General features: G+C 37.7%; 4 protein-coding genes and 1 non-coding gene across 5 annotated transcripts; 2 read left to right on the top strand and 3 right to left on the bottom strand.

Annotated features, from left to right (window-relative positions):
* Positions 1 to 24,191: 24,191 nt before the first annotated feature.
* Positions 24,192 to 32,964, bottom strand: LOC107797955 (putative serine/threonine-protein kinase WNK10). Its single transcript, XM_075217828.1, has 7 exons — positions 32,221 to 32,964; positions 26,816 to 26,853; positions 26,482 to 26,709; positions 26,180 to 26,400; positions 25,942 to 26,099; positions 25,466 to 25,859; positions 24,192 to 25,366 (listed from the first exon to the last, which is right to left on the bottom strand). The coding sequence occupies exons 1-7, from the start codon at positions 32,614 to 32,616 to the stop codon at positions 24,510 to 24,512; spliced, it is 2,292 nt and encodes a 763-aa protein (XP_075073929.1). The 5' UTR covers positions 32,617 to 32,964; the 3' UTR covers positions 24,192 to 24,509.
* An 8,343-nt stretch (positions 32,965 to 41,307) lies between these two features.
* On the top strand, positions 41,308 to 49,276 carry LOC107817245 (bifunctional fucokinase/GDP-fucose pyrophosphorylase). Its single transcript, XM_016643042.2, has 7 exons — positions 41,308 to 41,884; positions 43,376 to 43,616; positions 43,793 to 44,157; positions 45,215 to 45,341; positions 45,876 to 46,886; positions 47,134 to 47,864; positions 48,629 to 49,276. Exons 1-7 carry the CDS (start codon positions 41,555 to 41,557, stop codon positions 49,025 to 49,027), a joined length of 3,204 nt encoding a protein of 1,067 aa, XP_016498528.1. The 5' UTR covers positions 41,308 to 41,554; the 3' UTR covers positions 49,028 to 49,276.
* LOC142162510 (U6 spliceosomal RNA) lies at positions 48,014 to 48,121 on the bottom strand. Its single transcript, XR_012693766.1, has one exon. It is a non-coding gene; the product is annotated as a U6 spliceosomal RNA (small nuclear RNA).
* A 1,902-nt stretch (positions 49,277 to 51,178) lies between the features above and the next one.
* On the top strand, positions 51,179 to 53,818 carry LOC107817246 (protein LEAD-SENSITIVE 1). Its single transcript, XM_016643044.2, has 2 exons — positions 51,179 to 51,403; positions 52,954 to 53,818. The coding sequence occupies exons 1-2, from the start codon at positions 51,310 to 51,312 to the stop codon at positions 53,622 to 53,624; spliced, it is 765 nt and encodes a 254-aa protein (XP_016498530.1). The 5' UTR covers positions 51,179 to 51,309; the 3' UTR covers positions 53,625 to 53,818.
* A 1,524-nt stretch (positions 53,819 to 55,342) lies between these two features.
* Positions 55,343 to 57,724, bottom strand: LOC107817244 (aluminum-activated malate transporter 10-like). Its single transcript, XM_016643041.2, has 6 exons — positions 57,225 to 57,724; positions 56,952 to 57,092; positions 56,588 to 56,860; positions 56,372 to 56,490; positions 56,126 to 56,269; positions 55,343 to 56,007 (listed from the first exon to the last, which is right to left on the bottom strand). The coding sequence occupies exons 1-6, from the start codon at positions 57,553 to 57,555 to the stop codon at positions 55,519 to 55,521; spliced, it is 1,497 nt and encodes a 498-aa protein (XP_016498527.1). The 5' UTR covers positions 57,556 to 57,724; the 3' UTR covers positions 55,343 to 55,518.
* Positions 57,725 to 72,089: the final 14,365 nt, after the last annotated feature.

The following is a 72,089-nucleotide window of genomic DNA, read 5'->3' as shown; positions in this document are numbered from 1 at the left end:
GTGGATTTTGGTAAGAGGGTATGGGTGCTTGGTAATTCGGGATAGGCTGATATGTAAGTGGAGGTGACGGGTAAGTGTGGTATTTTAGTGGTTATTTGGCTCCCTGTACGACCATCACGGTATTGAAATCCTTCTTCTTGGTCGTGCCACCATACTGTAAAGCCTATATTTGAGTCGGCTAAAACATATATTTGAGTTGGAAAAGTATACTAACTTATAATATTTTTTGGATACGAAAGCAGAACTCCTTTGAATAATTTTTTTTGAAAATACTTTTTGACCATTTCTCGATTGGTGCATGTTATTCTTCCGCAAGGACTTTGTTAATTTTGTTTTTGTAGAGTTCCAATTTTATCGGATGTCTCTGAAGCAACAAACTTTGTTTAACAATAATCTCTAAATCAGTTGACAAGAGCTTGAAAAAATAATCATCTTGTTGTGCTTAATTATAAGTAATATGTCAAAAAAGTAGGAAAAGTTATTATTGCTTGTTTACTCGTAAGTCGTCTCACTTTACCACTGGGAACAATAATACGTCTCACTTCGGACTCGGCATCGTTTGCAGCTAAAGTCATAATAGCAAATGATTCTTTCATCAAACCATCTAAGCGAATGGCCGGCTATAGATGAAGTTGGTGATTTCTTCTTATTGTTGTACTCATCAAATCCATTCCCTTGTTTAGCATTCTTTGTCCATATTTTTAAAATATATTTATTAGGGATATAAGAAAGTTCTAAGTCAAAGAATAACACTTTTAATGCATGACAACACAACCAACCCAAGGATTCGAACATAAGACAACTACAACTTATGGAATTGTCAAATGAATTGAATTGGACGGTGTCAGTTTGTCCTCCTTCCCCTCTAAGAACTGTATATGGGTGATAAGTGCCATTACTTTCAAGTTTGATCACTTTCTTAGATGTTCCTTGCAAGAATTCATGTGCTTTTAATATCCCACAATCTTCTATAGCGAATTTAGGTGTTCCTTGATATTTAAAATCCTCTGTCGCCTCAATATCACGCATTTCAGCTGCCCGTTGCTTATAATGATTAAAAAAATGAATTAAAGTCGTCTCTTGCAAGCCATTTCAGTAAAGACCCTATTAGTTCTCTCACTCCTCTAAGTTGACTTAATATCTACAGAGAAAATATAACGACTAAATGCGGGACACCACTTTTCCCTCAAATCATATAATCTTTGAAGCCAATTATTGCTTCCATATTCCCATTCTTCAGTTATTTCATTCCATACTGACTCAAACTCCGACTCTGATTTGCACCTCCATAAGAGCTTATCAAAATATTTTTCTCTAAACCCTGGTTTCCAATAAAGTTGAGGTATATTTTTTTGAGCATTTCTGTCAATATGCCATTTACATATACGGTGACAAGTACTTGGAAAAACTTTCTTAATGGCAGACGCTATTGCAGGAGCTTGATCAGTAAAAATAGTTTTGGGAGCCTTTCCTCCCATTGCCTTAAAAAATGTGTGAAATAGCCAAATAAAAGAACTCGTTGTTTCATCACTTAAGAATGCACATCCAAAAAAAATATTTTTTCAGTGATTATTCACACCCACAAATGGAGCACAAATCATGCCATATCTATTTGTACGATACGTAGTGTCAAAAAATCATCACATCACCAAAACACTCATAGTGCAACTTAGATATACTATCTCTCCAAAAAAAATTGCACATTCTTCCATCTTCATCTACTTGAAAAGAGTAAAAAAAGGTTTGAATCCTCTGACTGCAAATGCATAAAATGATTCAAAAGAGTTTGAGCATCTCCACAATTAATCATACTTCTCTTACGTGCTTGTATAAAATTGTGAGCATCTTGTTCAATAAATCCAGCATTTTCAACACCATCTGCGTCATTTTGAAGGTATCTGACAGCTTTTCTAGTGCGAATACCAACATTTACCTTAGAACTAAGAATGACTTTAGTAGCATCTGTAAGCCGTCGGCCAGACGATATGAAATGCCTCAAATTTTCCTTTACCATCGGGTGGGTATGCTCATCAAAAAATTCAAATACTTCCCATACCCCATTTGAAATCTTAAACTTTATGCGAGCCATGCAACGACATCTATATTCTAACCTTTGACGTTTCTTTTCTTGACAATCGGAACACAGCGGGGATTGCCCTTCGCTAGAACAAAGAAATAAATATCTAGATAATTCTTTGTTTCTATTATAAGTTTTGGCACCTTTTCGAACACAAAAACCTTTTGCCACAGCATAGGAATTGTAAGCTTCATGCGATTCATTTTTCAGAACAAAATTTTCTCCCAATCTTATGTCACGACCCCAACCCCGATTGTGATGGCGCCCAACACAATGCTAGGCAAGCCCGACCAATAAACACTCACAATCCCTTTATATTAGAGTTCAATACCAGCTAACAGAATTTAAATACAAATCTGATATAAATAGGAGTCTGAAATAAAAGATCAAATGTACGAAAACCATAATAATAATAATCTCTACAATGTCCCACCGATCTGATGTCACAAGTCACGAGCCTCTATTACACGAGATCAATAGTCTAATACAGAGGTAGTCTAAAATGCGGAAAAGTAATGAAATATAGAGGGAGAGATCGGGTTTGCAGACACCATGCAGCTACCTCGATAACTCCGATGGAAACTGAACAGCAGGAAGGCTCGCTCTACGCCTCACGAACACCTAAATCTGCACACACGGTGCAGGGAGTAATAATCATAAATAATGGGTAATAGTAAGAAATCACGTAAAGGCACTAAGCAGTTCTATATCAAAGCCGTAAAACCATTTAAACAGCAAATAATGAAAACATCAAGTAGAATTCCTTAAACCGGGTAAAATAAAGTATAAATCCGCTCCTCGAGCATACTGTTCATTTATTTATTACATAACCTCAGTACCCAATTCATATAATTTTCACAATAACCAAAATCAAAATATACCGTTGCGACGTGCAGCCCGATCTGTACATCGCTGTGGTGCACAGCCCGATCCATATAAATAGTCGATTGCGCTCACTGGGGGTGTGCAGACTCCGGGAGGGGATCCTACAATCCAAGCGCTATATTGCTGCGTCGCGCAGCCCGATCCACATATACATTTGATACGGCGTCCATGTAAGTAATTGTTGTAGCGTGCAGCCCGATCCCTAACATATATATAACATCCTCACTATTGGGTTTTCAACCCCCCTCAGTCATTATAATCATAGTCTCTCGGGCACAACAATATAAGGTAGGGATCTCAGCCCACATAATTCTTTCATTTAGAATTGGCATTTCTAAAACCAGTTCATATTATTTTAAACTGTTAAAAACACGACTGAGGATATGATTTTTAGCAAGTAAAGTAAGGAAAATCAGTCAAAATTCCCCCTAAGGGTTCTACAGGTCGGCACAAGGCCCCAAACATGGAAACTAGCCCAAATCATAATGATAATACATAAGTCTCAGTCAAAAATGTAGTAAAAACATCATTCGGGGTGGACCAAGTCAAAATCCCCAGTAGCAATGGACCACACGCTCATCATACAGTGTGTGTCTCAACTCAGTATAGCACTACGTTGTGCAAATCCGGGGTTTCAAACCCTTAGGACATAATTTACAATCATTACTCACCGCAAGCTTTCAAAGCTCTAGCTCGCTATGCCCTTGCCTCTCAAATCGGCCTCCTCGCGCGTCGAATCTGACCAAAACCACAATGAATATGTCACAATATGCCAAGAAAACAATACCCAATCATAAACAATCGAAATATATCAAAAATCCCGAAATTGGAAAAACCCGAGCGCCGGGCCCACTTATCGAAACTCAGAAATTTTTACATCAACGGGTTCCTTATCTCGCCACGAGTCCATACATATCAAAAACTCTCAAATCTGACCTCAAATGGTCCCACAAATTCCAATTTAAAATCTCAAAATTCTAGTTCTTCCCTTTTTAGCTAAGTTTCCATGAATTTCAGGATTAATTTCACAATATAATCAAGTTTTTAGTTCATAAAACTTACCTCCAATAAATCCTCTTCGAATCCCTCTTCAATTCCTCCCAAATAGCTCTCAAAATGCTCAACAATGGTGGAAAATGTCTTAGGCTCGCGGATGAAATGTTTTAAAAACCCTTCTGCCCAGCTACGATTTCCTTCTATGCAAACGCGAGGGCGCGTGATGAACAAAACTTTCCTGGACCAAAATTACCTTTCGCGAACGCGTCTGATCATCTGCGAAAGCGATGCTTCCACAGCCTCAATTATGCGAGCGCGGCCCCAGGCTCGCGAACACAAAGGCCAAAATAGGCCTACACCTGCTGCTGCATCTATGCGAACGCGATGCCCTTGGTCGCAAACGTGATGAACAAAATAGGCTTGCACCTGCTGCTGCATTTTCTGCATATTTTCCAAGTTCAAAACTTCCCGATAGCCATCCAAAATCTCCCCGAGACCCTCGAGACCTAAACCAAAAGCACCAACACATCCTAAAACATCATTCAAACTTGTTCCAATCATCAAAACACCTCTAACAACATCAAAACCATCAATTTACATCGAATTCAAGCCTAAGTTCATTTAAAACTTCCGAAACACGCTTTTGATCAAAAACCTAACCAGATGTAACGACCCGATCGGTCGTTTTAAGATTTTGCACTTTGATCACCAGTTCTCGGGCATGACTTGCCCCTTGTAATGTGTTATGACTTATGTAGATCATTGGTTTTGGTTTTCACGGAAATCGGTATGAATTTGAAAGAACAATCTCAGTTGAAAGTTTGAATTTGAAAGAACAGTCTTAGTTGAAAGCTTTGAATTTGAAAGGTTTGACCAAGAGTTGACTTATTTGTATATGAGCTCGGATCAGAGTTTTTATGAGTTGGTTAGCTTCGTTAGGTGATTTATGACTTAGGAGTGTGATTGGAATTGGCTTTGGAAGTCCGGTGTAGAATTAGGGTTGAATTGGCGAAGTTAGTATTTTGGCGAATTCCGGTTGATAGGTGAGATTTTGATCCGAGAGCTTCTGTAGCTTCGTTATGTCATTTGGGATGTGTGTGCAAAATTTCAGGTCATTCGGACGTCGTTTGATCGGGTTTTTGATCGAATGCGTGTTTCGGAAGTTTTAGAAGAACTTAGGCTTGAATTCGATGTAATTTGATGGTTTTGGTATTGTTGGAGGTGTTTTGATAATTAGAACAAGTTTGGATGGTGTTTTAGCATGTTTTGGTGTTTTTGGTTGAGGTCCCGGGGGCCTCGGGGTGATTTTGGGTGGTTAGCGGGAAGTTTTGGTCTTGTGCAAAGTTGTAGGACATGTTGCTTCTGTGAGCACGTGATTTTTGTTTTACGCGACAATCGCTCCAAAAGAATTAAAAATGTATGTGTCATGCGTAATTTAAACCATGACCCGTTTGTTAGATGGAAAATTACAAAAATACGCATTTTTTTCTTTTGTCCTGATTTGTTGCCGTGTTTAATTTTGCCTACTTTTAATATTTTATCCGCGTGAAATAAATATGTTAAGTGTTAATTAGTGGTGCTTGGTTTTATTTAATTAGTTTGGGTATTTAGGAAATTAGAAATAAAGAAAAAGAAGACAAAATTTGTTGTAAAATGAATTTGGGCCGTGCCCATTTCAAAATCTGGAGCCCAATTGAACAGCCCAAACCCCCAGTCCGAACAGCCCACCCCCAGGACACAAAACGACGTAGTTTAACACCAAAACTACGTTGTTTCAAGGCCGATCCATCTCAACCATTCAAACCAAACTGATCCAACGGCCAAGATCTCACACCCCGTACCCACTAACAAACCCGACCCGTCTCACCCGGACCGAACCCAAACCCTCAAAACGACACCGTTCCATTTAAGCCTTCAGATCCAGACCGTAGATCTAGATTGATCTAACGGTCGAGGTTCACCCACCCACTAACTATATAAGCCCTTCACCATACCCTGCCCCCCTAGCTAACACCCCTGCCTTCGTCTTCACCGAACCCATCCCCTTCAAACCCTAGCCGCCCCTGCACACCTTCACCAGAAACCCGGCGGCCTGAACGCCGGTGACCTCCACTTGAACACCATAGAACCCCCTCACCACCCTGAACATAGACCCGTTAACCGTTTGGTTCGAATCACCCCCAGGTCCTCGAATCTTCATTTGAAGATTCGAGTCAAAACTCGATCTAACCCAACCAACCCCAGTTTCATACCAGACACTCCCCGGACCCTCCTCGTGACCAAACCATACTTGGTTTGGTCCGAATCTAACCAGGGAAACACGAATCCCAGATCTAAGTTTTTGAACTCTAGTTTTCCCTGTGCATGTTCCGTGTTTTGTTCAAAACGAAGAGATTAAGGTCTAATGTACCTTAATCTAGGTGTTTCTCATCCGAGAAACACTTCGTTTAAAAGTCCATTCAACCTTAAAGAAGGTCTGTTCAAACACAAGTGGATTTTTCTGATTTGTTCCTTAAAAAGATTTGAGGTGAGTCTTGTTTTCTTTTCTTTATTTTTGTTTTAGTCCGTGTGATTTGTTTTAAATATCTGGTCATGTTTTGTTTCAATTTGTGTCTTTAAATTTTACCACCTTCTGATTGACCACTTTGCCTGAACCACTGTGTTTTGTTTGAACCCCTCCTATTCTGATAAGACATGTGTATTGGTTGTATTCCAAATTTGTACTGACTAACTGATTCCTCAAAGTATAATCCTGCTTAATCAGTATAAGTCGAGTCATGTGTCCCATGCTTTTGAATGTCTGATTTGGCTACGTTCGTGTATGTTAATGCTAATATAGTCGAGTCGACATGTGTCGTCAATTAGTTTCAACTGTCTGAACAAAGTTAAATCGATTTGCTTCTATTGAACATTTGCCTGAATCAATTAAGAGCCAGTTTAGTTCACTTATAGCTGTTGGATTGTTTGTATTTAGATTCTGAATTGGGAGGCATGTGCACTCGTGCACAGCATGTGCACTGGTGCACCTCATGTGTTTTGTGCACAGCCTGTGGCCTGCATAAAGGTTTTTGTTAAGCTCTAAACAATTTGACAGCATATGCTGTCAGATATATTTTACTGCCCATACCTTGCTTTAAGTTTAAAAAATGTTAAACCTTTTAAAAGTAAGTCTGCCAGGGAATGTTGATGGGGTTTAATACTTGATTAGCTAAAGTTGGAATTGAAATGGAAGGCACATGGGAGGGGTACTGGGATATTCTGAAAACAGGCTGTTAAAAGAGATAGTTTTGAGGCCTATAAAAGGACTGAACCTGGAAGAAAAAAAGGAGATATACAGAGAGAGAATCAGAACTGGAAAAAAAATACACACACTGTGAGGAGTTTGGAAAGGAGAGCTGAAATACATACAAAACAGATACATATAGATAGAGAGAGATTAAGGGATAGAAGGGATACAACCAACAATCAGAAACTTTTTTCCTCCTATTATTATTGGGTTTCAATTGTTCAACTTGTTCAAATCAATTCTGATTCTTTGAAATTCCAGTTGTGTCTATTAGCCGAGTGTTTTCATTGGTTTACCACTGGTTTGGTCTGTCTGGAGTTCTGATTCTACTCCACTGGGTTTTGCTGTTATTTGGCTATTGCTTTCTGTTGGACATAGTCGCATTTCTGCACTCGAGCCTGTTTCTTGCTATATTGCTTTGCCTGCTGCTATCTTGCCCTGCTACTGCTGCTATTTTGTTTCTTGCTGCTGCTGATTTCCCCATCTTTTTCTTCTTCTCCTTTGCATTTTCAGTGTTTCCAGGTACACATTTCAAACCCAACTTTGGTGTTAACTGTAACAATTCAAAAGCATGAAATGAAAGGAGTTTCCTGAAGAAGATTTAGATATCTGTTTTGTAAATGTTTGTGATATACTGACTTCAGATTGTATAAATTGATTAGTGTGATTCAGTAATGAAAGATTAGTTAGATAATACTCAATCAAGTTTAGCCTCTAGCTTCTTAGTTTGTAGTTGTTTGCTGGTACAAAAAATGTAATGACACAATACAGAGAGGGCATGGAGAATTAGTATAGATTTTGACTAGGATTCTCGTTCAACTGAACGACATGCGTAGAATAGAATATTTCCACCTTACACAAATGTTTCTTTGTTCATTTTAGTTTTCTTTTATCATAACTCGTTAGGCAGTACATAATATTATGTTCAAATCCCATTAGTGACAATGCCTAGTAGTTAATTCCTTTAATTCGGCCCCAAATCAGTCTAGTAAATTTCAATTCAAGAAACGTTTGGACACAAGTATAATGTTGGGTCAATCTCGAGTGTAATTTCTTTGCCCAATTAAAGTATGTTTCATGAGTTATGACATCCCTCCACTTTGTAAATAATCAATCAGAAATTGATAAGAATCCGAATTAGGCAAAAGCCTATAGTTGAATTAGCACGTACCTTTTCTCCTAGTTTTAGAGACAAATGCATTAGAAATGTAGCCACTTTAGGATATCTTTTCTAAAAATAGAGATGAGCCTCGCCAAATAAAAGTGCAACAATTGTGGGGCCCTCCATAAATAACCATGATAATTATCTAGAACTCAAGATAGGCCATTTAATAAATTTCATGGCTTTCTACAAAATAATAACGCGTTAGACTCTTTAGGCACGGTTTAAATAAATTATATTCTTAAAATCGGGTGCACATTGATGTGACCCAAATTCAAGTCTCAACGGAGTCAAAAATGTGTTAACAACTACGGGTGCATTGATCGTGACGTGGTTCGATATGCATTTTCACGACGTTGCAATTCTGTAAAATAAAATGATAATAATAAAAGCGGTTAAAACTTAATAAAAGCACATAAGTCACAACATGTATTTAAATCAGATATTTAGCCATTATAACAATTTAAGCGACCGTGCTAGAACCACGGGATTCGAGGGTGCCTAACACCTTCCCTCGGGTCAACAGAATTCCTTACTTAGAATTTCTGGTTCGCAGACTTCAATTGGAAAAGTCGAAAATCTCCTCGATTTGGGATTCAAGATAAACCGGTGACTTGGGACACCAAAAGCCAAACCTTTCCCAAGTGGCGACTCTGAATTAAATAATCCCATTTCGAATATTGTCACTTAAATTGGAAAAACTCCCCTCGCGCATTAACCCTTCGGGGCAGGGCGCGCAAAAAGGAGGTGTGATAGCTTCTGGTATTTCCGCTTCTGTGGAATTGGCACCGCAGAAGCGGTATCGCAGGTGCGGAGGAGGAAGTCGCAGAAGCAGAAAGGCAAGGGAAGGCTTGGGATCGCAGGTGCGGATTGGGTACCGTATCTGCGGAGTCGCGGAGGCGATAAATGGACCGCAGAAGTGGTTTTGGACTTAGGTGAATCTCTGCAGAAGCGAAACATTGGCCGCAGATGCGGGGTTTTGACCACAGAAGCGGTTTCGACTGGGCAGATGTATATATGCTTCTTCTTCGCGAATTTTGAAGGGTTTGTCCGTTTTAACTCGGACTTGGTGAATTTTGAGCGATTTTGAAGAGGGATTTCAAGGAGCTTTGATAAGGTAAGGATTTTTGGACCTAAACCATAATCCTATGGTGTTAATTCACGAATTAAAACTGAAAAATTAAGAAATCATGGACAAAAAATGGTGGTTAGGGCTTGAACTTAAGAGAGCTAAGATTAGGGATTTGAGCGGTCAATTGAACTCTGATTCTTGTGATTTTGATGTGTATGGACTCGTGGAGAGATAAGGAATCCATTGATATGAAAAGTTCTGAGTTTCAAGAAGTGGCCTCGGGGCTCGGGTTTTGCTAAGTTCGGGATTTTTGTTATTTTTTGATTGTTTTTGCTTGGGCTTTGTTCCCTTAGCATATTGTGACGTATTCGTTCTGATTTTGGATAGATTCAACGTACGTGGAGGCCGATTTGAGGAGCAAAGGCGTCGCGAGCTAGAGATTTAACCGGTCCGAGGTGAGTAATGATTGTAAATGATATCTTGAGGGTTTGAAACCCCGGATTGCACATTGTAGTGCTATATTGAGGTGAGACACGCGCTGGATAATGAGCACGAGGTTTGTTACTACTGGGAATTGTGACTTGGTTCGTTCCTATTGACGATTTTACCGCATATTCGAGTGAAACTTATTTGTTATCATCATGATTTGGGTTGATTGCCATATTTGGGCTTCGTGCCAATTATTTAAACCCTTCGGGGATAGTTGTTGATATTTCCTCACAGTTTTGATTTTACACTTGAACTCAGTCATGTATTTCTCATTGTTTTCAAAACTCAGCCATGGTTATTTTTGCTTTAACACTAGAAATGATATTTTCAACACGATCTTGGGTTAAGCAACATGTTTTACTGTTGCTCGATGGGCTTATGTGGTTTTCGACTGAGTAAGGCCGTGGGCATGTGTTGTGAGGATACTTTTGGATCGGGCTACACGCCGCAGCAGTGTTATACTGATACTGATATGAGGTCGAGGGCCTAGACTTGATGCCACGAGATGGCTTGATATTGTTCTTGGGCCGTAAGGGGCCCCTCCCGGAGTCTGCACACCCCCAGTGAGCGTCGTCGATGTTAAATGGATCAGGCTGCACGCCGCAACGATAGGTGGATCGGGCTGCACGCTGCAGCGGTAGTGGTACTATTTTATGTGTTTACTTTATTTCATTTGTCTGCCATTATCTGTTGTTTGTGCTACTTTTTGCAATATTTACCTGATATTCTGGCATTATCTGATAACTGAGTGTTGTGCCCGAGGGGCGGAATTCTGTGCTTATCTGCACTATTTGTTTTGCATTCATTTGTGTAATCGCTAAAAAAGTCATTTTCAAAAGAGGTTTAAACTGAGCTAAGACATTTCCAAAGATTCCACAGCTTCAGTGCTTTACTAAAAAGGGTTTTCACTGCTTCTATACAACATGATGTTCTGTTATACGTGATTTCTTACTGCTCAGTTGTTATTTACCTTTATTACTCGCTAAATTGAAGTACTCACTTTACTCCATGCACCTCGTGTGCAGATGCAGGTATTTGTTCACCTGGTAGCGGGTTTTGAGCTGATTAGAGGCTAAGTTAAAGCAGTTTAGCAAGGTGACTGCCAGCATTCGCATCACTACATATTCTTCATTTGGTTATCAATCCTATTTGTACACTTTAGAATTGTAGTGGTAGTTATATTCTAATAGTTGTCCGTGACTTGTGACACCCCGGTATGGGCTGTATTTGGGTTGTATTCTGCACTTAATAAAGAAATTTTTTGTTTAGACTGTGGTTATTTAATTATGCTAAAACTGTATATCAATATTTAACTATTATGAAGAGGGCGAAATGGGTTGGTTGGCTGGCCTTGTCTTCATAAGAGGCATCATCACGACTGGAGCGGGGTTTGGGTCGTGACACCAAATCACCTCCGAATGACCTAAAATTTTACACACACATCCCAAATCACATATCGAAGCTACAACAACTCTCGGAATTCCATTCTGATTCTCGAATCAAAATCTCACCTATCAACCGAAAATCGCCAAGAATCTAACTTCACCAATTCAAGCCTAATTATACATCAGACCTCTAAAATCACTTCCGATCACACTCCTAAGTCACAAATCATCCCCCAAAGCTAACCGAACCATCGGAAATCACATCTGAGCCCTCTGCTGGATGATAGATGAACTATTAAGTGTTGATTTTCATTGTGATTGGATGTGTAGCCCCGAGTTATGGGCGTGTGAAGAATCTTTTCATGTCTCCTAGTTGGAGTGAAGTAAATTTTATGTTGCGGTATGAGTTCAGACTCAGGAAGACTAAGTGACTGTGTAATGTGTATGACGGTGGAAGGTATACAGAAATGTTATATTGAGGCGAAGCAGGTGGGTTATCTCCTGCGGAGTGTTCTGAAGTGGTGGGATCCTTATGTGTATGTTAGAAGATCTCACGTGTAATTGAAAAGTACGTGTTGAAATTTGGCGCCCAACACAATGCTAGGCAAGCCGGACCAATAAACACTCACAATCCCTTTCTATTAGAGTTCAGTACCGGTTAACAAAATTTAAATACCAATCTGATATAAATAGGAGTCTGAAATAAAAGATAAAATGTGCGGAAACCATAATAATAATAATAATCTCTACAATGGCCCATCGATCTGATGTCACAAGTCACGAGCCTCTATTATACGAGTTCAATAGTCTAATATAGAGGTAGTCTAAAATACGGAAAAGTAATGAAAGATAGAGGGAGAGATCGGGTCTGCGGATGTCATGCAGCTACCTCGATAACTCTGATGGAAACGGAACAGTAGGAAGGCTCGCTCTACGCCTCAGGAACACTTGGATCTGCACACACGGTGCAGGGAGTAATGTGGGTACTCCGACCCAGTGAGTAATAATTATAAATAATGGCTGACAGTAAGAAATCACGTAAAGGCTTAGTAGTTCTATATCAAAGCCGTAAAACCATTTAAACAGCAAATAATGAAGACATCAAGTGGAATTCCTTAAACCGGGTAAAATCAGGTAGCTTAACAGGTATTAATCAAGTATAAATCCGCTCCTCGATCAAACTGTTCATTTATTTATTACTTAACCTCATTACCCAATTCACATACTTTTCACAGTAACCGAAATCAAAATATACCGCTGCGGCGTGCAGCCCGATCCGTACATCGCTGTGGTGCACAATTCGATCTATATAAATATTCGCTCACTGGGGGTGTGCAGACTCCGTGAGGGGCTCCTACAGCCCAAACGCTATATTGTTGCGGTGCGCAGCCCGATCCATATATAAATTTGTTGCGGCGTGCAGCCCGATCCATGTAAGTATTTGCTGCGGCATGCAGCCCGATCCATAACATATATATAACATCCTCACTATTGGGTCCTCAACCCCTCTCAGTCATTATAATCACAGCCTCTCGGGCATAATAATATAAGGTAGGGATCTCAGCCCACATAATTCTTTTATTTAGAATTGGCATTTCTAAAACCGGTTCATATTATTTTAAAAAGTTAAAACATGACTGAGGATATGATTTTTAGCAAGTAAAGTGAGGAAAATCAGTCAAAATTCCCCCTAAGGGTTGTACAGGTCGGCACAAGGCCCCAAACATGGAAACTAGCCCAAATCATAATGATAATACATAAGTCTCAGTCCAAAATATAGTAAAAATATAATTCGGGATGGACCAAGTCAAAATCCCTAGTAGCAATGGACCCCACGCTCATCATACATCATATGTCTCAACTCAGTATAGCATTATGTTGTGCAAATTCGGGGTTTCAAACCCTCAGGACATCATTTACAATCATTACTCACCTCATGTCAGTCAAAGCTCTAGCTCGCTATGCCCTTGCCTCTCAAATCGGCCTCCTCGCGCGTCAAATCTGACTAAAACCACAACGAATATGTCACAATATGCCAAAGAAACACTACCCAATCGAAAACAATCAAAAAATATCAAAAATCTTGAAATTGGCAAAACCTGAGCCCCGAGCCCACTTCTCGAAACTCAGAAATTTTCACATCAACGGGTTCCTTATCTCGTCACGAGTCCATACATATCAAAAGCTCTCAAATCCGACCTCAAATGGTCCCATAAATTCCAATTTAAAATCTCAAAATCCCAAGCCCTAGTTCTTCCCTTTTTAGCTAAGTTTCCATGAATTTCAAGATTAATTTCACAATATAATCACGTTTTAGTTCATAAAACTTACCTCCAATCAATCTTCTTTGAATCCCTCTTCAATTCCTCCCAAATAGCTCTCAAAATACTCAATATTGGTGGAAAATGACTTAGGCTCGCGAATGAAATGTTTTAAAAAGCCTTCTGCCCAGCTACGATTTCCTTCTATGCAAACGCGAGGGCCTTCTCACGTTCGCGATGAACAAAACTTTCCTGGACCAAAATAACCCTTCGCGAACTCGTCTAATCATCCGCGAACGTGATGCTTCCACAGCCTCAACTATGCGAACGCGGCCCCAGGCTCGCGAACGCGAAGGCCAAAATAGGCTTGCACCTGCTGCTGCATCTATGCGAACGCGATGCCCTTGGTCGCGAACACGATGAACAAAATAGGCCTGCACCTAATGTTGCATTTTCTGCATATTTTCCAAGTTCAAAACTTCCCGATAGCCATCCGAAATCACCCCGAGGACCCCGGGACCTCAACCAAAAGCACTAACACATCCTAAAATATCATTCAAACTTGTTCCAATCATCAAAACACCTCTAACAACATAAAAACCATCAATTTATATTGAATTCAAGCCTAAGTTCATCTAAAACTTCCAAAACACGCTTTTGATCAAAAACCTAACCAAATCACCTCCGAATGACCTGAAATTTTACACACATCCCAGATTACATAACGAAGCTACAACAACTCTCGGAATTCCATTCCGACCCTCGGATCAAAATCTCACCTATCAACCGGAAATCGCCAAGAATCTAACTTCACCAATTCAAGCCTAATTATACAACGGACCTCCAAAACCACTTCCGATCACACTCCTAAGTCACAAATCATCCCCCGAAGCTAACCGAACCATCAGAAATCACATCCGAGACCCTAACGTATAAGTCAACATCCGGTTGACTTTTCCAAACTAAGTCTTCCTTAAAGAGACTAAGTGTCTCATTTCCTATCAAAACCTCTCCAAACCAACTTGATCACACAAGACACGGATAATGAAGCATAAAGAAGCAGAAAATAGGGGGAAACAGAGTGGTAACTCATAAGACGACGGGTCGAGACGTCACATCTTAAAAGCAAAGTCGTTGTCGATGTTAATCACATTATGCACCAATGTAGAACCACCTTGAACATTAACGCCATTATGATCTAAACAATAAAGTGAGATATTTATATATAAGTAACAATAAATATAGTATAAGATTAAATTTTATCATTCTCTAAAATGATGAGCAGACTAAAAAAATTACGTAATCGAATAGAATTTCGAGATACAAAAGTCTTACTTAATTGCGTAAAATTAATGTCGTTGGCAGCATGTACATCCTCCAAATCAATTCTTTGAACGAAAGGTTATTTTGCTTTTCTTCTTCAACAAAAGTAAAGGAAAATTTATGTGTGCTGCTGAACGGAAGGTTATTAGCTTTTTAAATGCATATATTTTCTTACCATTTTGAGTTATTATTTACTTTTATCTTTAGTTAGACATATTAAATGTTTTTAAGTTGCCTTTTTTAGTTTTATCTTCAAAGTAAGTAAATGAGACCCATGAATTCACTTGTCAAGTAATTAAGGGTCTCACACAAATATGACGTGGAGTGTGAGACACAAAATAAAATTTCTCGATTTTGAATACCAAAGAGGATATGTGCGGATCTTGATTATAACCAATCGTATCAACTATATATAAATCAAATCTTCAGAAAATTTTGAATTTGCTAGCTTTATTGCATATCTTTTGCATGTTTTATTTTTTGGGATAATTTCAAAAACCTCCTGAGATTTTAGTATGTACTATTGAGTACATTGATATGGTCTCAATTTTTAAAGGCGAAATACATAAATGGCTCATTTAAGTTGTCCACAACGATCAAACATCAACCCCAATTGACCCATTTCTCATTTACGCACTCCAAGCAATTATTAAGTGTATCAAGTAAACACTCGAGTGCAGAAGACCATATGCGTGAGCTGCACTTGCTAATGACATGTCAAATGAGCCAACTAAAAAACGACATACGTAAATCTATATACTATATTAAAAACACGAAAGCCCTTACCGAAATGTCGTTCGCCTTTTTTACCCTTTAAAAATAAACTTTACATTGGACAAAATTATAATTGTAGTTTAATTATTTACCTAATATGTAGGACTTTAAGATAAGCTAAATTTTATTTATTAAATATTTTTCCTTTAAGGTATCTAAAAACTCCTAATATTTAGGAATCTAAATTGAGTAAAATTTTACTTATAAATATTTTTCCTTATTTAAATCGTGTAACAATTTTCCTCAAATTTGACTCTTTCATGTTTACAAGTTTTAACACTTTTAGAATTATAAAAGAAGACTTTTGCAAGTTTCCGCCTTCGTATTAATTTTTGTAGGAATCACTAGCATTTTTCAATATTGTTAATCCAAATTTTTACATGTGCACAACGAGTTTAAGTTGATTTATAAATTTGCTATTTTTAATATAAATCCTTTAATCATTAATGATGGATAACATGTAAGTTATATTTTATGTCAGATATTATATCATTCAAATTATATTTATAACATTAAAACTTTAAAATTAACTAACATTTTGCTATTAATCTTTATTTATTTGGATTATTCGGAGGGAGTTCTAATATTTAGAAATTCAACATCAAACAAAATTTTAACTTATATAACTTATTTTCTTATCTGAATTGCGTAAAATAATCTTTAATCAAATTCATATCCTAAGAAGTAAAGAAAAACTTTAAATTCAATTCCTTATTTATCAAGATCTATTAACAATCGTGAATATTGAATATCACCAAAATTATTCTTTGGATCAAAGAATAATCGAGAATATCAAGATATATTATATTCTCTTTAAGTTGAAAAATTCGATCAAAATTATTATATCATCAGTTCAAGTTAGGGCTGTGCATTTGGATCGGATATCCGAAATTCGCTCCAATCCGCTCAATTTCGGAATTCGGATTTGATTTATTAAAATTTCGGATTTTTGGATTGGATTCGGATTTGTATAGTTTGAACCCGATCCGATCCGAAATTCGAATTTATTAAGGGAAGTATAAATACTAATTTTATTGTTAGGGTTAGCCGGTTAGGTCTTATTTCATTCTGATGCTCCCTCACTTCACGCCTCACACCCAAAGAGACAGAGACTGATGGTTGTTGCACACTTCACGCCTCAAGGCTCAAGCTGCTCCTACTCGTCGCTTCCTCTATCTCTTCTCTGTGTTCCGGCGACGGCGACCACACTGGTAAGACACTAAGACTCACTCCTCTCTCGTTCTCTCTCTCTCTTTCTCCCCCTTTCTTAGAGAAGGATGACTTATTTTCTTATCTGTGTGTCTACCTTTTTGGGCTTGTTCATGTTTATTTGCTTTACATTTTACAGTATGAAGGAGTATGAAGAGAAGGCAATGTCACTGGCACTGAATCGCCCCAAGCTCCAAGATCTCACCAATAGACTCAAGGTTGCTCGTCTGAGTTGCCCTCTGTTTGATACAGGACGTTGGGTGAGTGATTCAACACCATTATACACGACTGTTATATTTCTATGCTTATGAAGTCATGTACCTTAGATTTGCTGAACCGCGTTACGATTGTGCTATGATTTACTTACACACTGGTTTTTCTTTCTATGCATCATTAGGTACGGAATCTGGAGCGATCTTATTTTAAGATGTGGAATCTCTATTGCTCTGGCCAACATCCTCAGCCGTTCAAAGTGACAGAGAACAACATGGAATTTCCTTATGACTGCTAGATGTAAAAACAATAGTCTAAACGGGATTATAGATAAATCAAAGAGCATGTGAAGAGCTATTTATTCTAAATAAGTGTCTCGCTATTATGGTATTCAATGGTGAGTTTCAATCTTATCTTTTGTTGTTGAATTTGAAACTCTCATGAAGTATATTAGTTGTAATTAGTATGCCCATTCTAGCTGTCCAAAATCTCGAGTTTACCCTTTGTCCAAGGTATCAGCCACCTACCCACCCTGATTAATGCCGAGTTGCATGTTTCTCTCATTTACTTAGGGCTTTGATTTACTCATCCTCTCATTTTTTACAAGTACAGTGTTGCAGAACTTGAAAGCGTGCCAGGAATCAAGATTGAGTGTGATGGCCATAGAAGTTGGAACTTGGAACTCTTTTCTTTTGTGTAGTCTATTAAGGAATTCTGGTTGAGGATTTCAGTTCATTAGACATATATTTGAGATTTCAGTATATTTTGTTTTGTTATGAAGATTGTGTTTTGTTTATGTAATGGATTCTATCACAAGAATTAGGATTTGCAGAACTATGTGGATTAGGACTGATGTTCACAAGAATTAGAACTATGTTGAATTGAACTGTTGTTTATGTTAATTTTGTTCTGTTATGAACTGTTGAATCCGATCCGAAAATCCGATCACCAAACCGATCCGAAATTATGCAATCCGATCCAATCCGATATAATCCGGATCGGATTCGGATTGCGTTTTGTGGAATCCGAAATCCGAAATTTTAATCTGAAATGTGCTAAATCCGATCCAATCCGATCCATGCACAACCCTAGTTCAAGTGAGAAAAATGAGTTTGGATATAACGACGAACAAGAAAATCAAAAATAACAAAGTCAACAAAGAATAAGTAAGAAATTATCGTTTGGATATAATATCGTTCGCTTTTTACCTTTTATTTGTTGATTTCATAATGGACTAAATTGTTATTTAGGTTATTTTTCTAATATTTAGGAATTTGAAATCCTAATATTTAGGAGTTTGAAATTTTAAAAATAGGCTGATCATTAATGCTTTCTATATTTGAACTAAGTAAAAACTACTAATATGTAACAACTCAATATATATATATAAATTCTTAGCCCAATATTTTGAACTTTATAAATATTTCTAAAATATATTACTTACCAAGTTGCCCCATTTATACCAACCACTTGATTTTCTCTTCATCTTCTAATTTCATAATGCTTATGAATGTTCTTTATAATGTTTGGTGATGAAAAGTTAGTATACTCCCTAATTTTAGTGATGTTAAGGTTAAATCTCAAGGTCTTTAAAAGTATATCCTTTCCAAACCCATGAAAGAAAACAGTGAATAAGAAGATTTGTTGAAAAAGAGAATTAACTAATATAACTCTTAAGGTACATGATAATTTTATTATCATTAATAATCTGGAACTTATAGTAAAAAATTTTAGACTTTAAACGAGAGATAAAGAGACGTGATCAACAAGAGTCAATAATACTAATAATTCTGCAAATATGATGATCCAAAGTAAAATATTAGATAGACATTTTACCCTTTAAAAATAATTTTTTATTGGATAAAATTATAACTATAGTTAAAAATGTAAAATTCTTGACGATTTCATACTAAAATATGAATAAAAATAAACGATTTTTTAAACAAATACTTGAGTTTTTAGAATTAATAGCAAAATAAATTCATTTCACTTCTTTTAAAGCTATTCATATACGAAAAACTATTTTTCAAGTTGATAAAATTCATATGGTATATAAATTTATTTTTATAAGAAAAATATTGGTGAAAAGAGAAATTAGAGATAGAGCAAACTTGAAGCGACAAGGATAAAACATTAGAAGACAAAACATATTCTAAATGAGTTGTAATTTTTCATCATTCACTATAAAGAATGGTAACTCCCTATATTTTTTATACATTACTTCTTGTAAAATATTAACTCAACATTGGCGGAGGCAAACGAGAAAAAAATAATAGTAAGATATTTGAGGACTTATGTGATGACAGATTACTTTTTCTAATTTGTATTTTACAACTCAAATATATTATGTGGTATATATAAGAAAGATAGAGATAGATTTTCTCAAAATAATAAATTCACGAATATAATATACACTCGCAAAGCGCGTACCCTAAGATTAGTTGTAATAAAAAAATTGACACATATAATTAACAAAAAAAATACGTTAAAGAAGAAAGAGAAACCCTTTTTCCTTTACTTTTATCTAGACCAACACTACCCTTCCCCCCTCCACCTTCCGCCCTCCCTTTCATCTTCTTCTGTCCTCCCTTTTTCCCTCCCTTTCATCTTCTTCTTTGCACCATTTGTGTCCATCATCCCAACAACAACAACAACGACCCAGTATAATCCCACAAGTAGGGTCTGGAGAGGGTAATACGTACGCAGACCTTACCCCTACCCCGAAGGGTAGAGAGGCTGTTTCCGGGAGACCCTCGGCTCAAAAAGCAACAGGAGCCGATATATTAGTACCATAAAAATGCATAACAAAATAACAGCAGTATAAGAGATATGAAATATGAAATACAGAATACGAAATACGAAATAAATGGCTGGTATAGTAAAACTAGCAGGTAAAGCCCTGCATCAATAGACGACCAATGACATTCTTAGTCTAACTCCTAACTGGCTAGTCTCACTCTATTGTGTTGTAGAAATATTCACAACTTTCCCTTAACCTACAACCTTAATGCTCGACCTCCATAATTCCCTGTCAAGGGCCATGTCCTCAGTAATCCTAAGTCGTGCCATGTCCTGACTGATCACCTCTCCCCAATACTTCTTAGGTCGCCCTCTACCTCTCCGCGTGCCCACTACAGCCAGTCGCTCACACCTCCTCACCGGTGCTTCAGTGCTCCTCCTCTGAATGTGCCCGAACCATTTTAGTCTTACTTCCCGCATCTTGTCCTCCATGGGGGCCACGCCCACCTTCTCTCGAATATCTTCATTCCTAATCTTATCCATCCTTGTATGCCCGCACATCCACCTCAACATCCTCATCTCTGCTACTTTCATCTTCTGGATATGTGAGTTCTTTACCGGCCAACATTCAGTTCCATATAACATTGCAGGTCTAACCACTACTCTATAAAACTTACCTTTTAGTAACGGTGGCACTTTCTTGTCACACAAGACTCCCGACGCTAACCTCCACTACATCCACCCCACCCCTATACGGTGTGTGACATCCTCGTCAATCTCCCCTATCCCCTGAATAACCGATCCAAGGTACTTGAAACTACCCCTCTTGGGAATGACTTGAGAGTCAAGCCTCACTTCAACTCCCGCTTCGGTCGGCTCAACTCCAAATTTGCACTCGAGGTATTCCGTCTTCGTCCTGCTCAACTTGAAACCTTTAGACTCAAGAGCATGTATCCAAATCTCTAGCCTCTCGTTGACGCCGCCTCGTGTCTCGTCAATTAGAATAATGTCATCAGTGAATAGCATGCACCATGGCACCTCCCCTTGAATATGATGAGTCAGTGCATCCATCACCAGGGCAAATAGGAATGGGCTGAGCGCAGACCCTTGGTGCAACCCCGTAATAACTGAAAAGTGTTCAGAGTCACCTCCTACTGTCCTAACCCGAGTCTTAGATCCATCATACATGTCTTTAATCACCCTAATATAGTCAACTGGGACCCCTTTATCCTCTAAGCAGCTCCATAAGACCTCCCTAGGAACCCTATCGTACGCTTTCTCCAGATCAATAAACACCATGTGGAGATCCTTCTTCCTATCCCTGTACTGTTCCACCATCCTCCTAATAAGGTGGATAGCTTCTGTGGTAGATCGCCCCGGCATGAACCCGAACTGGTTGTCTGAAATAGACACCGTCCTTCGCACTCTCATTTCTACCACTCTCTCCCAAACTTTCATGGTATGACTTAGTAATTTGATGCCCCTATAGTTGTTACAGCTCTGGACATCACCTTTGTTCTTATACAACGGGACCATTGTACTCCACCTCCACTCTTCAGGCATCCTATTAGTCTTGAATATAACACTAAATAATGCAGTAAGCCATTCCAAGCCTGCTCTACCCACACACCTCCACAGTTCAACCGGAATTTCGTCTGGCCCGGTAGCTCTGCCCCTTCTCATCTTACGCATTGCCTCCATGACTTCATCGATCTCAATGTCCCTACAATTACTTAATTCATGGTGACTGTCGGCATTCCTCGATTCCCCAAGTATAATATCCTGATCCCCTTCTTCACTTAGAAGTTTATGAAAGTAGGTCTGCCACCTCCTCTTAATCTGGTCATCTCCCATCAAAACTTTGTCGTCATCATCTTTTATGCACCTCACTTGGTCCAAATCCCGAGTTGTCCTCTCTCTCGCCTTAGCGATTCGGAATAACTTCTTCTCCCCACCTTTGTTCCTTAGTTCCTCATACAGACGAGCAAAAGCTGTCGTCTTAGCCTACGTTACTGCCATCTTCGCCTCCTTCCTAGCTACCTTATGCCTTTGACTGTTCTCTCTCTTCTCCTCCTCGTCAGTGCTCCCTACTAACCGCAGGTAAGCCGGCTTCTTTGCTTCCACTTTACCTTGGACAACTGCATTCCACCAACAATCCCCTTTGTGGCCACCATTGTGGCCCGTAGATATCCCTAACACCTCTCCCACCGCCTTTCTTATACAGTCCGCCGTCGTCGACCACATTGTTTTTGCGTCCCCACTACTTCTCCAAGCTCCCATTGCCGATAACCTTCCTTCCAACTCTTTAGTTTTATCCTTAGTTAAGGCTCCCCACCTAATCCTGGGGCGTCCTTGTACTGGCCTCTTCTTCCTCCTTATCCTAATAAAAATGTCCATCACCAAAAGCCTATGCTGCGTTGAGACGGTCTCACTTGGGATAACCTTGCAGTCCTCGCACAACCTCCTGTCGCATCTCCTGAGGAGGAGATAGTCAATCTGAGTCTTCGCCACCGAACTTTGGTAAGTAACCAAATGTTCATCACGCTTCGTAAAACTCGAGTTCGCAATGACTAGATCAAAAGCCTTGGCAAAGTCCAATAGTGAAATTCCCCCTCTGTTCCGCTCCCCGAAACCAAAGCCGCCATGCACCTCATTGTACCCACCTGCAGATGACCCAATATGACCATTGAAATCTCCTCCTATGAATAACCTCTCAGAAGGCGGTATACTACGAACAATCTCATCCAACCCCTCCCAAAAGCGCCTCTTAATATCCTCATCCAAGCCTGCTTGCGGTGCGTACGCGCTAACGACATTTAAAGTACCCTCACCCACCACCAACTTAATAGTTATTAGTCTATCATTCACCCGCCTGACCTCTACCACAGACTCTCTAAGATGGCTATCTACCAGGATACCCACTCCATTCTTACCCCTTAGGACACCAGAGTACCACAACTTATACCCATCCACGTTTTTCGCCCTCGATCCGACCCACCTAGTCTCCTGGACACACGCTATATTAATCTTCCTCTTCTGCAGGATTTTCGCCAACTCTATGGATTTACTCGTTAGTGAACCTATGTTCCATGACCCGATTCTCAACCTATAGGCTCCCTTGCCCCCTCTACCTCCCCTGCTACCCGACCCACCCCCTGAACCCCACCCCACACTCCGCCCCACCCGAGGACATGCCCTTATTCTATCATCCCAGACTGCAGCCACTACATCTACAACAATCTAGAGAAGACTCATACAACAAATTGTGTCCACCATCCCCTTTTCTTAAATCCAACCAACAAATTAATACTCATACAAATATGAAACTAACAGATAATAGCCAAATAGAGAACACACTAAGGGATTATTAGTGAACCTCGCCGGAAAAGTTCATTATGCGACCTCCATCGTCGAAAATTTGTTCTCCAAGCGTAGCTAAAAACGGATTCTACTGGATTCTTCAATCTTCTCTCCATTATTTTTTTGATTATGAATTTAGGCTTATATTACCTTTTTTTTCCTCTAATTTGTTGTTTTTGGTGTAGAATTGTCCTCAAAATTTCTACTGTGAAAATGAAATAGGGTAGAAAAATTGTGTTTTTATGATAGAGATGAGAGTGGAAAGACTACTGAGAAAAAGATTTGGTAGTTTTTGGCAGCTCTTGTTGCTGCATTTTTGCTGCTTCTTTCAGCTGGGTTTGGGACTAATTTGGTCGATGGAACTAGACGGAGGTCTGAAAGTTATGGGCAGTAGAATTTTTTGGTGAAAGGTGGCAGTTTTTGGTGGTTTCTAGTGGATTAGTTCGAACTTTAATGGCTGATTTCCTAGCCTCTATGGTGGTTTCATGGTGGGTTGAGGTGGTTTAGTTAAGAAGAAAGGAAGAAGAGAGGCTAAATTTTTGGTTTTTTTCAAAGAAAACTATTAGGCTAAATTTTATTTGATTCACTTAATAACCACTTGAAGTGTCTAAAAGATAAATGGGTCAATTGAGATATTTGTTTGATCATTAAGTAAAACTTAAAGGGGCCACTTACGCATTTCGCCATTTCCAAATATTACACAAATCTCTTTGATATTTAGGGTAACAAAACTATATTGGAACTTAAACATGAATGAGTTTGCTCATTATTGTGTATTACTTTGTTTAACAAATTTAACTCATTTTGTTTTCTTAATCGGTCTTTAACTTTCATGTAACGATGCTCTTATTTAATTTGCAGCTGCACAAAGTTATCCTTATATAGTTTAATGTATACATATACATGAGCAAAATAATTGGCCAGTTGCCTCGCTCGTTTCAACATACTACAGTTAAGAAATTACTGGGAGAAATGAAAGTGCATTACTAACAAATATTACAAGTTAAAAATTCCAAAACATTTGCATCCTTGCAAAACAAGGGGCTAACCATGGCCACGGAGAATAAAATAAAAAGGCTAAAAACAAGAAAAACTATATGACTATATACACTCTTTATACAAGTACATATGATCTTCACCCACACAAATAAAAGGGAATGAAGGAAGTTAGGTCTGAAAAAAAAAATTACCAAAATCCATTCAAATATATGTGATCATATCGATCAGTAAATTAAGAAAAAAACAACCTTATATTTGAATGAAGTCAGCTATTCTCATTCACTGTCCTGCCAACTTTTTCTTCATTGTCCATCTCTTCCTGCACGCTTCTAACGCCTCCTGCTTCATTCTTGAGAGTTCCTGAAAACACTGCTGATATTGCGCTTCAATTGTGTCAAGCTCTAACTTTAACTCGGTATCCTCATCTATCTCTACTAACGATAAAAATGAACAACTGCTTGACAAACTCATGCCTTTGGAAGCTCCTCCATCTGTATCTGTCAAAATTACCTCCAGAGTCTTTCCATATTCATTTGTTAATATGCATTCTACATAATCGCCACCGTTTCCTTGCAACTTACATTCATCATGAAACAAACCCGTGAAATCTATCTCCGACAAGTTTCCACTAGAACCTTTAGAGACAACATCTGTAAAGTAATCGCCAAATCCAAATGAATTCCCATTCTTTAGAGAAGAACTTTTTCCCATTACTTGAGAAGCAACTGAACCTTGAGACTCGTCGTCTATCACATTTGCCAAATGTGAAGGGGAAGCAAAAGTAACATGACAAGAAGTGCCATTTGAATTAGCATACAATTTATCTTCATCAGCTTGAGTGCTAATTTGGTTATTCATACCCAGAGCTGGAATATCATCTTGTCGAGCATTAGATGTGGTAGGGTTGGGTGACAAGGTTAGGTAGTTCTCAAGAGCATGACTTCTCCCTCCACTAGAACGGTACTCAGAGGGAGGCTTCCAACTAGGCAAAATTTTCATTATTAGGTAGTCAATGAAGTCAGCAATAAAATCTACATCATGATCATCTAGTTGCAATTGTTCAACCATCTCAGCCGCAACTAAAAGTGCAGTGTCAGTATCAAGATAGAAATTGAAGTGTATATTCCGTACTCTGCCTGCAAAATAATTCAAAGGCTTTAAATAAACAAAAGCCTAATTGATTCCAGAAAGCCAAAGAAATAAAGACAATAATGAAATAGAAGGGATGTACTTACCCGAAGGGCTTTTAATTCGCAAGGTCAGTGAAACTGAGTTCTCATCATTCTTCTTACCCGTCAATTTAAATTCATTATTCTGATGAAACCTTTGGAATTCCAATGTTGGAGCACAAGGACTTCCACAATGGGAGTCTGTATATACTGACCGGTTATACTCAGAATCTACATCCATAGAATGAGGTGCAGATTTCAATGAACTTAGTGATCTTGGACTTTGGTAAGGTGACTGCAAAAGACTATGGATTGGCTCATTTAAATTCTCGAATTGAAGAAATGGATCTTTAAGAAGGTCCCTGGCAGGCAACCTTTGAGGAGCAGGAACCAGGCATTTTTCAATGAATCCTTTGACTTGGGGATCGACAACTTTGCCGAGGGAAGCAGGTTTAACACCCTGAAATAAAACTTCCTTAGATTTACAAAAACATGTATGTAATAGACTAGACAACTTAAAGAAGCAACTTTATTGAACTTACCGAGCTAACTTTCTTAAAAATTTGAGCAGGATTTTTACATTCACTATAAGGATATTCGAAGGTTACTAATTCCAACATACACATTCCAAAGGAATATATGTCCACTAATTCATTGTATTCTTCTTCATAAAGCTCGGGGGCCATGAACTCCGGCGTCCCTTTAGAGCAATAGATAAAGTTAGCACTCTAGAAGAGGAGACATTATTTCAAAGCATATCGATACAAGAAATACCCATACCAATTACACTCTTAGCAGTAGGCTGCTCCATAATCGTCGCCAATCCAAGGTCCCCAATCTTAATTTCTCCGTGATTTCCATTGACAAATATGTTGTCACATTTCAAGTCCCTATGAATGATAGGAGGGCTCTGACAATGAAGATAGTCTAACCCTTGAAGTATCTGCCTTGCCCAATTCTTTATAGCCTTCATATCAACACTTCTATACTTCTTACGGTATCTGATAGCCACAACCTTACATAGTTATTGTACGACAACACAATTTGCAAACAAATAAAATGAGAAACTATAAGAAACTCACTGCCTCAGGTTCCCAGATGTGAAGAGTTCAGTTATCATGTTAACTGTTCTTTTCTTGTCATCAATCCACGAATCGCAGAACTTCATTATATTGTCATGCTTCAATTGTCGAAGAAGATGAATCTCCGCATACAACTTTCCTAAGTTGTCTGGTGACTGCAAAACATCATCGACTTTCACTCGGCTCCATGCAACTTCAATACCATCAAGCAAGTCAAATGCCTTGTAGCTGAAACACAATTAAATTAAAAGACAAAATATTTTATGCTCTGAATACGCAATTAGTACTTTTACAAAGGAACAATAAAGATCTGCTAAAGAGTTTAGGAACATACACAGTCTTGAATGCTCCCTTGCCCAATACTTCATTATACTGTAGAAAAATACAAGCAGGTAATATAAAGGATTGTCAGTGAAATAATACTCAGAAGTTTTCAGTGCTAAACAAAAGAACATTTCCAATTTTGTCTTAAAATTCAAACTTCTACGATTTTTTTTGTCTGTTCGCTTGGAAGCAAAAAATTGCTACAGAACTAGAATTTAGCCTCAAGGAAAAAAGAGAATCCCATACTCCTTTGCACAGCTTTCTCAATCACATAAAAAGTTTCACTTCCTTGTTTAACATTCTATTATTTTGATGAAAATTACATATTGCACTTCGAACTTGAAAGCACATATTATTATCCCATATGGTAATTCAACAAAACGAAAAACATAACATGGATTAGCATAAGCTCAATCATTCTAGTGCAACTTACTATTCTGATCCCATTATCAGCAAGAATAAAAAAACCAGTTTTTGAATTATTTTTTTCCTTCTGTTTCCATCCTTTTTATAAGGATTCTCTCTCTCTCCGCTCACGTCTCTCTCTTCTTTTCATCCCCCCTCCCCCCCAACCCAACACACAAAAAAAAAAATTAGGAAGCAGCATGACCAAAGGAATTAGCAGTTTGGGAAGCGCAGTGTATGGCAGTTTGAGTAGTTTGGTCTTTAATCCTTAGGCAGTTGTGGTAGTTTGTTACCGCGCTGCCAAGAATTTTCTCTTTGATTGAACATCTTCAAATTGGTTTGAGCTGAAGCTGGCCTTGCTTGACCTTTACTTTCCATCCACGGATTTTTTTTATTTCTCTTGGAGTGTTAGCACACTATGAAAAATAGGGATTACATAAACTAAGCAAACCATCTTCAAAGTTCGAAACAACTACCATTGTTAATTTAGCAACATTCAGATATTAATGTTTGTGATTTACAGATGTGAACTCTTACAACAACAAATTGTTGCTTTGAACTACAACCACATGATATTGCTTATGTTTATGTATTTAACAATATTGTGAAAGGATCCAAAACAACAAAGGAAGAAATGAATCATATATGATTTAATATGCATTTCTTTCGCCTCTGAGTTTCGACTATAGACCACCTAAAAGCATCTATGTGAGTACAATGTGTTATTCTCCTAAGTAAAGAAAAACTGAATTTTGCTATACTTGACATAAATTATCAAACAAATTCAAGAAAATACACATTAAAGCATAACTACTCTGGAAAACGGACAAACTCTCAGATTAAAAGAACGCTCTCTCTCTCTCCAAACGCTCACTGCCAACGCCCAACGGTAACATAACAAAATTTCTAACAGCAACTAATCCAGTCGCCGGCGACCACCCTCCGCGCAGGTAAGTCCCCTCGCCCCTCTCTCCTCCCCATCATCCAACACCCCTCCTCTCTCTCTCTGCCCATCTCTCTCATCCCGCCTCTTCTCCTTTCCCGTCTTGTCTTCTCCCCCTCTTACTCCGGCGAGACACGAATCAGTCGCCGGCGAGTGGGAACAACCACAGTCAGGTTTCAGGCCTGGTTGCGGTGCCGTGGTGACACATAAACCAGATCCGGCTTCAAGCCAGAGCTTTCCGACACGACGCAGCAGGACCTGTCTGATAGTTTCAGTTAGGACCGGTGGCTTTGGGCGGAGAGCGAGACGTGCACGTGCAAACAGTGAAAAACAACCCGAGTATCAGCACGGAACAGCAGGAGTTAGACGCAAACGAGCTAGGTGGACGCAATACAGTCGAGTATACCAAGACAATTCCAAGGTTATAGTCACGGGAATTGGTACCTCCTGTTTGCCTATTTATCTCTATTGTGTTAATAAAATTGTTGTCCTTTTAGTTCTTATTAGTTTAGTCACCGGATTAGGGCGCCTGTAGTGGCATCTTGTCTTATTCTAGTTTGTTCTGTGGTGTCTGGTAGTGACTCCCCCTAGTCCGCGGAGTTACAGTGGCTGTAGTCTGGGATGGTCGAGTGAGTTCATCTCCTCGGGGCGTGCGGGGGGTGGGTCGGGAGGTAGGGCGGGAGCTAGGAGGTGGGTTGGGATGCAAGGGAGGTAAAGGGAACAAAGGTGTCCATCGGTTGAGAATTGGGTCATGGAACGTAGGTTCATTGACAGGTAAATCTATAGAGATGGCGAAGATCCTCAAGAAGAGGAGGGTCAATATAGCGTGTGTCCAGGAGACAAGGTGGGCAGGGTCGAGAGCGAGGGACGCGGATGGGTATAAACTTTGGAACTCTGGAACCCAGAAGGGTAAGAATGAAGTGGATATTTTGGTGGATAGGGAACTTAGAGAGTCTGTTGTTGAGGTTAGACGAGTGAATGATAGATTGATGATTATTAAGTTGGTGGTTGGTTAGTTCATCGTAAACATTGTTATGGGCCTAGATGAGGAGGTTAAACAGCGCTTTTGGAAGGGGTTGGATGAGATTATACGTCAAGTACCACCTACTGAGAAGTTATTCATAGGAGGGGATTTCGATGGCCATATTGGATCGACCGCAGGTGTGTATGACGAAGTGCATTGAGGCTTCGACTTTGGGGAGAGGAACAGAAGAGGAACCTTGTTACTGGACTTCGCTAAGGCTTTTGGGTTGGTGGTTGCTAACTCTTGCTTTCCGAAGAGGGAAGAGCATTTGGTTACTTTTCAAAATGCGGTGGCGAAGACTCAGATTGACTATCTCCTCCTCAGGAGGCACGATAGAGGGTTGTGCAAGGATTGCAAGGTGATTCCAGGTGAGACACTCGTGACGCGACATAGGCTCTTGGTGATGGACGTTGGTATTATGGTGAAGAGGAGGAAAATGTCTGCTCGAGGAAGATCGAGAATCAGGTGGGGAGCCTTAACTAAGGACAAAGCTTAAGAGTTGGAAGGGCGGTTGTCGGTTATGGGAGCTTAGAGGGGCAGTGGTGACGCGAACTCTATGTGGTCAACGACAGCAAACTATATAAGAGAGGCTGCGAGAGAGGTGTTAGGGGTCTCAACAGGCGTCTCCGGCAGGCACAAAGGAGACTGGCGGTGGAATGAAGTGGTACAAGGTAAAGTGGAAGCGAAAAAGGAGGCGTACCGAAAGTTAGTGGGGAGCATAGGTGAGGGGGGGAGGCGAGCATGCATGGAGAGGTATAAGGTAGCTAGGAAGGAAGCGAAGCTGGCGGTTACAGAGGCTAAGACTGCGGCTTATAGTCGTATGTACGAGGAACTAAGGGAGAAAGGAAGGGAGAATAAGTTATTTAGGCTGGCCAGGCTGAGAGAGAGGAAAGCTCGAGATTTAGACCGAGTGAGATGCATCAAGGACGACGATGGTATAGTATTGATGGAAGATTCCCAGGTTAAGAGGAGATGGCAGACTTACATCCAAACACTTCTCAATGAAGTAGGGGACCGGGATATTGTGCTCAGTGAATTGGAGTATTCCGAGAGTCGCAGTGACTTTGGGTACTGCAGGCGCATCAATGTTGAGAAGGTTGTGGGAGCTATGAGTAAGATGAGCAGGGGCAAAGCGACCGGGCCTGACGAGATTCCGGTAGAATTTTGGAAGTGTGTGGGGAAAACAGGGTTGGAGTGGCTGACTAGGTTGTTGAATGTTATTTTTAAGGCGAAAAGGATGTCGGATGAGTGGCGGTGGAGTACGGTGGTCCCACTGTATAAGAACAAAGGTGATATCCAGGGTTGTAACAATTATAGGGGTATCAAATTATTAAGCCATAGTATGAAAGTATGGGAGAGGGTGGTTGAAGCAAGGTTGAGGATGACGGTGTCCGTTTCCGACAACCAATTTGGTTTCATGCCGGGTCGTTCTACTACAGAAGCTATACACCTTGTAAGGAGGTTGGTTGAGCAGTACAGAGATAGGAAGAATGATCTGCACATGGTGTTTATTGACCTAGAAAAAGCGTATGACAAGGTTCCTATAGAAGTTCTTTGGAGAAGCTTGAAGGCAAAAGGCGTGTCAGTTCCCTACATTATGGCTATTAAGGGCATGTATGATGGGTCAAAGACTCGGATAAGGACAGTAGGAGGCGACTGTGAAGATTTTCCGGTTGTTATGGGGTTACACCAAGGTTCTGCGCTTAGCTCGTTCCTATTTGCCCTGGTGATGGACGCGTTAAACATCACATTCAAGGGGATGTGCCATGGTGCATGCTATTCGTCGATGACATAGTTCTGATCGATGAATCGCGAACCGGTGGTAATGAGAGGCTGGAGGTTTGGAGGCAAACTCTTGAATCTAAGGGTTTCAAGCTTAGCAGAACAAAGACGGAGTACCTGGAGTGTAAGTTCAGCGCTGAGCAGAGGGAAGTGGGCGTGGATGTGAGGCTTGAATCATAGGTCATCCCGAGTAGAGACAGCTTCAAGTACCTTGGGTCGGTTATCCAGGGGGGAGGGGAGATCGACGAGGATGTTACGCACCGTATCGGGGCAGGATGGATGAAGTGGAGGTTAGCATCTGGAGTATTGTGTGACAAAAGAGTGCCACTAATACTCAAACGTAAGTTCTATAAAGCGGTGGTTAGGCCGGCCATGATGTATGGGGCCGAGTGTTGGCCGGTTAAGAAATCAAATATCGAGAAGATGAAGGTAGCAGAAATGAGGATGTTGAGGTGGATGTGCGGGCATAGTAGGATGGATAAGATTAGGAATGATGATATTAGGGAGAAGGTGTGCGTGGCTCCCATTGATGACAAGATGCGGGAAGCAAGGCTCAGATAGTTCGGGCACGTTCAGAGGAGAAGCCTAGATGCTCTGGTAAGGAGGTGCGAATGGCTGGTTGTGGAGGGCTCGAGAAGAGGTAGAGGGCGGCCTAAGAAGTATTGGGGGAGGTGATCAGGCAGGATATGGCGATACTTCAGATTTCCGAGGACATGACACTTGATAGGAACATGTGGAGGTCGAGTATTAGGGTTGTAGGCTAGGAGGTAGTTGAGTCTTGCCTTATGCCATAACTTTGGGAGACTAGTTTGGTAGGGATACTATTTTGCTTTTGCTTTGTATCATTCCTTTATTTTCATGTTGTTCCTAATTTTCATATATATATATATATATTCTTTCATATTATTTCTGTGGTGTTACTAATATTGTCTTCGTTTGTCTTTTTGTCTTCTTGAGCTGGGGGTCTTTCGGAAACAGCCTCTCTACTCCTTCGGGGTAAGGGTAAGGACTGCGTACACACTACCCTCCCCATACTCCATTAGTGGAATTTCACTGGGTTGTTGTTGTTGTTATACATTAAAGCATAAACAAAAGAAGCACAACAACAACAGTGACTCAATCCCAAAATAGTTAGAACCGACTGTATAATTCCTTAATTTGGACCCTGTCACCGGTTGCATTGTAATACTCATTAATAGAAATGAAGCAATGTCCAAAACTATAATGCATAAGGAAAACAATACAGAGTAAAGAGAATTACCCGAACATAGCGACCCTTGGGATCTTTTTCAACGAAATCAACTTGGTGATTAGGTTGCTGATGATCATTAGCAGCAGAACCAAAAGATCCGCTTTTGTTACTGGAAGAACGTCGTAAAGGGCTTCCATTTCCAAATCCATGTCCATTTCCAGAATGATAAGAACATCCTGATGCACCCCCGAAACTCATTCCCGTAATCAACCAAACAATTATAACAAACGAATAACAAGATTTAACAAACACAATCCAAAGCAGGACAACCCAGAAATAACAGAAAAACAATGTATTAATCAAATGTTGCCCAGAAAAAGAAGACAACTTATTTGCGTGTGGGTAAATGCCTCGGAATAAAAGAATGCCGATCACACGTGGAAAAATCTTCAACGTGATCGGCATTCAAAATCGAGGCTAACAGCTAAAATTTCATTTACAAAATGAAAATTCTTATCATCACAATTACCAAACTTCACATTACACCGCCACCTTCTTCTTTATATCTTTCTCAAGAAAAATATTCAGGCCATGTAGTGCTAAGTGATGATTATTTTTTTCTTTCCAAATTGCTTATGATGAATTAACCCTTCAAAACATAGTTATTAATTATGGGATAAAGAAGGGCTAAGTATGATAGGAAAAAAAAAATGAAAAAAATAAACTATAGATAATAAGATGAAAGCTTTAGCTAAATGATGATGGAGATTAGAGGGAAAAACGATTAACTTTTTTTTAGGAGGAAAGAGAAAGAAAAGGTATGAAATGGGGTATGTGGAATTGATATAAGAGAGGAGAAGATAATGCTGGTACAAACACTTGTCCGTTCGGTTTACTCATCTGTTATTAATTTCATTTCTCCTCTCTGGTTTAATTGAAATGCAGTAACCGCTAGACAAAAAATAAAAAGCTAAGTTTATAGGAATATCAAATAAGCCACAACAAATCATGTAATTAAGGATATATGGTTATGGAGATGCCAAAATTAAATAATTTTCGAAAAGGAAATTATGTTATACTTTTTGGGATAAAGAGGTATCACATAATGGCCATAAGTTTTTCTCCTGCACCAACTCCTCCATGAAGAGCATCCACCTCATATGAAAACAAAATTAGTAAGTTCTCTATGATCCTAAATATTTTACTATTTTTGGTATGATAATATAAGGTTCATGACCACCTAAAAGTTTTCCGAGATCTTAAATTTTACGTACTGATAACATAAAAGTTTATAATGCATATTAATGGCGTAAAAGTTTTATACAGTTAAGTTGTATAAAAAGAAATTATAATTTGTAAATAGTTATATAATAAAGTGATTGGTGTTTGAGCAAATAAATGCTAAACCAATTAGTGATAAGTTAAAGGGTGAATCTTAGTTGAATTTAATAAATTTTAGACCGAATAAAATAAAGCCCTTGTATAACGAGTAGAGTTCAGGAGTATTAAACAACGAATTTAATGTGCTACGATTGGCAATAAATATGATAACATAAATGTATAATAACTTTAAGTAATGACAAGGAATGTAATGGGAAGGGATCTACCACCCAATGATTATATGATTGGGATGTTCCTTTTTTTCTACGGCGTCGTGGAAAAGTGAGAAGTCAAGATGCATATGGAATCTTGAGATTTAGGGATCAAGAATGAACAATGTGTGCTTGAATAAATAAATGAATAAGACAACTTTTTCGTATATTCTTCTCTCAACCTTTACAACATGTTCTAGTTCAGAGAAGCAGATCCCATTTTATTCCTTATCTTTTCCTATTTATGAGGAATATTCCACAAAAACCCTAAAAAGTACAGCATAAAGAATATCCAAAGGAATATTTTTTATGTCCACGTTTGAATTAACCTAAGCTACTGTTACTATCCCATCTCGGCTTCCCGCTTTTGGCATCAGCCTTTGTGAGAACTACCTTCAGTTGTTATATCGTGGTCGCCCCCGTCCTTTGTCCTGCTTATCCGTTACCGTGCTCGTCAAATTTGGATCTATACAGTTAGTCCATCCGCTTGTTGAGGTAGTAGCCTTGTGCGTCCTCGATAAGCAGCCATTATTTGCTTTCGCTTCGGGAGAATTTGGCTATTGAATCAAGCCGGGTCGACCTAGGTCGAGAGAACGACACAACTAAGGTAGTCATGATTGATGTGGTTACCACGGGGTGACGTACGATCACAACCACGCACGTCATTATTACGCATCTTCCCGAGACAGCGTCTGCGTGCCTGTCGCTTTGGTTTTAGTGCCATCGATAATCCTTTACTTCGATTCTCGCGCCATCCATCCCTATAAATAGATGGGGGTTTCGTTTTTTCAGAAGTTTCTGCCATTCCCCTTCTTGCATGAACACTATTTTCCTTCGATCTTCCTTGTTAGTTCCCGTCATTAACTTTGTTTTTACAATTCCGTTTCTCTCCTTCTTACCCAGTCATCATCTCTTTCTTAAGGTTTAGTAGCACACCTTTCATCGTCGAGATGTTACAAACCCTTCGCAATCATGACGAAGTTTCCGACGCCATTTCGTTGTCGGTGGCTCCTCCTTTAATATAAACTATAGACGAAGGCTTTAGCTACATGATGATGGAGATTAGAGGGAAAAATAATCAACTTTTTTTTAGGAGGAAAGAGAAAGAAAAGGTATGAAATGGGGTATGTGGAATTGATATAAGAGAGGAGAAGATAATGCTGGAACAAACACTTGTCCGTTCGATTTACTCATCTGTTATCAATTTCATTTCTCCTCTCTGATTTAATTGGAATTATGAACATGATTTAGGTTAGATTAAATGTAACTAAACAATTGCAGTAACCTCGGCGAAAAAAATGCAGTAACTGCTAGACTAAAAATAAAAAAGCTAAGTTTATAGGAGTATCAAATAAGCTAATTAAGGAGAAATGGTTATGGAGATGCCAAAATTAAATAATTTTCAAAAAGGAAATAATGTTATACTTTTTGGGATAAAGATGTATCACATAATGGCCATAAATTTTTCTCCTGCACCTGATATGGTGTCCATCTCATTGAAATGATTTGGTAGTCAATTTTGTTGACTTGGTTTGGTTTGGTGGCCAACCTTGTTGAATTATTTGGTAGCCAATTTTATTGACTTGATTTGGTTAGGTAGCCAACCTTGTTGAATTTTTTTGGGTTGGTAGCCAACTTTGTTGAATTGTGAAAAGTGTGTGTAAATTATCAAATATTGTAGGCTTTGGAGAGTGAAGCTTTGGCTATAAAAGGAGAGCTTCAACTCTCATTTCAACACACCAACAAAGAGAGAAAAGAGAGAGTAAGGTATTCCATAAACTATAAGAAAATAGTTTGTGAAGAAAAATAGAGTGTGAGAGATATTGTAGTGAGGTGGAAAAAGCAAAAGAGTGTTTACTTCTTTTGAGAGTGTAGTGGTCTTATGAGTATTTTTACTCATTACTACACAGTGTAAAATTCCTTGCTATAGTGATATCAGTTGCTCCTCTTGGCTGTGGTTTTTCCCTTATTCAGAAGGGTTTCCACGTAAAATCTTGGTGTCATTTTTATTGCTTTCTATTCTTGCTGATTTAACCATAACTTAGTGTTCTGCGTTTATCACTAATACCGTGAATACTATTTTTGCGGGGTTTATTCCCAACAAGTGGTATCATAGCCAAGGTTCTATCTGAGTATGCTCTGTGGTTGCAGCATAATCTGAACTTCCACATCAGAAAAGAATTACGTTGGTCTCCTAATAAATAGTATTTGTATTTGTGATAAACGATGGAAGCCAATACTAGTAGAATGGTTACCTTGAATGGCACAAATTATGTCATTTGGAAGGGCAAAATGGAAGATTTGCTCTATGTCAAGAATTTTCATCAACCTGTCTTCGCCACTGTAAAGCCTGATAATAAATTAGATGAAGAGTGGAATCTGTTACACAGGCAGGTTTGCGGCTTTATTAGACAGTGGGTTGACATTAATATTTTGAACCATATTTCTGGGGAGACACATGCTCGGACCCTATGGGAGCACCTTGAAAGTTTGTATACTCGAAAAACTGGAAACAACAAGATGTTTCTGATAAAGCAAATGTTGGGTTTAAAATACCACAATGGTTCCGCGATGACAGATCATCTGAATAATTTTCAGGGGATCATGAACCAGTTATCTGTTATGGGCATTAAATTTGATGAAGAAATTCAAGGCTTATTTCTACTTGGTTCCCTACCAGATTCTTGGGAAATTCTTAGAACTTCATTATCAAATTTTGCTCCGGATGGTGTGATCTCTATGGATCTTACCAAGAGCAGCCTTTTAAATGAAGAGATGAGAAGAAAATCTCAGGGTTCCTCCTCATCAGATGTCTTGGTAACGGACTCTAGGGGGAGAAACAAGAATCGGGGTTCTCAAAATAGAGAACATAATAGAAGCAAATCCAGAAGCAGACTTAAAGATATTGAGTGCTATCATTGCGGGAAGAAAGGGAACACAAAGAAGTTCTGCCGGATTTTGAAAAAGGAGAATAGAGACAAGGAAGAACAGAAAGAAAATGGCAATCGTGTGGCCACCGTCACTACAGAAGATCTTGTTACAGTCCTTGATGCGGATTTGATAAATATTGCTTGTGATGAGTCAAGCTGGGTTGTGGACAGTGGTGCCGCATCTTATGTGACATCAAGGAAGGAATTTTTCTCATCCTATACTCAGGGTGACTTTGGAACTCTGAGTATGGGTAATGAGACTGTATCTAGGGTGGCTGGTGTTGGAACGATTTGTTTGGAAACTAGTATTGGAACTAAACTAGTTTTAAATAATGTAAAGCATGCACCTAATGTTCGTTTACACTTGATCTCTGTTGGTGTTTTGGATGATGAGGGATATGTCAGTACCAATGGTGCTGGAAAGTGGAAGCTCACTAAGGGCTCCATGATTGTGGCTTGTGGGGAAAAGCGTCGTGGTCTATACTGGACTACGGCCTCTACCTGTGTTTATATGGTGAATGCCGTTGAGAGCCATAACTCTTCAACGTTATGGCATAAGAGGCTTAGCCACATTAGCGAGAAAGGACTAAATGTTCTGGCCAAGAAGAAATTGTTGTCAAATTTTGAAAGTGCAAAATTAGAAAAATGTGAGCACTGCTTGGCTGGAAAACAAAAAAGAGTTTCTTTCCAGTCTCATCCTCCTTCAAGAAAGACAGAGTTGCTTGAGTTGGTGCATTCAGATTTATGTGGTCCAATGAAGACAAGAACTTTGGGTGGTGCACTTTATTTTGCTACCTTTATTGATGATTGTTCAAGAAAACTTTGGGTCTACATCTTGAAGACTAAAGACCAAGTGTTAGGTGTCTTTAAGCAGTTTCAGGCTTCAGTTGAAAGAGAAATTGGAAAGAAGCTGAAGTGTATTCGTACTGATAACGGTGGTGAATATTGTGGACCGTTTGACGAATACTGCAAACAACAGGGTATCAGACACCAGAAGACTCCTCCTAAGACTCCTAAACTTAATGGTTTAGCAGAAAGGATGAATAGGACATTGATGGAAAGAGTCAGATGTTTGCTTTCTGAAGCAAAGTTGTTGAATTCCTTTTGGGGTGAGGCTTTGTTGACCGCCGCACATGTTATTAATCTATCCCCTGCGGTTGCTTTGCAAAGTGATGTTCCAAACAAAGTTTGGTATGACAAGGATGTTTCCTATGACCACTTGAAAGTGTTTGGTTGCAAAGCTTTTGTACATGTGCCTAAAGATGAGAGGTCAAAATTAACTGTCAAGACAAGGCAGTGCATCTTCATTGGTTATGGCCTTGATGAGTTTGGTTACAGGCTATATGATCCAATTGAGAAGAAGGTTGTGAGAAGCCGTGATGTTATCTTCGTGGAGGATCAAACCATTGAAGATATTAACAAAGCGGAGAAGTTAAAATCTTCAAGTTCTGAAGGTTTAGTTAATCTTGATCAAGTTCCTCATACAAATGGGGATGACGCTGGTGGGCTCAATAATGATGGTGATGCCCAGAACCATATTCCAGATCAACATATTGATGGTGATGGTAATAACAATGCTAATGTTGATGAGGTAGATGCTCATACTCACGAAGCTGTTGACGAGTTAGATATTCCACTCAGGAGGTCTTCTAGACCTCGTACTCCTTCTTCCCGTTATTCACCCAATGAGTATGTATTACTCACTAAGGGGGGAGAACCTGAATGTTATGCGGAGGCTATAAGATGAGCACAAGGATCAATGGATTGAAGCCATGCAAGATGAGATGAAATCTCTGCATGAGAACCATACTTATGAGTTGGTGAAATTGCCTAAGGACATGAGAGCTTTGAAGAACAAGTGGGTATTCAAAGTTAAAGCTGAAGAACATAGTTTGAAGTTCAGATACAAATCTAGATTGGTTGTCAAGAGATTTGGTCAAAGAAAAGGTATTGACTTTGACGAAATATTTTCTCCTGTCGTGAAAATGTCCTCCATTCGGACAGTTCTTGGTTTGACTACTAGTCTTGATTTGGAGATTGAGCAAATGGATGTGAAGACTGCTTTTCTTCATAGTGACTTAGAAGAGGAGATTTATATGGAACAACCTGAAGGTTTCAAGGCAAACGGTAAAGAGAATCTTGTATGCAAACTTAAGAAGAGTCTATATGGATTGAAGCAAGCTCCCAGACAGTGGTACAAGAAGTTTGAGTCTGTTATGGGGGAGCAAGGCTACAAGAAGACTTCTTCAGATCACTATGTGTTTGTACAAAGATTTTCTGATAACGATTTTATCATCCTCTTGCTATATGTGGATGATATGTTTATTGTGGGCAGGAATTCTTTTAAGATTGACGAGTTGAAGAAACAGTTGAATAAGTCTTTTGCAATGAAAGACTTGGGTCATGCTAAGCAGATTTTGGGCATGAGAATTACTTGTTCGAGAAACGAAAGGAAGCTTTACTTGTCATAGGAGAAGTACATAGAACGTGTACTGGAGCGCTTCAATATGAAAAGTGCTAAGTTGGTTCGCACACCTCTTCCTGGTCATCTGAAGTTGAGCAAGAAGATGTGTCCAACAACAACGGAGGAAAAAGAGAGAATGGCCAAGATTCCTTATTCCTCTGCCGTTGGAAGTTTGATGTATGCAATGGTATGCACTCGACCAGATATTGCTCATGCAGTCGGTGTTGTTAGCAGATTTCTCGAAAATCCAGGAAAAGAGCATTGGGAAGCTGTAAAGTGGATACTCAGGTATCTAAGAGGAAGCTCACGTGAATGCTTATGTTTTGGAGGATCAAATCCAATTTTGAAGGGCTATACAAATTCTGATATGGCAGGTGACCTTGATAACAGAAAATCCACTACTAGATATTTGTTTACTTTTTCAGGGGAGCTATATCATGGCAGTCAAAGTTGCAGAAGTGTGTCGCACTATCTACAACTGAAGCGGAGTATATTGCGGCTACTGAAGCTGGCAAAGAGATGATATGGCTCAAGAGATTTCTTCAAGAACTTGGATTGCGACAGATGGAGTATGTTGTCTATTGCGACAGTCAGAGTTCAATAGACCTAAGCAAAAACTCCATGTACCATGCAAGAACAAAGTATATAGATGTGAGATATCATTGGATTCGTGAGCAGGTGAAGAACAAATCTTTACAGGTCAAAAAGATTCACACGAGTGAAAATCCTACTGATATGTTAACCAAGGTGGTACCAAGAGACAAGTTCGAGCTATGCAAAGAACTTGTCGGCGTGCACTCGGACTAGAAGACAGTGCTACCTCCTCTAGATGAATGAGACTGGAGGGGGAGATTGATATGGTGTCTATCTCATTGAAATGATTTGGTAGCCAATTTTGTTGACTTGGTTTGGTTTGGTAGCCAACCTTGTTGAATTATTTGGTAGCCAATTTTATTGACTTGGTTTGGTTAGGTAGCCAACCTTGTTGAATTTTTTGGGGTTGGTAGCCAACTTTGTTGAATTGTGAAAAGTGTGTGTAAATTGTCAAATATTGTAGGCTTTAGAGAGTGAAACTTTGGCTATAAAAGGAGAGCTTCAACTCTCATTTCAACACACCAACAAAGAGAGAAAAGAGAGAGTAAGGTATTCCATAAACTATAAGAAAATAGTTTGTGAAGAAAAATAGAGTGTGAGAGATATTGTAGTGAGGTGGAAAAAGCAAAAGAGTGTTTATTTCTTTTGAGAGTGTAGTGGTCTTATGAGTATTTTTACTCGTTACTACACAGTGTAAAATTCCTTGCTATAGTGATATCAGTTGCTCCTCTTGGCTGTGGTTTTTCCCTTATTCAGAAGGGTTTCCACGTAAAATCTTGGTGTCATTTTTGCTGCTTTCTATTCTTGCTGATTTAACCATAACTTAGTGTTCTGCGTTTATCACTAATACCGTGAATACTATTTTTTCGGGGTTTATTCCCAACAGCACCAACCCCTTCATGAAGATGCATCCACCTCATATGAAGACAAAATTAGTAAGTTCTCTAATTTTGGTATGATAATATAAGGTTCACCATCTAAAATTTTTGCGAGATCTTAATTACGTATTGATAATATAAAAGTTTGAAATACATATTAGTAGCGTAAAAGTTTTATACAGTTAAGTTGTTTAAAAGCAATTATAATTTATAAATAGTTATATAATAAAGTGATTGGTAACTTGTACTATTAGAAATCAGTATCAGTATAAACTGTAACTTTGTAAGTATAATAGAAAATTTTATTATGCCGTCTATAATTTTTCTAGAATGCATGAAAAGCAAGTCATTTACTCTTTCTTTTGAAACGTGCCGCTATTTCAACAAAGATTATGATGTACATTGATCAAAATGACAAGTAATTACTGTTACAAATTTGGACTAGAGATTTATTTATTGACATGAATTATTTGATAATTGCGATATATATATATATACACGTGGCAAAAAGAGGTTGGAGTGTATGTTATCTATGCGATAAAAAATACTCTAACTTGTAGAGTTATAAATTCACGACATTCGAGTAAATAGAAAATACAAGATGATCAAGAAAAACTTCTTTTAATAGTTGATCGAAGAAGTCGACGAACAGGTGTCGTGGTGTAGTTGGTTATCACGTCAGCCTACCACATGAAGGTCTCCGGTTCGAGTCCGAGAGATGCCAATTTTTTAATGATCAATCAATAATATTTTCTTTTTCTCCATCAATTTCTTTATCAATTCCTACTGTCAGTTTCCATTTTAACCAACTGTTTTATCACTCAGTCAACTGATGTTTTATTCTAATTTTGGCGGCACAAACCAGTATTCACTAAGGCTGTCGGTGGCGATTGTGTTGCTGATCTGCCCTTTTCTCCGGCAGTAGCAGCTGCAATTATTATAGTAATGGAAAAGAGGTACAATCAAAGAAGCCGAGCCAAAGCAGACTTGGCTGCTACATTACGGAAATCGTGGTATCATTTAAGGTTATCGGTACGACATCCGGCTAGGGTTCCGACGTGGGATGCAATCGTGCTCACGGCGGCGAGCCCTGAACAAGCTCAGCTCTATGAATGGCAGCTCAAGCGAGCCAAACGCATGGGTCGCATCGCTGATTCCACTGTCACCCTCGCTGTTCCCGATCCACATGGCCAGCGAATCGGTTCTGGTGCTGCCACTCTTCATGCTATTTTACAACTTGCCGAATATTACCAACAGCTTGCTCTCAATTCTCAGGTTTCTATTTTATCACATTTTCTTAAATTTTCTTATGTTCACATTTATAGTCTGAGTTTGAGATATTGCAATGCACGTGCATTTACTTTATATATGTAATTTACTGTTTGTCTAGTTCAAACAGGTGAAAATGACTTAGTTCTATTAAGAGAAGTTTTATTTTTGTGTCTCGTACCACTTACACTAGTTGTATCTCACAAATTACAATATCTGGGTCCACTTCTGGGTCACAAATTTTTTGGTCCTTTTTACCTCACAAATTTGTGGACCCAATCTTACACTTATGGGTCCACAAAAATCTGGGTCCACAAAACTGTGAGACAAAAAAGTTGCTGTCAGTTGTACGAGACACAAAATAAAATTTTCCTTCTATTAATGTGTGCTATATAGGGTCAAATCCCTCTATCTACATCGGACGACACTGAATTTAACAGCTAGTACTTCTTTATTACGACGACAACAACATCCTAGTGAGTTTCCACAAGTGGGTCTGGGGAGGGTAGCGTGTATGCATACCTTACCCTACCCCGGAGAGTAGAGAGTTGTTTCCGAAAGACCATCTGCTCAAGAAGACGAAAAAAGACAATATATCTGTACCATCACCATCAATAGAACCATAGGAATAATAGCAACATCATAAAAACTAGAAAGTAGATGAAAAACAATAATAAAAACCAGTGAATAAGGCCCGATACTATGAAAAATGGAAGAATAGAGTGGACACAACAATAATCGCTAGCAGCCTAGGACAAAACCTTATCAGACCAGCCTCCCATCCGGTACGAAGTAGAAAAATGCTCAACTACCTCCTAACTTACCACCCTAATGCTCGACCTCCACACCTTCCTATCAAGGGTCAAGTCCTCGGAAATCTGAAGCCACGCCATGTCCTGCCTGATCACCTCTTCCCCATACTTCTTAGGCCGCCCTCTCCCTCTTCTCGAACCCGCCAAAGTCTAGTACTTCTTTATTGATAATTTATCACTAATTCTCATTAGTTTGTCTGGTGCAGCATTCACTAATGACATTTGAATAAGAGAGATACTTAGTTATATATTAGTGATGCATCCAAATGCTTTGGTTATCATTGGACATACTCCACCAGTTTTTGCTCACTTTGTCCGACTAATCTCCATGCAGAAACCCTGTCTAATATGGGCTGAGAAAGCTTAATTTAATATAAATCTTGATGCAAGTCATATGAGTCTATGCAAGACAAGCATGCATTTTAAGAATTGGGTGAAATTTATTTTTCATTTGGGAGGATTTTCATGTATCTCCGTTAGATAAAAGAGGGATGAACTGTTCTAGATGTCATTCTTTGAATTCTTTGTGTAAAAAGGGTCTCTAAACCAAGTTCTAATTGCATACTGGTCAAAGATCAGTCATGCAAGTGTTTTCTTGCTAGCTTTGATGGAATGCCATTTATCATCAATCTGCAGGGACTAGGTGTAACTTTGTTAATAAATCACTTGTTTCTCTCTGATACAGTGCGGAAGTTCTGAGAGGAAAGAACCTTCTCCATCATTACTTGACTTGGTTGCCAAAAAACACATCTTATTGCTTCATGCTGGAGGTGATTCTAAAAGGGTACCATGGGCAAATCCTATGGGAAAAGTGTTTCTGCCACTTCCTTACTTGGCAGCTGATGACCAAGATGGGCCAGTTCCCCTGCTCTTTGATCACATCCTAGCAATTGCATCTTGTGCAAGACAAGCTTTTGAAAATGAAGGTTCTTAAACCCTATTTATTCATCAGCATGCATCATCAATATTTTTTAATTTTCTCCAAAAATTATTGATTAATTAGTTTGTATTTTTATATGATAACTTTCGCCCAACATAGTGGGGTATACTCTCTACTTCTTCATGAAACACCATTTTGAGCAGAGTCAAAGAGTTTTTGCAGGTGGGCTACTTACAATGACTGGGGATGTTCTTCCTTGTTTTGATGCCTCAACTATGGTTCTGCCTAAGGATGCATCCTGCTTTGTGACTGTCCCTATTACACTGGACATTGCTTCCAATCATGGTGTTATCGTGGCAGCAAAATCTGGGATTTCAAATGATACCTATTCTATCAACTTGGTGGAGAATCTGCTTCAAAAACCTAGCTTGGAGGAGCTTGTTAGGCACCAAGCTATTCTGGATGATGGTAGAACACTGCTTGATACTGGAATAATAGCAGTTAGAGGTCAAGCATGGCTAAATCTAGTAAAACTTGCCTGTTCAAGCCAATCGATGATCTCAGAACTTCTGGAAAGGAAAAAAGAGGCAAGTCATCATTCATAAGCTGCTTTACTCAACTCTTTTGGATGTCCATGTACCAGAATCTAATAGTAATTTGGAACTTTACTGTTTTCTAAAAAGTATTATACACTTGTTCCAACTAGTTTTTCGTACTAGATATTTGATAATTTCTTTGATGTGCAGTCGTCTTCCTTTTTAACCCTAAAGCACACTTTTCTTACTTCTTCATATATCTTTTCCAGTTTAAGGCCAAAAGATGGCTTATTGAAATTTTCATTCATCTCTCAGTTAAATGTTTTGTAGTTTTGGCAAAAGCACTTCAAGTAACTGAGTGCAGAGGCATTTGAGTATCTTGTCCTAGGATTATTTCCATATATAGGTGGAAGCGCACTTGATAGGTAGTCTTGGAAGATGCAATAACAGAGGCTCCAATGCAGCATGAACATTTGTCCTCCCTCAAGCGTGGTTTTTATTTCAGCCTGTAACCTGACAAAGGTTTAATATAGCATGAAATTTGCTCTCCCTCTAACTTGCTTTTCGTTTCCTCCATCTCTGATGTTATCTTAGCTCGCTACGACTTTTGCGATTTCATCCTGTATATTGAGCTATGTTGGCGGACTCTCTCCAAAATACTGCCGCACCCGTGTCATCCTCAAAAATACACTACTTTTAGAGGATCCGACATGCACTCGGCGATATTTTTGGAGAGTCCGAGCAACATAGATATTGAGCCTGAGAGTGCTCATCACTCCAAGCTGTGACTTCTCTTTTCGTTTTTCATTTTTTTTTCAGTTCTCTATTTTGACTTTTGTCATATTGCTTAATTTATAAGCTGCTTCCCTAATCCGGATGCTAATAGATATAACCATTTTAGCAATTTCAGCAATATATATGGGTAGGTTTTGTTACTTCTCATTTAATCATAAGTTTAACATACCTTACTTCTACTTTGTTTTGGCAGAGTGAAAAGAAACTGTTACTTCCACTTATTGGAAGTCAACATTTGGTTTTGTTATTTACATTCAAGTGGTCCTTGATCTATGTCATTGAGTTACTTTTTTTACTTCTGTAAATTGGGCAGATGAGTTTGTATGAAGACCTTGTAGCCGCTTGGGTACCAGCGAAGCACGAATGGTTGCGATCCCGCCCGTTGGGTGATGAACTTGTCAACAGATTGGGAGAAGAAAAGATGTTCAGCTATTGTGCTTGTAGGTTGAATGTTGTTACCTGTGTGATGATGTTAGTAATATCCTAAGTCATCGCAAATTTCCAAGTCTGCTTCTTCGTTTTTCTATAATTTTTCAATTCAGTCTTAAAAATATTATTTAGTTCTAACCATAATTTGAATCTATTGAAATATTACGAAAATACAAGTTGTCGGTTGATTAAGAGACTGTCTTAATGAAATCCCTTAATCATGTAGTGACTTTAGTTGAATAGGAATATCCAAGTCTTAAAATTCTGAATGTATGGGACTGCTTATGCAGCTTAAAACCGATTCATAAGTGACTGTTAAGTGGACCTATAATACTATAGATTTTGGGATATATGATTTAGATATTCTCTAGAGGATTTTCGTTGAACTAAACTTGCTTAAAGAATTATGGATCAAAACATTATTGCTCGAATAAAAGATCTATTATTGCACTCTATGGAAACCTTAAGCGTGCTGTTACAATGCTTGTGGTACATGCAATGATTTCTAGAACTAAATAAGTCTTCCTTTCTTGGGTTTGATGCAGGTGATCTGTTATTCTTACATTTTGGAACATCTAGTGAAGTTCTGGATCACATGAGTGAAGCTGGTGCTGGACTTGTTGGTCGAAGGCACCTGTGTTCTATTCCAGCAACCAATGTCTCTGATATTGCTGCCTCGGCTATTATCCTTTCCAGTAAAATTGAGCCTGGAGTCTCTATTGGAGAAGACTCTCTCATTTATGATTCCTCCATTTCAGCCGGTATACAGATTGGTTCCCAGTCTATTGTTGTTGGTGTTAATGTGTCAGCAGACTTTGATATGACAGCAAAGGTTTCATTTAGATTTATGCTTCCGGATCGTCACTGCTTTTGGGAGGTCCCTTTAGTGGGACGCACTGAGAGAGTTATTGTGTACTGTGGTCTCCATGATAACCCAAAGATTCCACTCTCAAATGGGACCTTTTGTGGGAAACCCTGGAGGAAGGTCTTAGATGATCTAGGCATTCAAGATAATGATCTGTGGACTGCAGAAAAAACTCAGGAAAAGTGCTTGTGGAATGCCAAAATATTCCCTATTCTTCCGTACTTTGAAATGCTCACCTTGGCATCATGGTTAATGGGCTTGGACAACCAAAGAAATGAAACCCTGCTTTCCTCATGGAAACAGTCCCAGCGGATCAGTTTGGAGGAGTTGCATAAATCAATTGACTTTCCACACCTGTGTTCAGGTTCCAGTAATCATCAGGCAGATTTAGCTTCTGGGATTGTCAATGCTTGTCTTAACTTTGGCTCACTTGGCCGCAACATAAGTCAGTTGTGCGAAGAAATTCTTCAAAAGGAATCAACCGGAGTTGAAGTCTGCAAAGGATTTCTATCCCACTGCCCTAACCTTCAAGCTCAAAATTCGGCAATTCTTCCTAAGAGTAGGGCATTACAAGTTCATGTTGATCTTCTACGAGCATGCGGCAACAAAGAGATGGCACTTGAAACTGAGCAAAAAGTATGGGCTGCTGTTGCTGATGAAACTGCTTCTGCTGTGAGATATGGGTTCAAAGGTAAAAATGCCATGTCGGAATTCGTTTTGAAGATTGACCAACTAAATCCAAGAATATATCTCTCGTATGATCTGCTATTTATTTTTTCTTGATCTACCTTACCATCTGGTGCTGTTTTGGTTTTGGCAGGATAGTCTCTGGTGCTCCTTTTTCTTTTCCTCTATTCTTTTGTTTGCTTTCTTTATTGCGATGCTTTACACATATGGTGTAAATGCAATTTCTTAATGATATGCCATTTCTTTATCAGAAAACCTATCAGGGTCTTCCAGCTGGCCCTCCATTGCAGCAAATCCTGATAATACTAATGGTTGTTGCGGTGGATCTTCCCACCATAGGATGGTGAAGATTGAACTACCAGTTCGAGTGGATTTTGTTGGGGGTTGGAGTGATACACCCCCTTGGAGTCTAGAGCGTGCTGGTTGTGTTCTGAACATGGCAATAACATTGGAAGATTCTCTTCCTATTGGCACAATCATAGAGACAGAGAAAGGGGCTGGGATATTTATTAGTGATGACATTGGAAACCAGTTAAGTATTGAAGATCTATCGTCCGTTGCACTTCCATTTGAAAGCAATGATCCATTTCGTCTAGTAAAATGTGCATTGCTTGTTGCCAACATTATCCATGAAAAGACCCTTCAATCAGCGGGTTTGCGAATCAGGACATGGGCCAATGTTCCTAGGGGTAGTGGCTTGGGAACTTCTAGCATCTTAGCAGCAGCCGTTGTTAAAGGTCTGCTGCGTATTACTGATGGAGATGAAAGTAATGAAAATGTTACAAGACTTGTTTTAGTCCTAGAACAGCTCATGGGCACAGGAGGTGGTTGGCAGGATCAAATTGGAGGTTTATATGCTGGCATTAAATTTACTTCAAGTTTCCCGGGAATACCGCTGCGGCTTCAAGTCATTCCCCTCTTGGCTTCTCCTCAGTTAATAAAGGAGTTGCAGCAACGGCTTCTTGTAGTTTTCACTGGTCAAGTAAGTTGTTACTGTAACTAAATTCATTGGACTTGTCTGCTATTGCTTTCTGTATCTTTTTCCTGTGGTGATTGTTTTGATTCCTGATGTTCTGATTGTGCCCACTGTGTTTTTTACATTTTCATACTAGTTATGATTTTCCAAGTTTTAATTTTTTGGACCATTTCTCCGTTCGTTCGTGTCACCCTTGCACAGGGATCATGCTAATCTTGTCTATATCTGTCCAATTTTATCATATACCTGAAGGGACCTCAGATTTTGTTGATCTTCCGGTGCTTGCATGATTTCTCTTGAGCTTGGTTCATTTATAGTTTGAGTTTAACAAAATACTTGGATCCTTCTTATTCTCTCCCTCTCTCCCTTTGTGCTTTGGTGGGGGGCCTTCAAGCCACTATTGCTTTCCTTTATTCTGAGTGCCTACTGCTCTCCTTCTCCTTGAAACGAATGTTTGAGGAAAAACTGTGAACTGCATGAGATAATTATTATAAGATCTTAAATCTTAAGTAATTAGGTATAGGTTACTGTTAATTTTCTTTTGAAGTTTATTTCTACATTTGTTGGCTTGTTACTGGTGCAGTCCAGTAGTCTAGGAGGTTTTAGTTTCAGTGACTACATTTCTAATTGTGCTCATCGAAGGGTAGCCTTGAGATGCTCTTTTTGGGTAGAGACTGGTGGTTAATTCACGTCCGAGTTTACGCCAACTGCAAACCAACTAACTTTGTTCAAGAATTTATCAATTCCAGCTGTTGACAATGTATATGCAGGTCCGACTTGCACACCAAGTGCTGCATAAGGTGGTTACTCGTTATCTTAGACGAGACAACCTGCTTGTATCGAGCATCAAGCGCCTTACCGAACTAGCAAAGATTGCAAGAGAAGCTTTAATGAATTGCGACATTGATGCCCTTGGAGACATAATGTTGGAGGCATGGAGATTGCATCAGGAGCTGGATCCTTTCTGCAGCAATGAGTTTGTTGATAAGCTTTTCGCATTTTCTGATCGCTATTGCTGTGGTTACAAGCTTGTAGGTGCAGGTGGTGGGGGTTTCGCCTTGCTATTGGCAAAAAGTGCTGAGTCAGCTGAGGAACTGAGACGTTCACTCGCGAATAGTTCTGATTTTGACGTGAAAGTCTATGGTTGGAAAATCTTCTTGGAGAACTAGCTGAAGTTATTCCATCAATCAATTACTAGTACAATACTCATTCTTTGACACTATTCATATATGTATATTTGAGGATGTATACACGTATTCTTTTTTTTCAACATCCTTGTACCAGTCTCTATGGGTAGAATTGACAGAGAAAGATCCAAATATGAAAGTTAATAGTCAGTATGTCTGCGCATGTACTGTGTAACTTTCTGACAGTATATTTCTAGATTTCATAAATTTACAAGGCCTACCGTTTTTCAATCAGGTATTATAGTTTACCCAGGCTCAGACATTATGTGTTTGATTTATCTTAGATAATAAAAACTGGACTTTTCTTGGAACGAAAATTGTTGCTGTAATGACACAAAGTACATTTCTAGTTCTAATTAAAGAACTCAAAAGAGTGAAGTAAGAATAAGGAATCAACTAATATGGTTGACCTGCAATGCAAGTAATGGGATTTCATTTTTGTTTGCTGGAATAATGGTCTGTATCATCCATGATTAACTTATGTTTGGTGCTTTCCCCCAAAAGTAAGGCAATCATTTAGTTTTCTTTGTCTACTTTATAATCTTAGATATTATTCTTGGCGTGTCTAAGGGGCAAAAAGAATTACATTTGCTGCCGTCTCTGGTTACAAACTTGAAAAGGTCATTCCCTAAGAATATGATACTCCTCTTTGCATTTATGGAAATTTCACTTGGATCTTCCGTGACTTTTGACAATTATAGACCCTGTAGCCTTTACATTGACCATATATCCAGTTTATCCATTTGATATTGGTCACTATCAAATGGATTTTCAATAATCAGGTCCTTCCTTTAAATATTTTGAATGGAGAGAGGAGTGGTGATTTTTATGGATGAGTAAATAGGATTTAGGAAAATATTTCATAATAGTTCTCTTGAATATAAATGTTGAATTAAAAAGTAAAATTATAGATTCATAATCTATGGGAAAAATAACCAGTTGATTCATCATGTCTAAATTAACTCTAATCATCAATATTGAACATTAGTACAAAAAATACTTCTAACTTTTTTAGGCTGTGATTTAACATCTATTTTTCTGAGTTATGATTTTGACTTTATTTTTAACATTTTCTTCACTTGATCACGAATTTTTATCATAAAAATTAAAGTATTTTATTTTAATATTCAAAGTGATAGGAGTAAAAGGTTTTAAAAAAGACACCTAACTTGGTAAGGTTAATTGAGATTATTTCCTCTTCCCTGGACTATACTATAATCCGTTATCTCTGCTAGGGGTGGGCATATATCGGGTAAAACCGATAACCCGAACCGTTAATTCTTTATTGGGTTATCGGTATTGGGTTATTGGGTTAACGGTTCGGTAACGGGTTAAAATTTTTTTTTATTGGGTTATCGGTTCGGGCTCGGTTTGCATTTTTGTTATTGGGTAAAAACCGATAACCCAATAAGAATGATATAATTTACTAATTTACCCTTAAGTATATACTAGGGTTATTCATTTTCCTAATTCCCTCTTCAGTCTTTAGTCTTCAGTCGTTTGTCTCTCAGGTCTCATTCTTGTTTCCGTCGTAGCCCCCAAGAGTCAAGACGCAAGACTCACCACCAGTTCTCCGCCAGACATCAGTAGATACTGCACAGAAGTGGGAGCGTGCTTTTGTTAAGAAACAACAAAAGTTGGCAGTTTACACGTTCTGGCAGTTTGATTTCTTTGTTTTATATATTGCAATTTTTTTTAGTTATTTTATGTTATCGGGTAAACCGATAACCGAACCGATAACGATATATAACCGATTAACCGATAATCAATAACCAATATCTTATCGGTTTGGTTATCGGGTTATGATATTTGTAAACCGATAACCGATAGGCAAAACCGATAATGTTCAAAACCGAACCGAACCGACCGATGCCCACCCCTAATCTCTGCCCTGCCCCTTCACATTTGCTCTACAGTTAGATAGATAGAGAGAGGGAGGGAGGGAGGGAGAGAGAGGGCCCCACAAGAAAAAGAACATGCAACGTCATAATCATCATTGATTTTATTTGTTCCATATATTTAGTAACGGTTGTTGAGTAGATTCTGCAGTGAACCAATCACCTTCTACCACGTCATTTTATCTCCATTTGTTTAAAGAAACCATGAAATGAGTCCATTTCTTTGATTAATCAATTTCTTTTTGTAGTGGGGGCTGGCCTGGAATTGTTAAAGATTGCAACTTTATTCCAAGTACATTTGCATTCTGGTTCTGGAGAAGAGAGAAGTACTGGACTCTGGAGGAGTAAAAGGAAGAGAGGGAGAAGATGGGTTTGCTGACGAACAGAGTGGAGAGAAGTGAGATCAAAGCAGGAGACCATATCTACACTTACCGAGCTGTCTTTGCTTATTCTCACCATGGTAATTATTCGCTAATTCCTCAATTCCTAGCCCACATAAAGAAGATATTAATGAGAATTTTGCATGTCTGGGTCGTGTCTTCCATTTTCATTTCATCACTTTTGGCCCAAAATTTATGATCTTGATCGATGCATATTAGAAAGCTGAAATGTGGGTTCTTCTGAATTACTACAATTTATCTACTATTTGGTTGCCTTCTTCTTTTGCCCTTGCATTCTGAAAATTGCTGCTGTGTAAAGTTTGAGTCTTTTAGTCCTCCGATTTCATCCTAAGTTATTGTTTTTGTAATTTCTGCTTTCATTTCTTTTTCTTTTAAACCTTTGATTAATTGATTTGGTTCTGAACACAATATTTGTCTTTTCGCAATGATTTTCAACTTTCTCCTATGTGTTTGAGATTATTTAATCAAGTATTTGCTTTTATTTACTTCCATTTGTTAATTTGCTCCTCCCTTGTTTGACCCTCAAATTGTGTAGAAATTTCCTGCATTAGAAAAAAAACACTTTTTTGTGCCTGAGCAATAAATAGCTTATTCAATAAATGGGGGTTCATATTTGTATATGGCTTCAATAATGTCCATTTGCTTTATCTAGGATTTAAGCTATGCTCAATAACAGGGAAAGTAGGTAGGCTAATTAAAGTAATGCTGATAAACTTCTGAGAGGCCATTTTACCTGATAAACTCAACTAGTCTAAACTTCTCTGTTTCACTCGAACATAGCGGGATGACATTGATCAAATTAGACTAAAATAGGCATCGAAGGTGTTGCTTACCATCAGCCAGTTCTCTAATCACTGAATTTCCACAACAACAAACCCAGTATATTCCCACAAGTGGGGTCTGGTTCTCTAATCACTGAGTCATCCTATCAAAATCACGTCTACCCTGATGTTGCATTCAGAGTTTTCTTTTATATATAGATGGGCTTATCTATTTTACAGTTAAAATCTTGACGTCTTAAATGTACTTGGTTCAACTCTTAAACACCTCAAGACTTCTTGAGCCTTGATTCATGTTAAATGGTAAGCCTCTTTTTCATGTGGACATAAATCCGGTCTCTGCAGGCTCCTTTCTTATGAATTTTCTTCACTGACTGATATCTTTTCATGGTGTGATTATTAGGGGATTAAAAGGCAGCAGTAGAACTCTTAAAGCTGGCTTTGCATGCCATCTATACCTTATGACAATAATAACTGGGAAAGCTAATTATACCTAGACACACTAAGAGACCCTGTAATATCATGTGTATGGAAGTACTTCACCCTCATCAAACTGTTTAAAATGTTCAAACTGGATACATTGATCTTGGTTGATCTGGAAAAATGGCCTTCCAAAAGAGAAACAAATATTTTCCTATGAATCAACTGTGGTTACTAAGACATACAAGTCATTGTTGAGTCACTGCTGGTTCATACTTCATCTTGATCCAATTTATCATACTATTTGAAATAGTGTTAAATGGTGAGTTTCATTTCTCTTCCCAAAAACAAGTAAATAGACAGTCACCATATTTCACAAGTCTTCGCTTCTAAGCAATTTGCTGTGATAGGTATTTTTGTTGGTGGGAGCAAAGTGGTTCATTTTACGCGGGTCGAAAGCTCTTCGGATGCTGCTGATGAAATATCAGGCCTTTCTTCGTCCTGTCCAACCTTTCCTGACTGTGGATTTAGGCTTCCTAACAGTAACGTTGTTCTTTCTTGTCTGAATTGCTTTCTCCGCAATGGTTCACTTTACAGCTTTGAATATGGAGTAAGCCCCTCTTTTTTCCTTGCCAAAGTGCGAGGGGGCACTTGCACTACTGCTGTGTCAGACCCTCCAGAGATGGTTATCCACCGAGCAATGCATCTTCTCCAGAATGGATTTGGGAACTATGATGTGTTCCAAAACAACTGTGAGGACTTTGCGTTGTATTGCAAAACAGGTCTTCTGACACTTGATAGATTGGGAGTTGGAAGAAGTGGACAAGCTTCTTCTGTCGTTGGTGCTCCTTTAGCTGCACTTCTTTCCTCCCCTCTGAAGTTGCTAATTCCTAGTCCTGTTGGCGTGGCCACTGTTACAGCAGGAATGTACTGTATGAGCAGATACGCTACTGACATTGGTGTTCGAAGTGATGTCATAAAAGTTGCAGTCGAAGACTTAGCTGTAAACCTTGGCTGGGGAAGCAGCAATGGAGGGGCAATTGTGGAACATCAGGATTCTAATCACTTACTTGACAGGTGACATCATTCTCATGGTATTGCATATAAAATGCTACTGATGTTGTACTTATCAATTTGGGATAATTAGTCTAGTTCACTTCTTATCATAAGCATTCTGGTCCAGGAACTGCCATTTGGCTGTCCATGTGTGCCACCATAATGATCCTATTGTACATTGAAAGTAAGTTATTGGTGTTAGTTTGTTATCCTGCATACTAATATATGTCTTTACATTTTCTTAGCAAGTCATTCTAATTATGGAGCCAAACTTTTGGTACATAATAGCTGAAAATATGGACTTGTTACAGAATACAGATTATCCTTCCCCTGCCACACCTCCCTCCCATTGTTGAGCCTTTCCTTTAATGATTGGCGAAATCATTTACTTATTTGAATTTGGTGGGTATTCTTTCCAAAGCTAAATCCAGCAAGAACTCTGCTGGATTCATGGCAATTTCTGGGATGAAAAGAGAAGAAAAGTATTCCATGGACTTCCTGGCTTTCCTGTAGTAGAAGGATAACCTTCTGATATCGACAACAAACTTTTCAGACCTCTGCTCTATCTATCATGAATGTTCATTCTGGTTACCAACAGATTTTCCTTATCAAAGAATTTCTATGTAACATCATTTCTAGGTACAGACAGTTTTACCTCATGATATTCCCTATTATTTAATTTTGATGAGTGAGGTCACTGTGAATGTTTTGGTCGAAAATACATAAGAGTTCAGATCATTCTACCTGTTTCAAGCTAGAGTTGACAGGCCTTCTGGCCACGAGCCAGAAATGCATAAAGCATAGGTACATAAAATGTCTACGGTTAAATTTTGCTTAGTTATAGCTGCCAAGTGGAAAAAAAAAAATCAACTGCAGCTCAGCAGCTGTGTTTCTGGCACATAATTTCTAAAGTTTGACATCTAATTAGGCCATTGGCTTTTGGGTCCTGCCACCAAGGAGTGAGTTCCAATTTGCTAAAGCAAGAGAAAGAGTTGCAGTAACAATTAGGTTTGGTGATCTTGGAATGCACTTGGCAGTACGGTGCATGCTGCTGCCGTGCAGTTTAATTGCCTTAGAGATCTATATATTCTCTCGTTCATTTTTTTTCTCAATCTCAAGAAGAATAAGAGGCTGAACTTTCATTTATGTTCTCATAACATGGAATTAGGTTATTCAAACTCTAAGGGGTCGTTTGGTTGGAATACGATTTATACCGGTATAAGTTATGCGGTATAAGTTATATTGGGATAAGTTATGCTGGGATTAGTTATGCTGGGATTGTTGTTTATTAATTGTTTGGTATGTTGTATTAAGAATGACAATTGCATAATTTCTAAGAAAAAGGTATAAGTTATACCGGTGCTAATTACCCCACCTTCTATAAGGTATAAGTTATCCCAGTGTTAATTTTAACACTGGGATAACTTATACCTAGTTTGCCAACCAAACAGATTATTAAGGTGATATTAAATTTTTATACCACCCTTATACCTTCGTATACCTCATACCAAACGACCCCTAATAGTAATGGTAATACCATGACAGATTTGCGTGGAGGAACAAACTTAAATAGCTTAGTTAATCTTTGTTGTATCATTTGTAATTTTACTAACTAGTTAAACTTACATAAAAGCATTGTGTCAAAAAAAGTTCAGAATATATAAAAACATGGTTCTTTATCCTCTGCGCTTATTTCAAGAGTAGAAAAATGGAGGAAAAGACAGAGAGAAATGTAGCAAAAGAGAAGGAGAAACAAACTAAAGTTCACCCTATTCCTCAAAAGTCCCGAGTATAGTAATGAAAGCTATCTCTTTTCTGTACAATATGCAGTTTACAATAATAGATTTCTCATAAAAGTGAAAGCCTGTCAGCTATTGGGAAGAAACCCCACCATGTTCGATTCATCCTATAATGGTAACTCAGACTTTTTGAAGAGTCGTCATTGTTACTTCATGTTCATTACCATCATTTTCATTTAGCTTTGTTTGAGTTTGTTTGGACTTCTTGCTGCTTTCATCTCTGAATTTTGCCTGGCTTGCCAATTCATTGACCTCCTTCACAATCCCTTCTATTCTTGATGCTATTTCTATAAGCAGTGATGTTAGAGTGGCCATTTGAACAATTTCCATGAGTGATAGCGCAGTAGGTTTCAAGATAGACTCTTCTGTACCATTAGGTGCCTCTTCAGTTTTGGGATCTGGGGGTGGTATATGCTGGTAACTTGAGAGTGTCTTGAGGGCATTTTGAAGGCCTTCTACCGAAGAATTCATTTCATCAACAAGTATATCTAGCTTTGTTGAATTTGTCATCGTTTTTAACATACTCGACAGCTCTTTTAGCACTTTAGAGGAGCTAGTACCTAATCTCATGCAGACGTCGTTGAGAGGCTTCTTAAGGAACTCAGGAGTCTGTGGCCACAAGCAAAAACAAAAATGATATAACCTCAATTACTATCTTTGCAGAAAATACATCAGCAAGACTTGTTCAGAAAGCTAGAATTTTTTGAATAGGAGTGCTTCTTTTTACCTCAGTATTGGAGTTAATGCCACCATAGAGAGTCTCAATGCAATAGGCACAGCTTCTCATTGAAGCTCCAATCTTGAGGTACTGTTTCCATGGATGTCGGAAATTGAATTTTCCATGTGCTGGTTCCCATCTGGCAAAATTGGCCTGTAATACCAGAGGTAAGAGTTTTATCTTTTATTAGCAAACAGGGCAGAGTTTTGATATTACATTCTAGTTCAATAATTATTTGAGAAAGTTGTGACCAACCATGGCTTCTTCAGCAGCCTTAGAATTAAGTACACATTTGTAGCCTTGCAATCTCTTACTGGAATCTTTCTCATCTAAATTTTTACTGCCATCTACTCTGAAGTTCTCAGCAGCATATCCTGAGATATTAAAGTTCATAAACTAGTATTAGTTTCTTTGTTCATTGGGAGCATGCACTTGTGATATCATATTATTCAGTTATCAAATGTATATTACCTTCCAAGGAATCAGCAAGTTTTTCAAGGTTAGTGCTAATGAGATGATGCAGCTCAGTACCAGCCCAAACAGGACACAAAATCATGGTAATGAAAAGACAGATGGTGGCCCCAATAGCAATAGTGGAGACCCTTTCATGAGCCAATTCAACCAACTTATCAACGCGATAGCCTGACACTGACACTAAGCTGAAGGTAAGAATGAAGATCATGGCACCATAATCAAATCGCGCTTTTATGGTTGGTATAAATCTAGAAAAGGTTGCTGCAGCAGCTGCAAGGAAGATATGTTTAAAACATGTGAGCAATCCACAACTAGTATAAAGTTCTCATAAACATATGGAGTATAAGAAACTGTTACTTACCTAAGAGAAAAACTGAAGCTTGGAGAATAACAGGCTCAAATCTGTCTCCAGATTGACTTGCAACCCAATGAACACCAATTCCTAGAGATCCGGCTAAACATGTTCCAATAGCTCTATTTACACACTTATATAGTGTAGAACCTGCCATATGGGAATGCAATTTTGACTCCAAATCAATACCATTACCAAAAGTCTTTATGCACTATGAATTAATAAAAAATAAAATAAAAACAAAAAGAAAGATAAATCATAGCGTGACATATGAATACTCACCTACAGTGTACTCAAAAACTACTACAACTGTCATAACTGCCCACATAGCATTCCCTCCAACACCATCATACAAAGGCCTCATGTAATAAAACAGTGACACAATAGAAAGAGCCAATCCTACTTTGAGGCAATGAATAACCTTTTTTGGCTCATTTACAGCTAAATTCCATGCCTTGTCAAAAAACTTCCTGATGTTTGAAACAAGCCCCATTATTAAACTTAACAATCTACATGTTTGCCTTGACTCTGGCACTAAAATTTGCGAAGAGCCACTAGGCATATTGACCCTCCATTCCAAGCTTGCAGCAGACACTTCATTTTCCTTAACCATTTTTGCTCAAACACACACCTTGTCCAAACTTTTCGTTTTTGTCAGGTAAAATGTAAGATCAATTTGGTTAAGGTTTGAGAAAAACTGCTGAGGATAGAGACTTCAAATTACCATGTATTGGAGAATTTCAGCTTTCACAATCAAAGCTGGAAAACTTCATGAGTTGCTAGTCAAGTATGTCATATGCACATATATATACTCATGCTCCAAGATTTGATATTGCACGTTTGTAGGATTGTACGGGGAAACTTTATATTTTAGTTAGGTAAGTTCAGGATTTTTTATTTTAAACAAATAGTGGGCAGGGATTTGATATTCATATCTATTCCTAGTGCTATTTTCTATGAACACAACAGTGTGCCTAAAAACTAACATATCAAATATTAGTGGAACCTAATGTAAAAACGTCATCAGTTGGTTTTTGTTTCATTTGTTTCTCGACTAAGATTATCCTCATATCTTGATTAGGTTATCCTTCATATATAATAAATCCTCCTTTTCCTTCAGATTTCTATATATATGGAGTCATAAATTCTAAACTAAATAAAAGTGGAGTTTATTAAAATTGCAATAATGAGTTCATCCTCAGCTTGCATTTCAATCAAATCCAGATTCCTGTTTTTTCCCTTTAGCTTCTTTCTAATTCTATCATAAGTATAGTGCAATAATCGGTCCACCACAACGAAATGGAAGCCAAGAAATTTTGATTCCATTTAATTTTCTTTGTTGTCCTTCTTATCCTTTATGTTGTACATATGCTATCAATTTTTTTATTTTTTTTTTAAAAAATCCATTTTTTAAATGAGAATTTCCTAATCTTCTTAGCACTTGCACCCTACTGCTGCTATTGGTTTTCTGCTAAGAATCCAAACTAATGGCGTGCATATATTCATAATTAAAATATCGAAATAGTAAAGCAAGAATTCAGTAAAATCTATGAGTGGATAATGAAATTCTGACGTGCAGCAGTTATAGTATGAAAATACATTTGATTTCCCACGCTATTTTTGGTCAAGCCATCTTGATATATTATACCTAGAGTTTGATTATAATTAAATTCTAATAGTTTTAGGAACAACGAGGGAAAAAAACTTTCTGTTCCGCACTAAATACTATCTTTGTGTTTATGCTTTCTCCGACGCATGTCTGCTTAGTGCCACATGTCTAGACAAAATGGAGAGATAGGGGTGACATTAGGAAATCGTCTCAACTTGCCGCTAATCAAAATAAGTAACTAGTCACAACTTGCCCATCCACTAACGAGGTAAAAAAATATTTATATAATTAGGTCACTTATTATAAAATAATTATAGATAAATTTTTTTTTATCTTAGTAACATTAATTGTACGCCAATAAAAATGATAACTAATAAATAATTATAACATATTAAATTATATTGGTAGTGTAAAGAACTTTTATACTGTGTGCTACATAATTTTAAAAATTCAAAAAAAATGGTATAAAAGTAGAACTAAAATGGATTATTTGGAGAATCGTCCTCCAATGACTTTGTAGTAAATAGGTGAAATCATTTCTGCGTAGTTAATACCTGAACTTACGCCTTTCTCTGTGTTGGAAACAACATGACCTAATTCTGCACTACTTAGTACTAGTGCATGCTTTTCTAATTCACATCATCTTTTAATATAAACTCAGTTTTTTCCCAATACATATACCAACAACAACAACAACAACAACAACCCAGTATAATCCCACTTAGTGGGGTCTGGGGAGGGTAGTGTGTACGCAGACCTTACCCCTACCCTAGGGTAGAGAGACTGTTTCCAAATAGACCCCCGGCATCCTTCCCTCCAAGAACTTCCCACCTTGCTCTTGGGGAGACTCGAACTCACAACCTCTCGGTTGGAAGTGGGGGTTGCTTACCATCAGAGCAACCCCTCTTGTCCAATACAGTACGTGAAATGTTTAATTAAAAAGATAAACCGTTTATGATAAACGACTAAGATTTAGCCTAACAGCAAACCCGTCTCCCCAAAACCAAACATCACTGTGATAGGCCTCATTTGTTTGCACTTAATGGAGGTCTGAATCTTAATCATTCAGATCTCAGACATTAAGTACGCTTGTTTTTAAAGTCTGAATCTTAATTATTCAGATCTTAATCATTAAGTGTTTGTTTTTTTACTTCACAAACACTTAATGAGTCTGAATAGGTCTGTATGATTAAGATCTATAACAGAGACTTAATTTCATTAAGATGCTATCACATATTCATTATTAACTGCTGTCACCGCCTACCATTATCAACTACCACCATGCCGCTGCCACCACCATACTCAACCACCACCAGTACCCCCACCACAATCACCTCCACCACCACGCCGCCTCCATCATCCTCAATCATAGCCTCCATTATCGACCATCACCACCTACTATCTCCACCACTCCACCACCATTATTCTCACACACAATCAACACTCATCCGCCTCAACTACCATAACTGACCACCCTATCACTATCAACAACCACAACCGACAATGCCCATCATTATAACCTACCACCAACCACCCATCACCTTCCTCAATCACAACAACTGCCACCACCCGACATTATTAACTATCACCACCCACCACCACCATCCTCAATCATAATTGCCACCACTACCAATCACTGCTAGCTACTAGCATGAACCACCATCATCAACCAAAACTACCACCAACCACCGCCTCTAGTCGACATTCACCCGTTAGCCATCACCACCAGCAACTATCATATTTTAAAAAACTATATATTTTATTGATAGCATATTAGATTAGTTAGTATTTCATTTGAATTTTATGTTTATTAATTTTTAAATAAAGATAAATTTTATACATTCAGATGTTAAAAATTAAACAGTCTTAATTATTTCTATTCAGATCTTAATACAAATCTTAATATATTCAGATGTCTTAATCTTAATACACATCTTGATATTCATATGTGCATTCAGATTCAGACGTCTTAATCTTAAAAAAAATAAATGTGGTACCGGCCTAATTTGTTTGCACTTAATGGAGGTCTGAATCTTAATCATTCAGATCTCAGACATTAAGTGCGTTTGTTTTGAAAATCTGAATCTTAATTATTCAGATCTTAATCATTAAGTGTGTGTTTTTTTTTTACTTTATAAACACTTAATGAGTCTGAATAGGTCTGTATGATTAAGATCTATAACAGAGACTTAATTTCATTAAGATGCTATCACATATTCATTATTAACTACCGCTAGGGGTGTTCAAACCAACCCGAAAAACCGCACCAAACCGATTAAAAAACCCGACTAGGTTTGGTTTGACTTGGTTTGGTATTGAGTAAAAAAATCCGAACCAAACCGACATATAAATATAAAATTTTATTTATATTTGTTAGACTTTATAGTGAATTTTCATTAGAAAATGTAGAAATATTTGGGATCCTCTCATGTATTAACCTTGAAAGCGTAAATTAACGAAAAATTATTGTTAGACGACAAAGAAAATAACTATCATGTGTTACTAAAAAATTCATCCATTAGAATATTTTAATAGATTATATGTTTGTCAATTTTTTTCCATATTTACTAAACATATATTCATTTATCAAAGCTTTATCTATAATTTTAACAAAGTAAGATTGAAATAATATTCATGTAACAAAAAAAATTCAAAAAACCCGACAAAACCGAACCAATCCAAACCGATATAGTTGATTTGGTTTGGTTTTGATAAAAACCGAACCAACTCGGTCCATGTACACCCCTAACTACCGCCACTGCCTACCATTATCAACTACCGCCACGCCATCACTACCACCAAACTCAACCACCACCACCATCATCCTCAATCGTAGTCGCCACCATTATCGACCATCACTATCCACCATCCCCACCACTCTGACCACCATCATTCTCACCCACAGTCAACACTTATCCACCCCAACTACCACAACCAACCACTCCATCACCATTAATAACCACAGCCGGCACCGCCCATCATTATAGCCTACCACCTCCTTCCTCAATCACAAACCACCGCCCGCCATAATTAACTGTCACCACCCACCACCATCATCCTCAAGCATAATCGCCATCACTACCAATCACTACTAGCTACTAGCATGAACCACCATCATCAATCAAAACTATCACCAACCACCGCCTCTAGTCGGCAGTCACCTGTTAGCCATCACCACCAACAACTATCATATTTTAAAAAACTATATATTTTATTGATAGAATATTAGATTAGTTAGTATTTCATTTGAATTTTATGTTTATTATTTTTCAAATAAAGATAAATTTTATGCATTCAGATGTTAAAAATTAAACGGTCTTAATTTTTAGTATTCAGATCTTAATACACATCTTAATATATTCAGATGCGTTCAGATATTTTAATATTAATATACATCTTGATATATAGATGTGTATTCAGATTCAGACATCTTAATCTTAAAAAAAAACAAATGAGGAATATCTAATTAATTATGCTTGTGCAATCAAGTTAGTCTTCAAATTAGGTCACGAAGCACGATTGACGTACGACTCACCTTGTGCTTTCATGAATATTCCTCCTTATTAGTCTGCTAATCTATTTTAACCTGATAAGTGCTATCATCACTTGGAAAGTATCAAGGGAACTTCCCCCACGTTACACGAACAACAACATATATAATTTGAAAAGCTATCTCAACTATCAAATATTAATTAGTTAAACTTAACTTAATCTTTACACAGAGTTTATATAATTTCTATACACTGATAAATTTTAACACTGTTTGAGGTCTTGAAAGGTAATTATGTGTAAGTACACATAATAAGAGGAATTAATAATCTGAAAGATAAAACAAGCAATCTCCTATAACATATTAAATTGCTCAAAGTTTCTTTTACACTATCAACGAATATAAATTAAAAGAGCTGTTTTCGAAGTCAGTTGTGCTATAGTTTACATCAAACTACGACATCGCTGCTGTCCCATTATTTTGGATTTGGGGGTTTTCGAACTCCGTAATATGAATATTTATTATAATTCCAACTTTATATGTGGTCATGATTATTACTTTGGATTAGATTTTGGGTGTTGTCGCCCTGTATCCCCGTTCCATGGAAAAATATATACTATAAGCAGGCGGAGCTACATACGTTCAAGGGTGGTCAACTCAATCCCCTTCATCGAAAAATTATACTATGTATACAAAAATTTATATTGTATATATATGTCAAAAAATATTTTTTATATGTGTATACTCTACATATTAAGCTCCCGTTTGGTCATGAAACTTGGGAAGTTTTTTTTCAAATTTTATTTTAACATATCTGTTTGTTTATAGATTTTAACTATTTCTTGGCATGAGATTCTGTAAACAAAATCTTCAAATCTCAAAAACAACTCTAGAGTAGTTTTTGAAGTTTTCTACTCATAAAAGTTCATCAAATCTTTTTCAAGTAAAATGCATGTTCAAATACAATTTCAGCTTTCAAAAATTATTTTTCATCTCATCTCCAAAAACTCATATTTCAAGTTTCAATGAAATCTTTGTCCAAATGATAGCTAAAGTTTGAACACTTTTCATGAAATTCTTGGCTTCGTCACTCACTATAAGGGGAGATTATATGAAAAAAGCATGGGATTTTAAAGGCTTGGAATAACGATTTAAACCTATTTAATTTTAAATCATTCATCAATCCTTTGGTTAAGTATTTAACTAAATCACTCATCATTCGTTTGGTTAATAAAAGTAATATTATTCTGTGAATCAATAACGTAATGCTCAATGGAACCACGCGGCATAACAATTGATTGTGAGGACCTGAATTAAGGCTATAATTAACATTTGGCGCCTCACTTTCTGCAAAAGGTGATACGTACAAGCAAGTGCATATAGTATGTGGCCATGCACCATATATATATGCAGGCCAAATTCTTTAGTGATGTACAGCTTAGTGTTTGATGTGGGACGTCTAAGGGAGCTCCTTTTGTGCATTAATTATACATGACGGGCCGGTGTGATATACTCACTCCGGTCCATAATAAGTAACTTTTTAGTCTTTGGCATATCCCTTAAGAAAATATGAATTCCTAGAGAAAAAAATATATTCATTAAATTACCCTTACTTATTTGTTACCTTGACTCATTGGGATACGTAAATAAGAGCAAATTTTGGAAAAATAAAATTGATTCCTTCTTGATTATGTAAAGAGAAATTTTCAGAAACCACTATTGTTTGATGATTATTAACTTCCTATAGCTACCATATACATAATTACTTCCTATAGCTACTATTCAGTTGTTACGGTAGTGTATTGCTGTATTCGCGCTGCTGTAGTCATGAATACAACAGCAAAAAACGCCTAAAATCAGAGTAGTCCAGTTGTACGCGCATGTATTCAGATGTATTCACGCCATGTATTCATGAATACAGCAGCAAAAAGTGCCTACAATCATAGCAGACCAGCTGTACGCACATGTATTCGCTGTTGTATTCATGAATACAGCAACAAAAAACACCTAAAATCAGAGTCTAGTTGTACGCACATGTATTCACATGTATTCGCGCTGTTGTATCATGAATACAACATTAAAAAACGTCTAAAACCAGGGCAGTCTAGCTGTATGCGCATGTATTCGCGCCATGTATTCATGAATACAGTAATGGTAATCACCTTAACAATAGGTATGTCCAGCTGACAAAGAGAGAGGAAAAACATAAATAATGTATTTCATGTCTTATTTCATGTCTCAATGGTAGTATATACCATAAACACTTATTTTGCTATAAAATATAAAAGGTAGCTATAGAAAATAATATTTTAAAATAATTTTGATTTATAATAAATAGGATGTATACTTTTGCTATATGACCAAAATAAAAAGTCCAAAAAGTCACTTATTATGGACCGGAAGGAGTACTAATATTTAAATTGATTTAAGTGGCTATATATGTTGTTAGTGTAATTTTCTTTTAATATTATTGTAGTTTAACACGTTATAGTCGGCAATTGTATTTTTGTGAAGTTACTAACTATTAGTAGTAAGTAATATTTATTTATCTGCTGGCAATCGTACGTGTAAAGATCCTACAGAGTTCTAGTTGTTGATGAACTTCCTGAGGATATAGACTGTCCAACAATTAGTAACTAATTACTGTATAAACTACTTTAGTCCAAGCAAATAGGAGTCGTGTTTGTTGATACTATCGTAGATCGTTGTGGATGAAAGAGTTGGAAGAGGTATCACGTCGTTGACATTTCAAAAGGCTAAGAAATGTTCTTAATTTGCATCCAATAATATAATTACTTCACATATCTAGACATAATAACACCTGTTTTAATTACCATCTTTATTGGTTACCAGTTTATGTATTTCACGTTTTGCATTTTTTTACATACGAAATTTGGCAAGTTTATAATGTTGAGCTCGGCGTTGTTGGCTCCTCATCATAATATTCTAGCTGTTACTTTTCCACAGTTTGAAGGCTAAAATTAACCTCAATTTAGTTTTTTAAACTAATTTGAAGTGCTTTTGATGAGCGCCTCTGATGATATTTTCTGGAACAACATAATTTAATTATTTACTATATATTTTTTTCTGGGTTTTTGGGGTCATTAATATATGTAATATTAGAATGAAAAGAGGGTACATAGGACTGCCAAACAATTTTTTTAAATACTGAATAACATTATTTCACTATTAATATATACAACTTTAACAGAAAAATACAAATCTTTAGACATGATTTTAATGGAAGACTGTTACAAGGCCAGTTTGATAAATATCATATATAATACTAGGACCATGATATAATCCTTATAGCAGAACCCTTTATAGCTGGAGGCATTTGAGAAGTTAAATCACTTACTGGAATAAATCTACTTCCAGCTGCATCAGGTGCAGGCGTGCGGCAGGTAATAAATGACAGCTCACTGCACGAAGCATCCCGCATTTATGCAGGGTTCGGGAAAGGGCCGCATCCTAAGAGGTGTAATTTAGGCAGTCTACCTTAATGCAAGCATTAATGACTTATTCCACGATTCGAACCCATGACCTATAGGTCACATGAGACAATTTTACCGTTGCATCAAGTGCAACAGGCAATCCAAAAAATATTTTCTTTGCATGAATCGATGAAATCCATTGCCTTCGTATTGAATCTTAAAGGCTAAAGTCATTGACAGGGGCGGAGTTAGGTGGGCGAAAGGGGGTTCGGCTGAACCCTCTTTGCTGAAAATTATAGTACAGTATATATAAGGTTAATTATTTTCCATCTATACATATTAGATATTAAATCCCTTAGCTTCTTCTTTGCATGTTTATTTCTTTTTTCTTTTTTTAATATTTTAAATTCCCTTAATGAAAATTTTGCTTCCTATATTGTTCACTGAATAAATTTTCGTAAAGGAATCTTGCTCTCAATTCCTTTATTGATTATGGTAAACAACCTCTCTGCTCTTTTTGGGGTAGGGATAAGGTCTGTGTACACTCTACTCTCCCCAGAGTTCATTAGTGAGATTTCAATAATCAATTCCTTTATTGATTATTGTAAACGGCCTCTTTGCCATTTTTGGGATAGAGATAAGGTTTGCGTACACTGTACTCTCCCCAGAGTTTTACTGAGTATGTTATTTTAGTTTCGGGATGTTTGTTCCTTAACGAAGTAGATCCTTTCCAATCAAATCCAAGAACTTCCTTTCCGTTTTCTGACTTCACGCCAAAGGAGTACATTCATCAAACTCCTTTTTGGTTTTTGTCTCTCTTTGAATTTCATTATTTCTAGGTGGATTAATAATATTACAGCTTAAATAGTCCTTGTATGAGTGTCTCCCATAATCAAATGTCACATGATTATTTAAAGTGATTTTTTCTCTCTCGATATTGATAAGGAATTAGTATATAAAAAGACTCATAGAAAATAAAATAACTAACATATTTTAACAAGTATATATGATGCAATAGTGTTAAAATTATTAAGAGATAGAAATTGGTTATAATATCTTAACTTTTAAATAATTAAAAATAATAATTTTGAGAGACATAAAACTAAGAAATGGAGATCAATTGCAAATGATCAGATATACATTTCGGATCATATGTATATTTTCAGAAAAAATATTCAAATAATATTTACTCCTACGATGTTCTCACTTAGTAAATATGCAATACTCTAACTTTGTTATTTGAGTTAATCTCAATCTTTATAATTCTATATATGAATAAAACTTTTATCATTTATTTGTTAAAGTATCTCGAGGATCAACAATAGTAATTAGGAAATTTAATACATCATTTGCATATGAATTATTGGGTGTATCCCAAGCACTAAACGATTAGGTACAATCGGGTACTTGGGGCGTAAACCTCACAATGCTAAACACCACACATGATCATTATGTTATTTTACAATTGCCCTACTTAGCAGCCGGCGAGTCCTAAAAACCTTTTAAAACATTGATTAATAACAAGAGAACTTGTCTACTCTGTGGAAAAATATCAAAAAAAAAAATATAGTACTAAATAAAAAGAATACTTTCTTTTGCTTCTAGAAAAGAATGATTTACAATTAAAAAATATAGAGAAATTTCCGACATTAATGTAAATATTCGTAATCGACTATAATATGACATTTAAAATAAAGTCCTAATCTTTTGGACATTTTATATCTAATGTCGGTCTTTTCATGACATTTTGTATTGCATGTTGTAAAATAATGATACTTGATACAAAATGTCATTGTTTTTACGACATTTTGTATTAAATGTCGTTATTTTTACAACATTTTGAATCAAATGTCATTTTTTACCACATTTTGTCACAAATGTCATTCTTTTTGCGATATTTTATCATAAATGTCATTATTTTTACGATATTTTATCATAAATGTCAAGAAATTTATTTTTTCCGACATTTATTTCAAATGTCACTAAATAAATGTCGTCGTATCCTTATTTTCTTGTAGTGATGTCATCATAGCTGGTATTTTCCTACTCATTTTTGACAGAAACAAAATAAAAAAAGCTAACTTTAAAAAGAATAATATTGCGTTAGATTAACATATAGAGTCATGCAGGTTTGCATTCAGGACCTGGGATTAATTAATAATTAGTGTAGACAATAAATTTGCGTCGAGAAAATAAAATCAATACCGAAAAATATAGCAACAATCGTAGTATTTAATTTCAAATATTTGAGTGTTACAATCTCTATGAATCCTCTGATTCTTCTTTTCAATAGTAAATAAATTCAAGAGCTTTTGAGCTTGATCTTGAATATGTAGTTGTTGCCACGAACGATGATCTTGTTCTTGAGCTTTAGCTTGGTTGCTTGAACTTGATCTTGATTTGTTCTTCGTTCTTGGGCTTGAACTTGATTGCTTGAAGCTTGAAACTTGTAGAGAAATTTGCAGCGTTTGATCCACGAGCTCTCTCTTGCTTCTTGTTATAACTTTTGGTGTCTTTTCTGAGTTATGAAGACCCCTATTTATAGTTGTGGGAGGGAAGAGTTATGATAAGAACAAACTCTTTCCGACCAATCAGATTGAAGAGTGACAAGGCCACATTTGATTGGCCAGAACATGTCACTTGCACATGTGGCGCGATTTTGTTGGCCTTTTAATTTGACTTGGCATGCCTTGTCATTTTGACACGTGGCTTGATCCTATTAGCTTTTCCATTTGACTTGTCGTGCCACGTAATTTGATATGTGGCGCCAAACTGGGCTTCTATGAAGAAGATATCTTGAGCCTAATGAGGTGGGCTCATCATTTGTAGCCCAATTAAGTGGGCTAGCCTAATGAATTCGGATTTATAGATACCATTTGCTATATTACGGATTGTAGATATGTTTTCTGTTGTTATAAGATGTATTAGATGTATTTCTGTATTCATGAATACAATAGCAAAAATAGGCGAAGTTCAGCTAATCAGTTGTTGTATTCGGGTGTATAAGATTGTATTCATGGCGTGAAACATGGGATTACAGCTGGACAGATTATTGTATTCGATTATATTCACGGCGTGAAACGGGGGATTATAGTGTTTTTAAATGGAAAGTGAATCAATTAACATAATAGACTCCTAATATAACTCAACAAACTCAATTATAACACACAAATTTAGTATTTTCAGTTATAAAAACGATTCTCAACCAAAAAATACCCCAAAAATATAACAATCTTTAGAGAAATTATATAATACATTTGAATACATAAATTATATTAATTAAAAAATATATAAATACATTCATGGAATACAACAACGAGATACATTGAGATACAATGAAAAAAAAGACAATGAATACAATGAAAAAAAAGACAATGAATACAATGAAATACAACGAGATACATTGAAATATATTAACAGAAAATTCAAGTTGCTCAGCCCCAAACTCCGTCGTCTTTATTCAAGAACAAACCCTAATTTCCGGCGAATCCGCCGTCGAGCAATGGTGGCAGAATAAGGACTCTGTTAAAGCTCGAATCTTGTATTGAAGATGACGGAAGTTGAGAACCTCGAGTTTATCCAATATTAGGACTCTTCTTTCTCCAGAAGATGAACCTCGAGAAGATGACGTCGTCGAGCAATGGTGGTAGAATAAGGACTCTTCTTTCTCCAATATTAATATACCTATAGCTTTACTAATTTAAGACTTGCAGCAGTTAATTAAAATGATGACTAATTCTGAAGAAACCAAATTGAGCATGAAGATTTTGATTGACACCAAGAATCCTAGTGCTATCTGTCCAAATTGTCGAAACCATATGTCAACATATTTGACGTGGTAACATATATGAATGCTCCGATGGAATTAGAGAAATTGGGATCGGAGAGAACGTAGGTGATGTGGGTGAGAGGAATTTTGATATTGAGCATCGTGTTTTCAGGAAATGAGGGAAGAGAATGGCATGTATCAAAATAGAGAGAGAAAGAAAATAGTATAACTGAATAGCGTATTTAGTGGCTTAGGGTTAGGAGGTAACCAAAATTAGATATTTTGCTATAAACATTAAAAGGTATCTATAGAATATAATTTTTTAAAATGGTATTTATTTAATAAATAAGGTGTTAACCTTTGCTATAAGGGGTAAAAAATCCTTATTTAATCCATATATATTGGACTTATATAGTTAGACCAATTATATTAGCACAATTTTATTTGAATTAATATATCTTGAATTTAAAATATAGTCCAAATTATTTTATAGATTTAATTGAATAAAACTTATATGCCTACAAATTCCCCTAATTCAAGACTTGCCAAGTAAATATCTCAAACGTAGAAGACAAGTGTTAAAGTATTAATGAAGACTCCTAATATTTCATGAAACTTACTTCAAGTAGCATATTTGCATATTTTATAGTATACGAAACACGTGGGCTCAAAATACTTATGCGCCAATCTTTTTAACTCCTTCTTGATTTGGAATTAGAATCATCTAGCATCAGCAGCTTATGCATTCTAATTTGTATGATAGACTTTTCATAAGAATCTCACGTGGCAGAAGTCACATATGCATGCAATCCTCATGTAACTAAGGAATAGAAGATCTATTCGGACTTATCTTTGCAGGTGTTTGCCATAATTTTATTGCCATATTTGATTTTTCTATTTGTTGAAGGAAAAGGGCAATATAATTACTTTAATTGGGTTTCCTTTTTGTAGAAGGAAATTATAATTCTCCTATACTTGGCTATTCCTTTTTCTTGTAGGAAAAGGTTTGGACTTCTATAAATTGAGGATTCTTCCTTCTCATTCAGCAGCATCCACAATGTTGCCACAGAGGGATTGAGAGTCGTGTTTAGGGGGAGAACTTTACGGGACAAGTGTTAGTGTGTCACTTGTGTTTGCCTCTTCGTGAGGTTGTTCTCTTGATATTTTGTACACTCTTTTTATTATAGTGGATTGCCCATCTCCGTTGTGGACGTAGGTCAAGTTGACCGAACCACGTTATACGTTTGTGTCTTTTTTGTTATCTGATTTATCGTCGTTGAGGATTTGCTTTACTAGCTTCTGCATGACACCTGATTTTTTCGGTCCTAACAATCTTGGTAAACCTTGATTTCCAACTCCCTTTTGAATTCCACTCAGAGAAGGATAATGGTGCCTCCTGATCATAAATTAATCTGTCCCACATCGATTATTACTTTGCAATAGCCGAACTTAACCCTCTATATAAATCCCATACTTACATGTTCACTAAGCATCAATTTGTAGTTCACAAACCTGGTCGAATCCATATTTAATAGGTAACACCTTTTTTCTTCTTTTTCATTATCCTTTTTCCCCTTTTTTTGTAGGTCAAGCGAGAAGGATGTGTTCTTGTTTAACGAGATGATCCATGCATGAAGAAGACAATCATAGGGTGTGAGGGGATGAGTACTCATCCTTGCCCGAATATCGGAGAGATTAATCTCAATGTGGCTCGACTATCGAAGAGATTACTCTCAAAATGACCTGACTACTAGAGAGATTACTTTCAATGTGGTCCGACTACCGGATAGATTACTCTCAATGTGGCCCGACTACCGGAGAGATTACTCTCAATGTGGCTTGACTACCGGAGAGATTACTCTCAAAATGATCCAACTATCGGAGAGATTACTCTCAATGTGACCCGACTACCGGAGAGATTACTCTCAATGTGGCCCGACTATCGGAGAGATTACTCTCAATGTGACCCGACTACCGGAGATATTACTCTCAATGTGGCTCAACTATAGAAGGCCATTTCATCCACTTAGACCTTTGTGCCCATTCTAATATTCTTGATTTGGACTTTGATGACCTTTTTTTTCTTTTTTTTTTGCAGCCCGAAGAGATGGCCAATTTCAGAGACTATACCTCATCTTCTTCCAAACTTAGATATCTCATAATCGAGAATGAAGATGGCATAGAATAAACCAAGTTTTTGGTTCACACCTCACAAGCTGGCTGGTCTGCAGCCTCATGGCCTTCTTTGAGGAACTCCCTTAATGTAGAAAACTGGAGCTTGGAGCACAAGTCTACTTCTAATTTGATGGGTTTTTAATGTCTTGGCCTTATACTTCTTATGTTTTGATGATCTAATAAACTTGTCGTGAAGAACCAGATAGAGCACCTGGATATACATTTCACCTGGATATATATTTCATGTGAATCGGTCGATGTCTGAAAAATCAACAAATGGATGAAGGAGGAGCACAACAGGGACCTGGTGACCTGGTTCCTTAAGGTTCTCTAACAAGAGCACAAGTCAGTGACTGTACGCAATTAATATAAAGAGAAACACAACAGGGACCTACTCCCTTAGGGTTCTCTAACAGAAGTACAAGTCAAGTACACAGCTGGAACGTAACAGAAAAAAGTGACCATCTAGCAACTGTCACAGAAGAGGAACACAACTAGGACCTGGTCCGTTGGTGTGTCTGTGATGACCCGGCCGGTCATTTTTAGAATTTACGCCCCGATCCCCCATTAACTGCTTCCCCTAAGTTCATTTCTGCTATTTTGGTTGCCGGGACGTTCGGTGTTGTGTTTCGGAGAGTTTTGGGACACTTAGTCCCTAAATGAGAGCTTA

This window comes from Nicotiana tabacum, chromosome 7, assembly GCF_000715075.1.
Source record: "Nicotiana tabacum cultivar K326 chromosome 7, ASM71507v2, whole genome shotgun sequence".
Classification (NCBI taxonomy): domain Eukaryota; kingdom Viridiplantae; phylum Streptophyta; class Magnoliopsida; order Solanales; family Solanaceae; genus Nicotiana; species Nicotiana tabacum.
This window is presented reverse-complemented; position numbering and strand designations above follow the sequence as displayed.

Excerpts from the sequence above, each read along its gene's own strand:
- LOC107797955 (XM_075217828.1), bottom strand. The coding sequence starts at position 32,616 with ATGCCGATCACGTTGAAGATTTTTCCACGTGTGATCGGCATTCTTTTA. Across the intron at positions 26,710-26,815 it reads AAGGGAGCATTCAAGACTGT|CTACAAGGCATTTGACTTGC; the intron begins GTATGTTCCTAA and ends ATTGTGTTTCAG. Across the intron at positions 26,100-26,179 it reads TACTGCTAAGAGTGTAATTG|GGACGCCGGAGTTCATGGCC; the intron begins GTATGGGTATTT and ends ATTGCTCTAAAG.
- LOC107817245 (XM_016643042.2), top strand. The coding sequence starts at position 41,555 with ATGGAAAAGAGGTACAATCAAAGAAGCCGAGCCAAAGCAGACTTGGCT. Across the intron at positions 44,158-45,214 it reads TTCTGGAAAGGAAAAAAGAG|ATGAGTTTGTATGAAGACCT; the intron begins GCAAGTCATCAT and ends TAAATTGGGCAG. Across the intron at positions 45,342-45,875 it reads GATGTTCAGCTATTGTGCTT|GTGATCTGTTATTCTTACAT; the intron begins GTAGGTTGAATG and ends GGTTTGATGCAG.
- LOC107817246 (XM_016643044.2), top strand. The coding sequence starts at position 51,310 with ATGGGTTTGCTGACGAACAGAGTGGAGAGAAGTGAGATCAAAGCAGGA. Across the intron at positions 51,404-52,953 it reads CTTTGCTTATTCTCACCATG|GTATTTTTGTTGGTGGGAGC; the intron begins GTAATTATTCGC and ends TTGCTGTGATAG.
- LOC107817244 (XM_016643041.2), bottom strand. The coding sequence starts at position 57,555 with ATGGTTAAGGAAAATGAAGTGTCTGCTGCAAGCTTGGAATGGAGGGTC. Across the intron at positions 57,093-57,224 it reads AGTTTTTGAGTACACTGTAG|GTTCTACACTATATAAGTGT; the intron begins GTGAGTATTCAT and ends CCCATATGGCAG. Across the intron at positions 56,491-56,587 it reads ACTTGCTGATTCCTTGGAAG|GATATGCTGCTGAGAACTTC; the intron begins GTAATATACATT and ends TTAATATCTCAG.